General features: G+C 39.3%; 1 protein-coding gene across 1 annotated transcript; it reads left to right on the forward strand.

Moving 5' to 3' along the window:
* Positions 1-2,612: 2,612 nt before the first annotated feature.
* LOC129218513 (cGMP-dependent protein kinase 1-like) lies at positions 2,613-35,274 on the forward strand. Its single transcript, XM_054852801.1, has 6 exons — positions 2,613-2,706; positions 7,087-7,228; positions 10,666-10,829; positions 24,069-24,254; positions 33,278-33,344; positions 34,997-35,274. Exons 1-6 carry the CDS (start codon positions 2,618-2,620, stop codon positions 35,105-35,107), a joined length of 759 nt encoding a protein of 252 aa, XP_054708776.1. The 5' UTR covers positions 2,613-2,617; the 3' UTR covers positions 35,108-35,274.
* The last annotated feature ends 22,220 nt before the right edge of the window (positions 35,275-57,494 follow it).

A 57,494-nucleotide genomic window follows, 5' to 3' on the forward strand; every position in this document is an offset into this window, starting at 1 on the left:
CTGCTCTTGGCTTTTGTCGGATGTCTTTTCATCCATAAGCTCATTATTTTTGCATTGAAAAAGGCGTTCCCTGTAACGCCGAAACACGTGTCTGCTGTAATTTATAAATTTGTGCTTCTACTTACGTTGTTTGGTCTGACTTTACTATTCAGCACAAAGGTATTTATTTATCTTAAAGGTCTATTGAACACAAAAACTTGTTCTGCATGTCGTTCTCAAAAAATGTGCTTTTGTGAAAATTAAAAGTAGCAAAATTTTTCAGCCATTCATTAAACTATGATAAATTTACTAAGGATTCTTTTTCGATAAATGACGTCAGCCTTGGTCGTATAGTGGTTAGTACCTTGCGTTGTAGCCATAATAACCCAGGCTCGAATCCTTGTCGCGGCAGTATTGTTACGTTCCGCTTGTTGTTTATTCAAAAAACTCCGACTGAGTTCGAGAACATTTTCCACCTCTTTGTAATTCTTACTTACTCAAAACCGGAAAGGAAAAGCACAAAGCGTTAGTATTTTCAAAAGAATGCTCATCAAAAATATTTTTTTTGTCAACAAATCCTTTAGCAAGTACAACAGAGATATATCGAGCAAATTATGATATTTTACGTATTTAATGTAATATGCGTCTTTGCATTACTAAAAAAAAAATAATAATAGAAGCATCTATTTTTTCTTAGAAAGTTACATATATATTATTGAAATTCTTTTTCCGGTTTTCGGGCGGACGTGATCGTATAGTAGTCTATAATCTTTGATATTGCGTTGTGGCCGCAATAACCTAGGTTCGAATCCTGGTCACGGCAACAGTATCTATTTTACATCGCACGTTACTTTCCGGTTTTATTTCCATCTGTGTACTCAGAATAGTTAACTCAGAATACGTAAAATACACCGCCAGCTCAGTCATTTCCAGCCGAGGACTGCAGTTTCGTGCTTATTAGCAATCATCAGCCCGGCATAGGATAGTGACTAATTGAACTGGAGATGGAAAACCTCTTAAGGAAGCCACGAGTGCGAAACAAACTGGTAGCAAATATAAAATTAGCAGACCAGACGAGTGACCGAAGCAGTGGTTCGGTTCAACTCGAAGGTTGAACGCGAGGCAAGGTATATTCAGTAAATTAGTGCTTCGGTCACTCGTCTGGTCTGCGAATTCTATATTCGCTACCAGTTTGTTTCGCACTCTTGGCTTCCTTAAGAGGTTTTCCATCTCCAGCTCAGTCACTTTCCTATGCCGGGCTGATGAGTGCTAATAAGCACGAAACTGCCGTCCTCGGCTGGAAATGACTGAGCTGGCGGTGTATTTCACGTATTTCTGCTTTAGCCCTGGCTAATGGGCGGTAATTTACTGAATATAGTTAATACTACTCTGTATTCTCACAATAGCAAAAAGACAGAAAGAACAGTGCTAGTGTTTATTTATTTGAGGGAAAAGTATATTTTTTTCATTATGTTTCGCTAGTAAAATAAAAGTACATTTTTTATAACACAAAAACTTCTTCGGCACTTCGCCCTCTTTTGTGAAATCAAAAAAGAGTATAGTGGTTAGTACATTGCGTCGTGGGCGCAACCCAGGTTCTAATCCCGGTCACTGCAACAGTGTCAATTTTACATCGCATGTTATTTTCCGATTTTAATTCCATCTGCTTACTCAGAATAGTTAATACTGCTCTGTATTCTCGCAATAGCAAAAAGATAAAAGGAACAGTGCTAACGTTTATTTATTTGATGGAAAATTATCTTCAAACGTATTATATTAACATAGTTTGTTAGTGAAATAAAAGCACATCCTTTTGTGAAACCTAAAAAGAGAAAACAATATCTAGTCATTTATAAAAACCATAATGATATTTACAAAGGATTTTTTTCGTGCTTTTGTCGTCGGCCGTGATCGTATAGTGGTTAGTACATTCCGTTGTAGCCGCAATAAACCAGGTTCGACTCCTGATCAAGGCAGTAGTTCATGTTTTACTTTGCACTTTTTGTTTCTAAATATAATGCGAGCTTTGAACTCAATATAGTTATTACTACTCTATATTCTCACAATATCAAAAAGAGCTGAAAAAGTGTTTTTTTTTTTTTTTTTTTTTTTGATAGAAAATTATTTTCAATCTTTTTTTACTAGTCAAATAAAGGTCAAACACACACAAAAACTTCTAATAAAAAAAAATCCGTGATCGAATAGTGGTTAATACCACTGCCAGGTTAGGCAGTAATTTTGAAACACATTTTGCAAACTATAACTTCTAAATCTTTTAACGTATTTGAAATTAGCTTAAATGAATTTGAAAACTTCCCTGCCTCGTTATAATTAGCCAAAAAAATAATAAATAAATAAATGTGTCTTACTTCCATATTAATCATCAATCAGTATTAAGTTTAGATTTATTATTTTAAAACATTTTTTCGTTTGCTTACCAAAATGGAGAAATATGATTCCTTTTGATTCGACGCCGGGCCCCTGTAAACGCCCGATTAGAACCTTTCGGTCTCTTGCTCTGTATGGTTCAAACAATAATTAAGTTTGATTGTTGAAAATAGACTTCAGTAAAAAACAAAAAACTAGTAAGTAATCACAAAGTGTTGTAAACACGCAAATTTCTTTTCTCTTTTTCAGAATGTACAAGACATTCCGTGACGAGAAATACGTATTTATGTTGATGGAGGCTTGTCTTGGAGGAGAAGTCTGGAGTATTCTGAGAGACAAGTAAGATTTTTAGGCAACTTTCCTCCAAGTGATTGAGTAATAATTTAAAATCTTCAGATTTATTGAAATACATATCTAGAGTCCGACAAATCCCTGGTTCCATATCCAGGGAGACTAAAAAAATACGTTTGCGACTATATCTTTCAGAACAAGCATCCTTTAGAACACACTGGATTATCCTATATACTCTGAGAAATATTTTAACAGGCGCCTAAACTTTTTCCTCGCTGCTAAGCTTTTGCAATTTTTGTCGGTCCCTGCAAATACTTCTAAAGAATTGTATGCTTTCCCACCATTTTATTTATATAATGCATTTTAACTGTCAAGTTACGTAATTTTGTTCATATTTGCATTTTGAACTTTCTTAAAATTGTAGAAAAAAACCTTTTATTTAAATATAAAATTAAGTGACCAAGTTGCGTGTTCCTTTATGTTTTGTGACAACTTGAAGTTGGGTGGGAACCGGACTGTTCGTCGAAGGAAAAAATTAGTTCTAATTTCCGTATTATAAAACACTTCATTTTATTTAAATTCATAATTAAATAATTTTGAACTTATGGCTCAAATTTAAAAGTTTATCACATTTACCTAAGTAACTGCAAATATAGCAAATCTCCATGTAACGAGTTTTCCTGATAGCGAAATTTCAGCTGGAATGAGCTGTAGCTTTATACAGAGCATGTTCGAAATAAGCATAATCGGTGGTACGGCGAGAGGGAAGGGGGTCAGAACTCCCCAAAGTCTTCGGTTTCAACATACAAGGTCCGGCTATTAATTTCCAGATCTGACGTAACTGTAAGAGAACGAAAAGCAGGAAGATGGCACTAATGATTGCATATTGAAGAGCGTTTTCTTGCGCAAGTGCAGTGCATTCTGAAGTAGGGGAGACTGTTGTAACTTGGATCACTTCTAAAACTTTTTGGTTTTCAAAAAAAAGAATGTGTGATTTTTATGGTTTTTAGTTATTAAAACTTAACTTAAAGCCTTTTTGCATAAATAAAGAAATATTTCCGATTATAAAATTTTTTTTTTCTATTTTTGTATATTTTTCACAAATTTTACGTAATTTGGTCCATGGTACATGATGCTCGTGTACCTTGAGACAGACCTCTTGTACTTGCTTAACTGCATAACTTACGTTGTATTCAAGTTTATTGGACCCACTTTCATTCAACTTTCTTAAATGCCTAGTAATGGTTGACCTGCTAACTTTGAATACTTTTTCGGTCTTTCTAAAAGTCTTTTTTTTTTGTCAGGATCATTACTTCTTACTGCTTCAATAGCATTTTGCAATGCCTGAACATCTACTGGGTCCCTCTTGATTCCAGTTTTACTCCGAGGCATGATAAAATCCTACCTATATATAAAAAAAAAAAAAACAATCACTGCAGCCTATTATACCTTGATCCAGTGGTTCTCAAAATACAACATGGAGCTTGGTTTGAAGGTACACGAGGGTGCATGTTTATACAGACGTGGCTACCCTAACCTAACAGCTACGTAAAAAGTGAAGACTAAATGCTGAATACACTTACCGAGAGACAGGCAATAGATATAATGATCAATCAGTTGGGTAACTCTAGTCTTTAAAAGTCCAATTTCATTTAAGTAACACTGGAATTATTTACATTTGTTTGCACAAATCACAAAGCAATCACTATCCACATACAAGCTGGAGTTTCAACCTACAACCCACTCTGGCAGGTGGAGAGACTGTCATGGCTGACATAGTACCGTGATTCCTCACCAGGTAAAAGCGCTAGCTGATTAGAGTGCATGGCGCAAGGTACACCATAGTCCAGGGTACAACAGTCTCCACTAAGTGGTTCTCGTGGAAAGGCGCATTAAAACGTAGCTCTTCAATTCCTGTTGTCACCATAATGCGAACATTTTCAATTGCTTCCACTGTGCGTACGGACTGCGACCGACCTGTGTGTGGATCATCATCGACGCTTTTGCGTACATCCCGAAAGTGCTTAAACCATTTAAAAGTTCAAGTGAACTTGTTTCAACATTTCGTACGTTTCTGCAGCTCCCTTGCCCAATTTGAAGCAAAATTTAATGTTAATTCTTTGCTCCATTTTTGATTGAACAACAGGAATTTGGGAGCTATCTTTCAATGCGCTATTCCACGAGAACCACTTACTTTAGAATGACGCCGATAGCACTGCATATGCGCAAGAAAACGCTCTTCAGTTTTCAATCATTAACGCCATCTTCCGGCGTTTTGTTCTCCCACAGTTATGTAAGTCCTGGAAATTAATAGCCGCACCTTGTATATTGTCAATCATAATACGATAGTTAAGATACATGTACGGACTAGGATGACCCACTCCCTTCCAGAAGGTAAATTCCGGCTGTGCTATTAGGTATTACACTATTTCGAAAGTAGGTCCAAAAAAAAAATCCTACGCCATGACTTATACTTGGTTTTCGTGAACCATAAACGTTACGTTAGCGGTAGACATTCATGACTGCAAAGCTTAAGATAAGTCTTTTTTATCTTTGCATAAGTTCATGAAAAATGAAGACTTGTTGGCTCTGTTTCTATACCTCTTAACTGCTTTGAGGTCGTCCACATAAGAGATTACGCTTTGAAGGGGTGGGGGGAGGAGAATTTGAGAAATAGTGATCGTTTGTGACAAGGGGGAGAGAGGGAATAACAAGAAGTATGACAACACACACTTTTTCATTGCAATGTGTTTATTAGCGGGATATAGTGGCGAATGTACCAAGTCGCAAATGTCTCAATTACGAGGGATCCTACAGCATATAGGTACACCAAAGAAGACCCAAAAGTAGACTTGCCACACTTCTGAAACGTTCAACCGGGACACCAGAATTCCCCCCCCCCCAATCCATCGTCATGGGTATTCAAATGTGTACACAACCAAGACTATTTTAGAGAGTTGTTCATTCTTAATGCTATGAATAAACGGTTGTGGTTACTAATTATAAACCTAAACTACAGGTAATGATCAATGACTCAATCAGATAAATTTAAACATTTTCTTTTTTGTGAACGTTTATATGTAATATGTAACGGAATATGAATAACTTAAGCAGGAAGAAACACTTTGAATGCGGAAGGAAAATTTGAACATTTACCTGTACTTTTTATTGTCTAGGAATTTTTTTAGGATTTTTTTTTTTTTGTAAAAACTTTCACAAGCTAATCAGATATTAATTTTACTAGTCAATCTTATAAACGACAAAGTAATTATCCTAAATATTCCTTCAATGTTAATCTTTTGGAAGACTATTTCTTAGCTTACATTATCTGTCATAATCCAACATTTTTTAGACTTTTTAGGTCATCGATTATTAAATTTACCTTTTTCTTGGACTTGAAGTAAACCGGCCGGGACACCGGGATTTTGTCTGAAAACCGGAACTGTCCCGATCGAACCGAGACGTCTGACAGGCTTACCCAAAAGGCAAATGAAAAATGTTTTGGTAGTTTTGTTCATTTCTTAGGGGCACCAAAAAATATTGCGCCGGGGTCCCAAACCTGTAAACATGCGTGAAATGTGACGTGGAGTAAGGTGAACTGTGGCAATGTGTGGCAAACTGGGAAAGGTTCAAGTATGTTCAAAAAAGTGTACCATTATTAGTTTATGGACAGTCCCTTTGATTTATTACTTAAATATGATTTTAAAATAAGTAAAATGACGCAACGTGTATAAAGTAAAAATTAAACATTTTAACTAGAGGTTAAAACTCAGCAAACAGCTTTTTCGGGACTATTAAATGCAATCCCCTTCATCAGTGCATAAAAAGAAGAATGAGTGGTTCACCAATGCAAATCAAACGACAAATGAACAAAAAGGAAATGAAGCAAAGTAAATAGACAAGAAAAAGGAAACTATTACGTCACCGGAACAGCAAGGACTGCACATTTTTATGCACTGATGAAGGGGCTTGCATAGCCACGAAACTACTGTTTGCTGAGTTTTTAACTCTTTTAAATGCTTTAATTTGTACTTTATACACGTTGTGTCATTTTACTTATTCCACAGTACTAAGTTCTCGACAGCTTTTCTCAATATGATTTTAAAATCCTAAAAAAATTCAAATGTTCAGCATATGCAGCAGTAAATTGTAGTCAACTTCAATGAGATGATATCTGCCTCCAGCACGGTTATTGACTATTCCAGACTGATGGACAGTCTTTGGATGTCATAACCGGGCTGTCGGTATACTGCATGCAGCTGTGCGTTTGGTCTTACGGGTATTTGTTAGTTTATTTATTTACTTAGATACGACTTAGATTATCATTCTTCCTCCTTCTCAACAGTTCAAATATTTTATTTCAATGTAAGTTTTGAAAGGCTAAATATTCTGTATCAGTTCCACTTTGTTGCTGTATTTGATTATTAGGGGTGAATTTGATGATGCAACCACCCGTTTTATCACCGCTTGTGTCACGGAAGCCCTGGAATACCTACACGCCCGGAATGTTGTCTACCGAGACTTAAAGCCAGAAAATCTTCTGTTAGATTCCCAGGGATATGTTAAATTGGTAAGCTGATTTTTATTGCCATCTTCGCGCATTAGCGTCAAGTAATTCCAATTGCACAAATAGAGATAACGTTTTTTTTTTTTTTTTTTTGAAAGTTTAAACTTATTCCATTTTATTAACCTTCCAAGCAAAAGGAGCAGGGCTTATAAATTTTGCCCGCTACTGTCCACTGTGACTCTGAGGTCTTATCAAATTTCATTATGCACTCAATAACAAAAAAAAAATCAAAGTACCAAGAAGGAGTTGTCAGAATCAGAAGGAACTGTCAGCGTCAATTGAATGCTTTTATTTATTTTATTTATACAGAAGCTAAGCAGCTTCTCATACATTGAGGACTGCGTGCAAAGGGTTTTGCTTCAGGGGACACACAGGAAAGATTTACAACACAAGAAAAGGAATTAACACCCAGGGCATCTAGGGGAATCAAACCCACGCCCTCCGGCTTAGAAGACCAAGTTTCTACCATTCTACCACAGCGATCTAGGAAGATTAGGCGCCGAGCATATTGAGCGCTGGGAATATTGGGCTCCCAGGTTTTGGCCCCTGTTCAACAATTTCGGTACCCAAAAACTGTGAGTCCAGTCGACGGCGCCCAACTTTCCCAGCGCCCAATGTTTCCGGCGCCTAATATGCTCGACGCCCAATGTTCCCGGCGCCGAATATGCCCGGCGTCCAATGATCCCGGCGCAAAATATGCTGGGAGCCCAATATCCCCGGCGCGCAATCCTATGCGCCCAATCTTCTCATTTTGCTACCACAGATTCACGGAGGCCCCAATCAAAAGCTTTATTAGGGCATTTACTGTTGCTTTCACTTGGAGTAGCGTCGAGTTCGACATTATTCGGTTGCAACCGAATGAATCTAGAACGTCTTTAGTAATGAATACAGATCAAATTTTGGCAATGATGACGTTTTTGTACGCTTGTGGAGAACCCGTATTGAATTCTCAAACACTGCCTTTGCTTTTCAGCGGCAAACCACGCCCGCAGATGGAGTGGTGTTATGGGGTGCTATCGTACACGAAACATGATCCTCCCTAATGTTGATTCACAACACTATGAGAGCCTAACGGTACGTTTTTGTGTTATATTTCAGTCACATGTTTTGGCTCTCATGGCGGAGTTATCAGGACAATGCTGGAGCACAACACACAGCGGTCTCGGCGGGCTTCCTCTTCCACATTATCAACTTCTCTGCCCTGCGCCCTCATTTGTTATAAATCGCGCCTATCTGGGATCACTTGAGATGGTAAACTGGTCAACCTGTGACCGAATAAGTGGCGCGATTGCAGTAACTGTGATACGAGATGACGTAGGACATCGTACGAGATTGTTATGCTTCAATGCTCGACTGTATATCGCCTCGTACATTCAAGCTAAAGGTGGTTCAACAGGGTACTTAAATATCCATTCATTTGGGATTTTTCCAACAATAAATGATAATTTTGCTTTCATTTCTTAGTCACTTTTTATTATCAATGTTACCATCGCGTGCGTTAAATTTCGTTTCATTCTGAGAAATTCTTGGTGCGCAAATTTTTGTGACAAGGAGTGTATTAAGCAAAATAAAGGTCGGTTTGGCTTTGAATTTTTTTTTAGCCAAGTGTGATCAAAAGTAACAAAACGGCTAATATTACCCAAACCTGGCCTTGATTGCAATAGCTTTAGTTTTAATATACATGGTGAGTGTTAACAAGATAAAAATACTTTACTGGATGATAGAAAACATGCAAAGAAGCAAGAATACGTATAGGAGCCTATGACCGCAAATGCAATGTCTAATAAGCGCGTTGTAACAACAATGGAGATATCGGTGAAAGCTTGTCAGAAAGGCTCGTCAATGAGACGGTCGGTGAGTTGTCATTTTAAAGGGCTGTTCACTTATCAGCCGTCCGTCACGTCCGCACCGATTTTTTCCACCCGAAATAAGTTTTCTTTGCTGGTTGCCATGACAGCAAGCCTTCTTAGACGGGACCGGTTTTGATAAGAACCTTGATATCTGACGGCCGTCAAAAGTAGGACAGCATTTGATTACTTTCTGGTGGGTAAATTCAGTCACGTAATTGATGAACGGCGCCTGTATGTGAATGCTACTTTGCTTTCTTCGATAGTCCGTCACGTTAAAAAACGGGATGGACGGGGCGGACGGCCGATAAATGAACAGCCCTTTTAACACAGCTGTAGGCCACAAATTTCGACAACCACTTTAAATCTCCCTTAAAAACTAAAATGTTGCGTAAAATCGTAATAATGTTATAAATTGAGACCTGTTTCGCATCCGTCAGTTTCTTACTTGGTGTGCATGTAGAGCATCGCCATAAGTTCCTTGGTGTTGTTGCTTGCTTAGATGTTTTCCATCACCCAGTTCATTTAAACCCTAGATCGCAGCTTAAGTGGCGACATGTTCGCCATCTTGAATGAACTAGCCTGCTTTGCTTCTTGATTGTGGTGCCTCTTGATTGTGGATGGCAGAGTTTCAGTATCGAAACTTCGAATAACGGCAACCCTAGGATTGGAACACTTTTGCTTTGGCAACCCTATACCATCGGTTTTTAAACAATTTTACCAACACTTTTTTTATACAACTTTTGTGGAAACTCGATGAGGGTAAATATCACTTTTTGGGCACCTTTTTGCCCCTGACAACCCTGTTTAGGGATGGGAAAAAGGTAGACAACCTTACTTAAACGTTTTTTTTATAGCTTTTACACTCCATTTATGACAACAATTTTTGGAATCTCGATGATGGTAAATAACTCATTTTTGGGCACTTTTTAGCCTTCAGCAAACCTGCTTAGGAACCGGAAAAAGGTAGACAACCTTACATAAGCGTTTTATTTACAGCTTTTACTCTTCATTTATGACAACAATTTCTGGAAACTCGATCAGGGGTAAGTTATCTTCCTCATTGAAAATTTTTTATCCCCTGACAACCTAGGTTAGGGAGCCGAAAAAGATAGGCAACCTTAGTTTAGCGTTTCATTTCCATCTTTTACTCTTCATTTATGATAACGATTTTCGGAATTTCGATGAGGATAAATTACTCATGTTAGGCGCCTTTCAACCTTTGGCAACCCTGATTAGGTCACGTGAAAGAGGTAGAAATTCTTTCTTTCACGTTTTATTTACAACTTTTACTCTTCATATATGGTAACAATTTTAGGAAACTCGATGAGGGTAGGTCAAGCCTAGTGGGATCTTAGACTATGAGAAGCAGAAGCACAGGACGCTACTTCATCATAGTAGACATTGGAAGAAAGTGGCGTTTAGCTCTAAGATGGCGGACGTCTCTCTACTTAAGCTACGATTTACGGCTATAAGTAAAGTATTGCAGCGTTGTTCAGTCTCACCATGTAGAGTAACAGCTGCCGGAAACTCACACTGCAGAAATTTCTATAACGTTTGGTTAAGGCTGATGCATTTATTTTATTTCCTTAGGTCGACTTCGGCTTCTCCAAAATCCTTCCAACAGGCCTTAAGACATGGACTTTCTGCGGTACACCAGAATACGTAGCTCCAGAGATCATTTTGAACAGAGGTCACGACAAAGCTGTTGATTTTTGGGCAATGGGAGTGCTTATGTATGAACTTCTCACCGGAACGTAAGTATTATTCACTCTCACATCATTTATAATGTTTTCATTCATATGAAGAACAATGTAGACCAAGGGTTCTCAATCTAGGGGGGGGGACTTAGAACAAATTCTAGAGAGCTGTGAATGCATTTCACATTCACAGATAGAATTCAATCACAGTGTAGAATTCAATCTAGGGGGGGGGGGGGGGAATTAGGACAAATTCTAGAGAGCTGTGAATGCATTTCACACATGAAGAAAAAAAGTAAAACTAACTATAATTTACTCAATTCTGAAGACACATGTAAACATTTTCGACATCATCGTCATTTTTGAAGTTTTTAGTGCAGTTTTTGCCCACATATTTCTGTAAACATTTTCGACATCATCGTCATTTTTGAAGTTTTTAGTGCAGTTTTTGCCCACATATTTCTGTGAAGCTGTACTTTTAGCATTAGCATTAAGTCAAAATATTGAGGAAGGATGGACATTGCACGTGTCCCGAGGGGCGCTTTTCACTTGTTTCAATCCAGTATTCAAAAACTTGTCAAGAGCAAACAGTGTTGATCCTCCTACTGATGTTGTGAAAGTGGCTGGTATTACGTGCCATCACCGAGATCCCAGATTGTTTCAATTTTATTTGTATTTTGTACTTTAATGTCATGTGTATTAGTAAGAATATGTTCAAAATAAGGTTATGGAGAGTAATACTACATTTGTTTATGAAATTATCTATATTTTAAATTTACAAACAGATTAAGCTATCCTCCCAAATAGCTTCAGTTTCAAATTTTGATTGTACTCTTGCATTGACAATCTATGGTAGAGGAAGTGGTCCAAAAACGGGCCACCACTTTCATTTTCTACCTACTGATTTACCTGTTCACGCCAAAGGGATAATTTTAGTGCCAATACCTCTTAAAAACATTCATAGGGTGATTTTAGGGTTCAAAGACCTTTGCACCAGTTTTAAGTGTTTTGAAACTTCATAATTACGAAAAAAGAGAAAATCACGTTTTTTAAAGGTGGTCCAAAAACGGGCCACTTGAGGAATAAATACTTTATCTCTTAAAAGATAAATGAAAACCCTGAAATTTTAATTCAAAAATTTTAGTAAATATCATCGTAGATATTTTTATGGAAAATAAAAATCATTTATTTCATTTTTTAGTTGCAGAAGTTACAAATGTAGTAAACCTTTTTTTTTTTTTTTGTCATTCCACACACTCGGATGCCTAGCCTTGCAGCAGAAAATCCACACTTCTCCAGTAATGTCTTCTGAAACGAATCTGTCGTAAAAATTTGCATACTACATTGCCATCTTCAGGTCCATCAAAAACAGGAACCACCAACTCGTCATCCTTGTCGTTGCTATCAGTAGGAGGTCAGTGTGGTCCGAGTCCGACTACTGTCGTTGGGATTTCTTCTTTGACTTGTTGGCTTTACTTGAAGATTTTAGAAGTTTTCTCTTTTCACGGGCAACTGATTCCCCACTCACAATTTTCCGACAGTCGTTCGCTGCAAACTCCTCGACAGTTCGTCTTTGTAAGATGATCCAGTGATGATGCAAGTCTTGGCACTCTTGCGGCCACCATTGTTCTTTTTCCTTGCAATACTAGTAGGGATTGGAGATATTTCATATGGACTGACGTGTTTGGATGGCTGTGGTGTAATCCACATTGGATTCCCTTATTTTTTCGTTTGTTTCGATTTCGCGCAGATTTCCTCAGAGCGAACTTTTGATCTAACCCGGTCTGTGATTTTAGAATAGTGATGACGTCACAACAGACGGTTATTTCGTATGTGGCGCCAGTGTCTTTTTCCCCGTGTTCATAGGCTGCCGTATATGGTAATGTTTTGTTTAAGAGTTTTGATTTGTGCATTTCGATCACCCTTTTTGTTATCGGTGTAACGGACTTTTTCGCTTGCCACGTAATTTGCTCGAATATTTCGGGAGTTCATAATTTTCCTCCGTGCAATGCTGACGTGCGCGGGGCAGGTTTGTTTTTTTTAACGGATGAGTCGTTTCCCGTTATCGGCTATGCAGAGTCTGGCCGAACTTCCCGATTTTGAGCTGGGGATGTTCCTTATGCCCCAATCATGCCTGTATGTGTGTGCTTGACATTATTTTTGGGTGTTTGTGCCCAAACTCATTTTATGATGGCCTAAGTTAGAATTGATAAAGTGTTATTATTTGGTGCTGAAGATATTTCGCCCCAGTGCTGCCGACCGGGCATCGCACGGCTTGTGAGCCAATATCTGTGACGCTCTTCATTGATGTGCTAATAAACTTCCTTAATTACCATTCTAAACTTTGTGTGGACTTTTCATGTTTGGATTACAGCGGGCCTGCAAAGCGAGATCACATGATGGGTGAGACACTTCCAATTTATTTCTGTAATTGCGTAATTTAAAAGTGCCAACTTAAGTTATCTTTAAAAGTGCTTGACCTGTATGATGATGTCATTTAAGTCTGATGGTCCCCGTCATATAATTCTCACACTTAACGAGTTTCGCTTCATTGGTCGAGGAGTCCTTGCGATTGTCGTGGTTGCAAGACTCCGGCCTGGGTTCAACGTACACACTATACGATACGGCTGCCGTCCGATTATTTTACCCCTCACTTCGGGGGGTCTACACGACATTTTTGGTGCGTGACCAGTCCCTTTTTGGGGTGTGACAAAAAAAAATTTTTTTTCTAAACAAAATGAATAATTTGTGTGAAGAATTTTGCTGGGTTAATCAGACTCAAAATGTGTTTTGGGGGTCTAGAGGTGCAAATTTTTTTGGATATGTTCAATATGCATTTTGATATGTTGACATGACTAAAAATATTTGATTTGTGAATATTGTAAAAAAAAGAAAAATTCTCGGAAGTGATAATCATGAAAAACAGAAATCATATTCGCAGAAATAGTGCACCTCGTGCTGTTATTTCTAACAGTACAAATAACGTGAATTCAAATGTAAACACAAATGTTACACAAACCCCTCAAAACGTTTCAAGGTCTCCTAATGTAAACAAATCGCCTTTTATGTTGCATGTAAACAATTTCAGTGGCGATTCCGCTCAGGTTGAATATTTTGTAGAGCAAGTAAAAGATATAATTGAAGTTAATTCTTGGCAAAATAAGAAGGGAGTGCTATATTTAAAAAGTAAATTGACAGGAGCCGCACTCAAATATATTTTGGAAACACCTGATTTACGCTATGCTGATTCAGTAGAAAAAATAACTGATGCTTTGTTGACATTTTTCAAGCCGGTCACAAATATTTATTCTATGAAAGATTTTCATGCCCTTTGCATGGAAGAATCAGAGTCAATTTTGAATTTGGCTCATAGAATAAAATTAATTACCACTAATGTTTTCAAAATTAAAAATCCAGAATTCCAGAATGAGATAATGTTGCAGAAATTGCTATCCACTATCCCTTCCGACTTCAGATCCAAAATTTTGGAGTTGAACATAAAGTCTTTTGATTCAGCTGTAAACAAAATTGAACAATTGCAACAATTAGAACGAGATGTTCAGTCTTATGACCAACCTCAATTTTCTGATGAACATGTAGTAGCTCTTAACAAAAAAAATTGTGTTTTTGGAAGAGCAGTTAAAAAATGCTGAAAATCTCAATGCAAATTCACAAATGAACTCTGATGATTGTTTACCTAGAAAAAAGTTGTTTACCTCTGTGGATGATTTGTCTGATGTTGATGAAATTCCTTTAAAGCGTTCTGATCAAAATGGTGTGTTTCATGGGAAACAAAAATTTTGTAATGATAGAGAAAGTGCTAAAATCATTTGTAATTTTTGTGGAAAATTGGGGCATGTTCAATCAAAGTGTTTTCAATTTTTGAAACAATTTAATAACAATGTGAGATTTAAAAATAAGTCGTTGTCGAGAAATTTTTCTCAATTTAATAATGCAAATGCTAGATTTGATAATTTGTATCGGAGAAGAAATGAACGTTTTCCTTTGCATGAAAATAAGGAGAATAGTCAGGTTAATTTTTTGAGTTATTCAGAAATTCTTAAAAATAAGGTGACATATAATGATGTGGGAACTCAATTTTCTCCAATTAAAAGTGTTCAGTGTTCGCAGACTGTTCGCGTTGACACAATTCAAAATTCTGTCCCACTGACATCACAGAATTCGTGTCAAATGCAAAATCAGACACCAATGGTAAATTTTGAACAACATGTTCCAAATAGAAGTATGTCGGTACAAAATCCAGAGCCCAGATTTCAGTTCCCACAACCTATTCATAACACTGTTGAATTGTTACCAAATTACAATTGTAATTTCATACCTAACAATATTCCCATGGTTAATAATTCATATTCAGGTGGAGGTAATCCTTCATTAGTTCAACCAGTTGTTGAACACAGAGCAAATTTTGCTAACCAAAATGTTGTTAATGGACAAAATTTTATGAACTCTAATGAAAATACACAAAATGTCCATAATGGTAATAATGCTGGTTACAATGTACACAATCGGGTTATTCCACCTCCTCCTGGTTTTAACTTGTCATTTTTGCCTGAAAATAATGCTGTGATGTCACAACCACCTATTTTTGACAATTTAATGCCTTTTCATCAAAATTTAAGTGTGATGGGCAATAATCCTGTTAATCATAGTGCTTATGTGTCGGATGTGACTCGCTCTAGTGGTTATGGTTGCTCGAAACCTGTTAGAAAGTCCACCGGTGTCATTAAAATGGGTAAAACTCTTGCAACTCAAACTTCTCCTGTGAAAAATAATTCCTCATTGTCGGTTGAAGCTCAGGAATTTATTCCTGCTGCTCTGGTAAATGTAAGATTACAAAGTTCACATCATGAGGACTTGTCAAATAAGTTACCATTGGTCAAAGTTCAAATTTCTAATTTGTTTTTTTCTTTTTTAATTGATTCTGGAGCTAGTCTAAGTATTTTGAGTGATGATGTTGTCCAGAAAATTAAACAAATTGTCAAAATCAAAAATTTAGGAAGAAGAATAACTGTATCCACTGTGAATTCCAGTGTAGATTTTATTTCGTGTGTAGAATTTTCATTTAAAATTCAAAGTAATTTCTTTCGTCATTCTTTCTACACAATGAATATCAGAGATAATTCTCCATTTGTGGGAATTCTTGGTTATGATTTCTTAACTAAACATAACATGTATATTCTCCCTAAAGAGAACGTATTATTTTATGACGGTAACAAATTTCCTTTGTTGAGGAGCCCTCATGAACTTGACAACAACGTGAACTTGTGTAATAATTGTAGTGCTTACACATCTCCCAGTTTGGAAGCAATGAATAGAGTTCAGGTTTTTTCTAAACAGTTTGTTGAACCAAAACAAACTGCTCTCATTAAAGTTTTTGCTCATGGGAAGTTAGACAACAAATCACATTTTTTGTTTACAATTTGTGATTCGGTTAATTCAGTTAAAATTGAAGAGTCGATAATTTCTATTGATGAGGACCCGAATGGGCAGCTGTGCAAGAAAAATTCTTTTTATCTATATGTTGAGAACCATTCTTCCCAAAAAGTTCATCTCAATAAAAACATGACTTTGGGGCATTTGAGTCAAATTGACCATATTCAGGAGATTGAGAATAAAAATACTGAGCATTCACTGAACTTTATTCAGGCGTCTAATGAAGTTGTGCAACTCAGGGAAAAAGAATTTAACTTGGAAAATTTTAATTTGGCTCATTTAAAGGATAATCAACTGTCTGACATGCAAAATTTGTTGAAAGAAAATACACAGTGTTTTTCAAGTTCTTTGAACTCTCTCGGTCATTCAGACAGAATCAGAGTTGATTTTCAATTCACTCATGATTATCCAATTAAGGCGCTTCCTTTCCCCATACCTCAGAGTCTTCAAGAAGAAGCTAAAAATCAATTAAATCAATTACAAGAGGCTGGCGTGATTTCTAGGAATTTATCTAATTACGGCTGCCCCTGTCTCCTGGTGAAGAAAAAAGATGATGGATCAGGCGTACAAAAGTACAGATTGGCCTTAGACTTAAGACTTTTAAATGCCATAATTGTTCATTCATCTTACCCGCTTCCGAAGATCCATTCCTTGATCAACTCATTGTCAGAATACAAATATTTTTCAACTTTGGACTTACATGCTGCCTATCATCAAATTGATTTACCAGAAGAGTACCGAGACAAATTTTCCTTCACTACACCTTGGGGTACATATGCTTTTCACAGAATTCCTTTTGGCGTGGCCAGTGGAGCGAGCATACAACAACATTATTCTGACACTGTTTGTGAACAAACAAACATGGACGGAGTGTATTCCTATCAAGATGATTTGATCTTAGGTTCCAGAACCTTTGATGAGATGAAGGTTAAGCTTCAGAAACTGTTTTCAGTCCTGAAAGACTTTAACTTGACTCTGTCACCAAAGAAATGTCATTTTTTCATGGACAAAATAGATTACCTGGGATTCCAGATTTCCCAACATAAAGTCTTGCCAATCTCGTCAAATATTGTGAAAATTACTTCCTTTCCTCCGCCAAAAACAAAGAAGCAGCTGAAGCGTTTCATTGGTATTTGCTCATATTACAGAACACTCATATACAAATTTTCTGATTTGATTCATCCACTGAATCAGTTGACCCATCCTAAAGCAGTTTTTAAATGGACAGATGAAGTAAATGAATGTTTTCAAAAATTGCAAGAAGTGTTTTTCAAGAATCCATATATTGTTCAACCGAATTGGAATGAGAAATTCTATGTGAACACAGATGCAAGTGGACTGGCAATAAGTGGTGTGCTCTTGCAAAAGAGGGATGGTTTGTTTATCCCAATTTCTTTCTTTTCGAAATTGCTTTCTCCAGCTGAAACAAGGTATCCTGCTATAAAGCTAGAATTGATGGCAATTGTGAAGACTCTCGAAGCATTCAAGTCATACATATTTAATCGCCACATCTTTTTATTGTGTGATGCCAAAAGTCTGAAATTTTACAGTAAAAACTCGTCTCCTGCATCTTTAACTACTCAGTGGCTAATGACTTTATCTGAGTACAATTATTCCTTCTTACATTTGGCTGGTGAAAAAAATTTATTTGCTGACATGCTCTCTCGCACAGACCTTACAAATCATCAAGTTGATATAGTATCAGATCCTTCTTTGTTGCGTGATAATCGAATTAACCCTGTGGTTGACACAACTTTCGATAAGGGGGAAGTTTTACCGGAAATTGTTGAATTGTATGAGGATAATACCGGGAATTGTGTAAACACTGATGGTGCTGATCAAAATGTAAATTTTGTTGATAATATACAGAATTCTGGTACACTTTTACAACATTGTGTTAATGTGTTGAGTTTAATTGATGTTGGAGAAAAGGAGAAAGATCCTTTGTTGCAAGTAACTCAGTCGACTATTTTAAAAGAGCAATTGAAAGATCCCAAATTATCTGTCATTTATAATAATATTCTTAATAGAGTTGCCCTTGAAAAACATAACAAATTTTGTATCCATCCTGAAACTTTGGTTTTAATGATGTGCAAAAGTAATTCATCTAATGATGATCAGGAAAATTTGAAAATTGTCATTCCTGATTCTTTAAAAGCTAAAGTTTTAAGTATTGCTCATCATTCACATCTTGGCATAAATAAGACTTATGCATTTTTAACTAAAAATGTTTATTGGGAGAGAATGTATGTTGACTGCTTAAATTACTGTGCTAGTTGTACTAAGTGCATTCAGGCAAAGCCTCATCGTATAAACAAAGCACCATTTCAGGAATCTTTTTCACCTGTTAAATGTAATCAATTAGTGACACTTGACATTGTTGGACCTTTTAGCAACAACAAATACATCTTAACTGTCATTGATGCCTTTTCGAGACACTTAGAGTTGTATATTTTGAATAATATAACTGCTGTGTCAGTTGCTAAATCTTTCTTTAAATACGTCACTTTGTTTGGCAGACCTGAATTAGTTTTGACAGATCTTGGTCGTCAGTTCAATTGTGAACTGTTTGCTAAATTTAATCAGCTTTTTAATATACAATTAAGGCATACAACGTCGGCAAATGCCCAGGCTAACACTCTGAGTGAAAGGGTGAACTTGTCTATTAAAACTTCAATTAAAGCTTTGCTAGCTTCTGGTCTTGATTTTGATTATGCTGTTGATGTTCATAAAGCCTGTTATAACGCGTCCACACATTCAACTACTGAATTCTCTCCTAATCTTGTTCACTTCGGTCGGGAGTTGTCTTTGATAACAGACATTGTTAATTTCAATATTAATCCATCTTTGGATTCCGCTTTTGAATTGCACAAGCTTTTAGAGCAACTTCAATTTGTGTATCGTGAAGTCTACCGGAATTCTGTAACTAAAAAGTTGGCACAAAATCAAAGTCATAATGAAAATTGTAAACCTCGTAATATTCAAGCTGGTCATCTTGTGTACTTGAAGTCAAAAAACAAGTACAAACCTTCATATGATGGCCCATATTTTGTTAAAAAAGTGATCTCACCCGTATTGCGTCTTATTCAGGAATTGAATAACAAGCAGGCACCATTGAAGAAAATACATGTAAACCGTTTGGTGAAGTTCCAAAAAAGACAATCACATTTGGGTGGTGAACAATTTGGGAATAAGAACAATGATGTTGGGAGACCGGAATCTCCTATCCCATTTCAGGTACCTGTGAATGCTGATGTGGTTCCTGCTGTGAGACCCCTGAGCCCTGATGCTTCCGCCGGACCGTCTTCGGTTCCTGATGCCGTTCCTGTGCCTGACATCCAGAATGATGTCGGAGCTTCTGTTCCCCAGCATGATCCTGTGCCGGTGCAACAGACCAGATCCCCATACCAGCTTCGGCGACGTTGAGTAGCTGGATGTGCGCTGCCGCCGCTATGTCCCTGTGGCTCCTTCTGCTGACCGTGATAGTGATTGGGCCTGAGAAAGAATAGTGCCTATGATCCTGTCTCCATCTGCCGAGTGCCATGAAGGGACCTCTGATTTGTGCAAGTGTTCCTGATGATGATCTCATCAATAGGTGGTAGTGCCTCCAGAAATTCAGTGAAAAGTGTTTAAATTTTTTTACAGTGTTTGTGCAATTGCGACTGGAACTTTTTGCAAATAAAGTGCATGAAGAATTTGTCGTCTGCAAGAAACATGGACCTTGGTTACCTCTTCCAAGATGAAATGATGTCAAGTATATTGTATATATTTTTCTTTCTTGACAAATTTTGATTGAAAATTTTGATGTTTGCTTTTGATTTTTTTTAATGATGATTGATGTTGTGCATATGCTTTCCCTTTGGCTTGTGGTTGAAATTTGGACTTGTCCTTGTCACACAATTCTATTTTTTTTTTCTCTTTTGACAAAAATAAATGTTGAGTGATAAAAAGTGAATTTTTTTTTAGGGGTTGATGCATAACATAAAATATGCTTGTGAATGAATTGCCAAATTTTTTTGATGATTGTCTATTGAAGTTAAAATTCACTTGAAGGGCATTTGATCTCACTCAACTTGCATACTGCTTTGATTTTTTTTTGTTTGTGACCCATGTGACATGTTGTTGAAAGTAATGGCAGATTTTTGAAAAAAAATTTTTGTGCATTGCCCTTTCGAAAGCAAAATTTTGGAGCAATTTTTTTTTGAATTTGAAATATATTTTGGTATGCTCTTGAATAATCGGTCACATGTCTTTGAAAGCATCTAAATAATTGGAAAGTGAATTTAGATTGAAGAATTTTGAAACTTGCTCTTGATATTTTATATGTGAAATACCTTTTATTTGTAAATATGAATTCCTTTGTTGTCACTTTTGTTTGCCCTTTTTGCAGGTTGACTGATTGAAATGATTTGCTGAATGTGAAAGGTTCATTTGATGGTGCTCTTTGGTTTGGCTGAGCCCTGTTGAAATTGGTGTACACCTTGCTTTCCTTTTTCCCCATTTTGGTGTTGTAGAGGTACATTTTTGGCTATCTAAATTTGTTCAGATCTGACTCCTCTTTTCATTTCGACCTCAAAATTTCACACATTTGGATTTTTTTTTTTTTTTTTTTTTTTTTACAAAAATGAGTTGTAATGTGAAGGAAAAATCTTCCTTCGTACCTCATTCAAAATTGTAACCTTCTTGGAGTACCAATTGAATGATGTGTGACAACTTGAAATGAATGATTTGAATGAAGGGCATTCTGTGTCAACATGTAAATTTTTTTCTTTGTTTCTTTGTGGAATTCCATGTTTTGTGAAGTGAATTTGAAGCATGCAAATTTTTTTTTGAGATGACTGAAAATTTAATATCTCCTCTGATCAGAGCTAATTCTTGTGTGAAATTTTTTTTTGGTTGAATGAATGCTGCAGTTGCCATGTGTACACATTTTTGATTTTCGGATTCACTAGTGATGGTAAATATTGCAAAAATTGATATATGGCCATTTTGTACATTTTTTTGGTACCATTGAAATGTTTTTGTGCATTTTGAGAAGTGAAATTGTTTTTTGATTGAAATTTTTAATGCACCCATGTTCTGTGTTAGCTGAAACACTGTATGTTTAAAGAGAATTGCATATGAATAATTTTGATTGCATGATGTGTAAATATTTTGAAATAATTTGAAGAAAATTTTTGAATTTGATGCAGGGCTTTTGGAAATGAAATTTTGAATTTGATTTTGTGAAATGACATGATAAAAATTTAATGCATCAAATATTTGTTGTAAAATGCCAATTTGAAAGTTTGAGTATCCTTGTATATATGGAGATGAATGAAAGTGAAAAGATATTTTACTGATCAGGATACTTTTGGCATGTTTTGGCCTTTTTGGAAAACCTTTGAAAGAGAGTTTTTTTTAATTGAAAATTTTTGGCCATTTTGCTCTCTTTTTGTTTTTGGCATTTGAAAATTTGAATTGTTTGACATGCTTGATGCCATTGTATATAGTTGATTTTGAAAATTTTGGCAATTTTAAGAAAAAAAAAAGTTTTTTTTGTTGATGCTCTTTTGGGAAAATTTTGAGGCTCAATCGGAAGTGTTAAAATTTTGAGCAGCACGTGCCAATTTATTTTTTTTTGTTTGCAAATTAGAGCTATCGTACATAATTGTGTGCCCTGTGTTGTGCCTTCTTTGAGCATTTTGATGATTACGTGGCTTGAGGAGAATTTCGATGCACAATTTTTTTTTCTGACAACCTATTGAACATTTTTTTTGTGATTACACCTGTTGTGAAAGGCTTCTTTACAGCTTCTGATGTGTGCATGTGCCTATTTGTACTAGTTGTACCTGAGGATTTTTTTTTTCTTCTCCTGTTTGACCAAATTTTTTTTTTTTTTCAAAACTTTGTCGAAAGGGGGAAATGTGGTGTAATCCACATTGGATTCCCTTATTTTTTCGTTTGTTTCGATTTCGCGCAGATTTCCTCAGAGCGAACTTTTGATCTAACCCGGTCTGTGATTTTAGAATAGTGATGACGTCACAACAGACGGTTATTTCGTATGTGGCGCCAGTGTCTTTTTCCCCGTGTTCATAGGCTGCCGTATATGGTAATGTTTTGTTTAAGAGTTTTGATTTGTGCATTTCGATCACCCTTTTTGTTATCGGTGTAACGGACTTTTTCGCTTGCCACGTAATTTGCTCGAATATTTCGGGAGTTCATAATTTTCCTCCGTGCAATGCTGACGTGCGCGGGGCAGGTTTGTTTTTTTTAACGGATGAGTCGTTTCCCGTTATCGGCTATGCAGAGTCTGGCCGAACTTCCCGATTTTGAGCTGGGGATGTTCCTTATGCCCCAATCATGCCTGTATGTGTGTGCTTGACATTATTTTTGGGTGTTTGTGCCCAAACTCATTTTATGATGGCCTAAGTTAGAATTGATAAAGTGTTATTATTTGGTGCTGAAGATATTTCGCCCCAGTGCTGCCGACCGGGCATCGCACGGCTTGTGAGCCAATATCTGTGACGCTCTTCATTGATGTGCTAATAAACTTCCTTAATTACCATTCTAAACTTTGTGTGGACTTTTCATGTTTGGATTACAGCGGGCCTGCAAAGCGAGATCACATGATGGGTGAGACACTTCCAATTTATTTCTGTAATTGCGTAATTTAAAAGTGCCAACTTAAGTTATCTTTAAAAGTGCTTGACCTGTATGATGATGTCATTTAAGTCTGATGGTCCCCGTCATATAATTCTCACACTTAACGAGTTTCGCTTCATTGGTCGAGGAGTCCTTGCGATTGTCGTGGTTGCAAGACTCCGGCCTGGGTTCAACGTACACACTATACGATACGGCTGCCGTCCGATTATTTTACCCCTCACTTCGGGGGGTCTACACGACAATGGCTATAATGTGTGCCCAATATCTGTACGACTTTTCAAATATTGAAAACAGTGTGGTCTAAAAACAGGCCACCAATGCCAGCCAATGGGGCGGCCAGAAACGGGCTGCCAATGGTGGGGCAGAAACGGGCTAGCCCGTTTTTGGACCACCATTGGTAGCTCGTTTTTAGATCACAAAATACTTTAAGTTTATGGTGTACTAAACCATTACTAAGCAAACAAATATTCCAAATCAAGTACACTAAAAGAAAGCCCATATAATCTACTTTGTTTCAAGATAAAAATCACTTACTTCACTGTATAAATTAGAAAGATATAAATCAACTTGTACAAGCTTTGAAAAGTTTTGAATTCTTCAAAAGTGATTGGTTCTTATAAAACAGTTTCTGACAAAGCACGTGCTTTAGCTATCAATGTCATCTGCTCATTACGCTTTTGCCTCCTCGTGTTTATTGATTCGGTACCATTTTTGCGACTGCGCACAACCCTCTTCCCTCATTTTCAGCAGTTGACCCGTATTTAGACCACTTCGTCTAGTCTTGTGGAAGAGGCGAGGGAGGCATGAACTCATCTCAGTATTCAAATGGGGGCACAGAGCCTCAAAGATTGAGAACCCCTGATGCTGACGAACATGTACAGTGAAGTTTTTGAAGTCATTGCATTTTAGTTTTGGTGCGATTTCCTTGAAATACAAAAATTTTTCTTTTTATGTACTTCTGCTACAAAAGCACATTACCTTAATGAGATAAAATTGGTTCTGGTTGAAAAAATTGAGTTGCTATAGTAGTGTAGCTAGTTTGTGTCACTATGGGCAATCTATCGGTTTGTCCCCTCGTCCTTTCGAAACTTTTGATGCAACTAACCGTTAGCACTTTTCTTACCAGCCCCTCAATCTGTTGGATCTTTGAGTGATTCCTTGGATTAAACCGTTTCTTACTTAACTTGGTTATTCCAGACCGCCTTTTTGTGCCTTTGATCCAATGAAGACGTACAAAATCATTTTAAAAGGCATTGACGCTCTTGGTTTTCCCAACTACATCAGCAAGAACGCAGTTTCGTTAATGCGAAGGTTGTGCAAGGAAAACCCCAGTGAAAGGCTTGGATACCAGAAAGGAGGCTTTGCAGACATCAAAAAGCATAAGTAAGTTTAAAAGGAGTAAACTTTTTCTTGTAACTGCGCTTAATGTTGTTGCTGGTTGGTGTCAGCGAGTATTTCTAGCATTATAAGTAAAGTTATTTTAGTATATTTATAGTTGAACTAGGTTCTAGGGGAAAATTTCATTGTTGCACTTTCTTAACAATTAGAAGGCGAACAAAAATGAGTTTCGCTATTGACAACAATACTCTAATACACCAATTAGTTCATCTCTAGTTGATAAAAAGTGCAAAAATCAAATAAAACATTAATTTTTTTTTCTTATTAATTAATAAAACATCGGGCGACGAAGAGCATAGTTTTATTTTTTAAGCACGGTAAAAATTTTTGTAGAACCTTATAATTCCATAAAATCGGTGGCATCATAGCTGCCTTCGTTGCTCTGGGATAACTTAACTGATGGTAATGAAACTATAGCATAACGTTACACGAATTTATGTGTAAGGTAACACCAGAATTTTCTGTGTACTTACCGAGAAATCGTTTGAAAGGTTACACAATAGTGAAAATTAAGCCTTTATCTGACTTTCGGGTTCAAATCCACTGCAAGTTTCTTTTTTTTCATACTATTACCGCTTTTTGCAGTTTGAATTGAAAGTAATACTTAATTAAAAAAATATGATGTATTTTTAATGTGTGATAGTACATTAAAATTCTATTTACTATTCTCACAAATAAGTGATTACACATTTTTAGATATTATAAACTTTGACGAAGTAAATGATTTTTGCAATAAATACATAATTAGTTACTTTGTGGATGAGTAAGAATGTTGTTTTATTGCATATAAGCAGGTAGCCAAATTTTAAAAACCCTAACCGTACTTATCGAGCAATGGTTTTGCTCCTTGATTCCATAGACTAATAATAAGAATAGACAGAGCTATGGCAACCCTTTTGATGCTCATAAACCAAACCATGTAACTGGTGGATATCCTAGCAACAGCGGGCTTAAGCAGACGATCAACGCCCGCGAGAAATAAAATAAATAGAATTGATGGAACACGGAAGAATGATCTTTTATGGAGTCCGATTTGTAATTTGTTATTCTAAGTTGTAAATATTTTGTTAATATATTGAGTTTTTCGTTTAGATAGTATTGTGCATTTTCTTTATTCAACTTCAATAACTCTCTAAGCAATTAAAGATGCAAGCGCCCAAAAGAATCAGAAAACGGTAAGATTTTTACCTACAATTTCAATTTAAGATACCGATTAGTACATTTTTGCGTTAACGCAAAACGTTTACGCCATTACGTTCACGCCAACGCTGTTGAAGCAGTTCCAAATGAAATAAAAGTTACTGAAAACTGTGATCAAAAGCTAATTACTAATGTCAAAATAACGCATAACTAAAAGAAAAACAGTTCAATCCCTGCACCTGGAAAAAAATTATAATGAAAACACATTACGTCTTAAAATACATGTCGAGTGCCAAACTATAGATAATGTTGCCATCTAGCAACCATGCTGCCAAAGTTTCGCCAAGCCTTCCACTAGTCACATGATGTATCCATGAACCAATTTTTTCATCAGCAAGTCTGGGAAAGCTCGGTCTACTCTTATTTTTAGTCTATGCTTGATTCTGTTATTTGTAAATTTATCGTTTGCTGTATTTTACATTGAATATTCAACTCTTTATTTTCCATCTATTATCGTCTGCAATGTTCATATTTGTTTTCATCATTAAATTTATTTATCGTCTGTGCTGTATTTTAGACTGAAACATTCTATATCATGAAAAAGGATTTCAGTTTTTAAAATATTGTGAATCGAAATGGTCGGTTATTGAAGTAACCCTGAAACAAATAAAATCTGTTGGCAAAATGGATCAAAATTCATTGCACACTGAAATGTTAAAAGATGCGGTCGTTTATTACGAGAGCTTGCTTACTGAAAATCATTTGATTGCATCAGAATCATCAAGTTCAATTTCTGGTGAAGCAATGTTAATGGGCGAAGAAATTTATGAACGTACTATGGATATGCTGGTTGAAAAAATATTTATAACTGATGACGAACTTGCTCATGAAAATGAAAACTGTGAGGAGGAACCTTTTGAGCAAGTCGAAATTCAAAGCTCATCAGCTGAATACGAACCAGAAGAGAAAAAAAAAAGAAGAGAGGTAGAGCATCTTCCTTTAAATTACAAAATTAACGTTGTGAACATAGCAACGGCTCACCCCACATGGAATCTACAAACATTACAAAAGAAAATATGCAGTCAGTTAAAAAAAAGAAAAATACGATGTAATCAATTCTTGGACATATGATCGTTTTCTAGAAGCTCGAGAGAATTATCAACAAGTTACAACTGCTCGGAACTTGCAACAGTGGGCTTTAGCTGCAACACGACAGTTTACAGATTTTGAATTTAAAGCATCTGACAGTTGGATTAAAAAAATCAAAAGGAAGCATGCCATTCGTCAACGAAAAGTCACAAAATTTGTTTCAAAAAGAGAAACTGCGACGATCGAAGAAACTTTGGCTTCTGCAGACACTTTTGTAATCCAGACGTTAAAGTTGAAACCGAATTTCAAAAACGATTATGTTATCAATATGACCAAACAGGTAAGTAATTAAAAACTTATTTTACGATCTTCAGACCAAGGGCGGATCCAGCTTCTGGTTTAGGAGGAGGTCATTTTCGGAAAGGGAGGGGTAAAAGGGTAATTTTTGTGCGAAATGGGCAATTTTTTTTTTTCAAAATATGTCCTAAAAATGCAATTTTATTCTATATTTGGTCATTTAAAAGATGAGTCATGACCCCCCCTTCCATCCATGACCCTCTGTCTCTGGATCCGCGCCTCCTTTTGACAAAATATTTTAATTCCCATTTCCTTTTTCCATTATGTTAAGTATCAGTCGTTGTACAACAGGACTTTGACTCAAAAGGGAAGTAAAACTATTTTCGTCAAAAGGCACGACATGAATAGAGTAACGCATTCATACACCACTCAATATTCTCTTACCCTGTCTGGAAAATTTCTGTCCCTTGTATTTGTTTGTTTACAAGAAGTAACTGGTATTTTTGGCCCCCGAATTCAAAAAACAATTGATGAATACTCGCAAAAATATAAAAATGTCATAATAACATGTTCGAAATCAGGAAAGCTAACGACAGGACTATACATCGAATTTTTGAACCGTTGCTTGAAGTTTTATGTAGGAAAAGAAGAATTTCTATTGATTATCGATTCTTGGGGAGAACAAACAAAACCTGAACTATACCACCAAATTTTCCAGGATGATGAAAAATCTCCAACTTGTACAGTTAAAGTGATTCCACCAAAATGTACTCCACTTGTTCAACCTTGCGACGTCTATTTTTATAGACAGGTAAAGAATTTAATTAAAAGTATATAAAATTGCGCGTATTTCGTTGAAAATAATAGAGAAATAAATACCCATGAAGACTGCATAAAAATACAATCAATTGTCCATCATCAACTGTCATCGCCAATTTTTAATAAAATGATTCGATATGCCTGGTATACTTCTAAACTTTCTGACAAAAGAGAAATTTCCCTGAATGTAAATGAAGTATGTTTTCCAACGACTCTTTCACAAAAAAGTTGCTCCTGTAAGCAATCTCGCTTTATAAATTGTGCGAGATGTCAAAACAGTTTTTGTTTTCCATGTTTTTATGATAAATATCTTTCTGGTGTATGTATAAAATAAACAACATTATTGTTAAAAATCATCTATAAATTAAGCTCTACAGTAGTTTTGTAGCCGTTGTAATTCAAATTTTTAACTTGTATCGATTTAATTTATCTCCATTTTCTCTATTAAAGTGCTTTACGTGTTTAAAAATTTCGCATTATCTTCAATTCAAACTGCACAAAGCTGTAACAGTTATTTTATAAATGAACAAAAAAGAAACTTGCAGTGGATTTGAACCCGGATCGGTCGCATGGTACCCCAGAGCGCTGCCCACATGACCACCGGTCACTTTTTTACGAACAATTTCTACTAGCTTATAAGTTGCGCGTAAATCTTTAAAGGCTGTTTTCTCGGAATTTTATGGCTAGTGCGCTTTATTACTTTACCCTGAGAGTACCCTTACAGGATACTACTAATCTGCCAAATCTCATCCCGATCTGAATTTCCGAGACCGTAACCTCTCCTTGTAAGTGTAAGTTGACTTATACTTCAAAAAACTATTCGATGGTTTAGATTATACAAATATATTAAATAATCAATTAATAATTTCTTTCTATGCGTTCTAAACTGAAATCATAAAAATAAATTAGTAGGTTACAATGCTTGCAATTTCATCCTGACAGTATAAAAAACAGCAATTTCATGCAAAAAATCTGTTGTTTTTTAGCCTTCAATTATTCGTTTATTCCAGCGGTTCCCAACCTTTTTCTCTTTGCGAACCCCTTGGAACAGGCAAAAAAGTTCGCGAACCCCCTGATGTTGAAATTAGTAACATGTAAGAAACAATAAAAAAAACAGCATGTTTGCTTTCCATTTTTTGCAGCATTTGATTGCAATAAACAAAAATATAATTGTAAAATATCCTTAAGTGCAAACATTAATAAAAAGTTAAAACTACATCTACAAGAAAAATTATAAACAAGAAGTTTTATAAACCAACTATTTTTTAAGCATACTTTAAATTGGGGAAAAAATCCTTAATGCGATATTTGTGGCTGTTTGACGGAACAAAGAAACTTAAAGTTTGGTTCAATGTCTGACAGTTTGAGTCTTAAATCAGGCTCTGCATTCAATCTGCTTCGGTATTTATCTTTGAGATAAGTATAGGAGGAAAATCCTTTCTCGCACAGATATGTTGTACAAAATGGTAATAAAATTCGAATTACTTTTTTGGACAAAACGGTATAGTCATTTCTTACACTGAGCCAGAAGTCAATTAACGAGAGCTCTTTAAAGGTAGTTTTCAATGAATTATCACAGGATAACTCGATGAGCATTTCCTTTTCAGGTAATGTCAGGGTGTTCTCTAAGCATGGGTTTCCTTCAAAAGGATTGCGTATCCAGTTGTTTGAGAGAGGGACACGTTACGCCTATTAGGAAAATACTCGTCAAAAGTTAGTTCAAGATGTTGCAGATGTTCACATACATTTCTTTTAACGCTTTCATCAAGTTTCATTGAGTTTTCTGATAAAAAACTACTAAGAGAAGTGAAACAAGAAAACTCACCCATTTCCAGGCATTGGATCCAGAAATTCAATTTTTTTTTGCCATAGCTTCAATTTTATCATATACAACGAAAATATTAACAACTGCACCTTGCAAGGATAGATTTAATTCATTTAATTTTGAAAAGATGTCAGCTAAATATGCAAGCCTTTGCATCCAAAGAGGATCGAATATGCAAGTGGACAAGTGAAATGGATGATCAACAAAAAATGCTTGGACTTCTGACTTCAATTCAAATAAGCGTGTCAAAACTTTGCCACGGGAAAGCCATCTAACTTCTGTGTGAAGAAGTAAAGTAACATGAAGGCTTCTCAATTCCTCACAAAGCGCGTGAAATAGACGGCAGTTTGTGGCACGTGATTTAATGAAATTTACAATTTTTACCGCATCATTCAAAGTAGCGGATAATTCTGCGGGAATACGCTTACATGCTAATGCTTGTCTATGAATGCAGTAATGAGTCCATTCAATTTTCTCGTTGATCTTCTTTACTCGCACCACAAAGCCAACAAATTTTCCTGTCATTGATTTTGCACCATCCGTGCACACACCCACACACAAAGACCAATATATTCCATTTTCTTCAAAGTAACTGTTGACCAGTTCGAAAATTGCTTCTCCAGTTGTGTTGGTTTTCAAAGGTTTTGCAAATAGTACATCTTCTTTAATTGTATCGTTAAAAATATACCTAACATAGACAAGTAATATTGCAGCGTTTGCTACATCAGTCGACTCATCAAGCTGGATCGCAAAATTATTCTCTTTTATTCTATTCACAAGTTCTTTCTCCACATTACTTGCCAAATCAGTAATTCTGCGTGATACTGTGTTGTTTGGTAGCGGAACCAGGTCAATTTTTTTTGCTGACTTTTCTCCCAGCATACACTTAGCAATATCTTTAGCACACGGTCCAATTAAATTTTCTGCAATTGTATGTGGCTGTCCAGATCTTGCAATTTTATAATTGACTCGATATGAAGCTTCAAGGGCCATTTTACTATCTTCGTTGGATTCTAACAGGAACATAGAGACGCTACACTTTTTATTATATTCCAATTTTCTTTTAAAATATTCGATAGGTTTGTCCTTGTGTGTCGGATGCTTTGTTTCGAGGTGTCTTCTCAGAAGTGACGGTTTCTAACTGCTGTTCCCAAGAACTTCGTTGCAGAGAAGACAAAGCGGTCTAGGTTCAGACTCTTCTCCAGAAAATAAAAGCCCATTTGTAAATAGTCACTGTCATATTTTCGTTTTTTTCCTTTTTTCTCCCCGAGTTCACTTTTCTGTTTAGTCGGGGGAGGCGGCAGTTCATTACAGCTATCTATTTCAATATCCTGTGTTGATTCGAAAGTTACTGCTGATGTTGAGAGTTGATCGATTGACTGCTTGTCCATTTGTCGCTCAACCAAACTACCAGTTTTCAACCATCGATCCATAACAGCAGAAAGTTATTAAATCATAAAAATTACCAACACGATTATAACTTCACAAACAGAGTAGCAAGTTCACGTAGCAAAACCAATTGCAAACAAAATCACTTGTTTTCAAGCATCTCTAAAGTATCTCTAAATACGTCTGTTAACAACTATTTCCCCAGAACTATGAGCATGCTGATGTTATATATTTTTGAAAACGAACAGATGGGTAAAATCCAGTAATAAATTTTAAGTTTGGAGCCTTTTGCTGTCATGTCTGCTATTCGATGACTGAATTCGACGGAAATTCCCGAGTTATATTTCAACCAGATTAGAAATAATACAATATGATGCATTGTTTGAGAATTCTGTATTTTTTTCGACATATGTATATTATGTATATTGTTTGATTGACTCCACGCCATGGCGCTTTTTTAAGGTCATCGTGATCCCCGCCACTGCTTAATACAACGTTTCTGCATGGCGCCTCGCAATAAAGGAAGGATATCTCTTTTTGTTGCCTATCGAAAAAAAATGAGAAAATTTCTTTTTAACCAAGATTATAAAACCGCTGAAAGATTTTTTTTTTTTTTTTTTTTTTTTGAGCTTAATACAAGAGTTTGGCACGTTTTCAAATTAAAAAAAAAAAATTTAGTAACTATGTGTGCAAATTGAATATTTTATAATTTTTTACCAAACTAGGAAAAATCCGCCATTGCACCGAAATTTTCGCGAACCCCCTTCCTGCACCTCGCGAACCCCTGGGGGTTCGCGAACCACCGGTTGGGAACCTCTGGTTTATTCAATATTTATCAAGTTCATGCTTTATCACTACCAATATACTGCCGTGTGCAGGTAAACGGCAGTATCTGCAGAAATGAGTTTTCGAGATATTTGACGAAACGCGTTTTGGATTCAATACTAACAATAGGGAAATTTTGGAATTAGACGTCTTTTTCGCGCTTTTTTTTCAGCGGAAACCAAATAAACGAGCTTGTACCATAAAGATAGCGTACAGTAGATGACAAAAATGCAAAAAAATGAAAAATGAAAAATTTGCAGTTATAGTCGAGTCCCGACTTACGCGAGGGATGCGTTCCAAGACACCTCGCGTAAGTCGGAATTTCGCGTTGTGGAACAAGGTATGTTTAGTAATTTTTTATAAGCATACCCAATTGTTTCAGACGTTTGTAAATACCCCTCATATTGTTTCAAACCATTTATTAATTATATATAGCAGTATCTTTTACAAGGAACCGACTTTTTCTGTATTTTAGAAAAAGCGTTATTATTTGACATAAAATTCTGTAATTTAGCACAAAATCAATGATTAATGGGGGAGAGAAACTTAAAATAAAGCAGTATGGTACTTACAGTATGTACACTACAGCATTATTATAGCACTTAACAATATAGATATAGTAAATATATTTGTAATTTAAAAAATGGAGAAGGTTTTGTTATCAACGTTAAACGTATTTTATCAACGTTCATATGTAAAATGAAAAAAAAAAGTTAAGAATCGGAGCGGTTATTTGTACAAACTAAAGCAAAGCGTTGTTTAAACTAATACAGTGAGTGAACTTCCTCTTTCAGTGATGCTAAAGGGATGAAAGTCTATTCAGAAAACCAATATTTAGTGTCAACGAAGCCCATTCTAATTCTCCGCCGCTCATTTGTGAAAAATTTCATGTTGCAGGCAAGTAATTTGTGTTCGCATTAAAAAAATTCATTACTCATGAAAAACTCGCGTTATAGCCATTTCGCGTAAGTCGGATCGCGTTGTAGCGGGATCCGACTGTACTGCCCTTTACCCGCACACGGCAGTATACACCAATCGACTTTACATTTATTCGAAATTTATTTTAATATACAAACAAGATATTTGTATAACATTAAGAGGAATAACATCCAGGACACCTGAGTGAGGTCGAACCCACAACGCCAGTCTCACCTACAGCTCGTAAAGCAAGAGTTTTTTACTGCTTAGCCACGAAGGCCCGTTTTCGTTTCGCTAATAAGAGTTTAGAAACTATAGTGCAAAGTTCCTTCAACAATTTGAGATTAAACTTGGTTTAGACTTGATTTCTGCCTCTTTAAGAAACGTACACATATCGAATTTTTGCGACACTGCAACTGTACAGTTCCTTTCTCTAGTAAAGTCAATGTTCTTGCTGCATTGATATTGATACCTTTGTTTGATAAGCATTCCAAACTCCGGAGGAAATTTTGACACAACCTGCATTTATATAATTCATCATTCGTTTTGCAAAGACTTTCTTATTCATTACCGGAAGAAGATAATAAAATTCGAACGTCATACATTCAAACATTTCAGAATTTACGAATAATGTAATTACTGATGAAGTGAACACTACTTTCATTTTGAACTGACATACTTTAACTTGTTTCCATTGCTTTTACAGATGGTTCCAAGGATTTGACTGGGATGGATTGAAAAATCGAACACTTAGACCTCCAATTGTTCCAAAAGTAACTTCTTGCTATTTAAAGCTATCACATGCTTAAAAAGTCGTAATTCTTTAACAAAACTTTTTTTATAATAATAGCTTGTTTTCTTTCTGTCTCTTTGTGATGAAATGTATTTAAGTATTAAACTGTGTTCCTCATTTGTTTTAATTACTTCTATCATTTATTCGAGCGTTTTAAATACTTCGTAGAGCCGAGGTTAGGCTAAACTCTTGACTGAAAGGGCAGTGAGTTGGATCTAATACGTCGAAGTCTTTTCGAGTATGCTTTTGATAACTGACTCATGTTCAATCTGCGATGATTTGAAGTCCTTCCATTGCAAATTAATACCTTCACTGAAAGTTTACAGGATCAAGTGTTGCTTGGCTTCTGGTATGGCTCACGAATATTGAAATTATCGAAATATATTGATATTGCTGCTCGTGGCTTTTAATGAGAATCCATGACTTTCTCGTGTATTGTCTGAGTTAAGTCTAGGCTTGCCAGATTTTTGAAATGTTCAATCGGGACACCGGAATGTCCGACCCCCCCCCCCCCCCCCCCCCCCCCCAGCGTCGCTAGTATTCAAAAAGGTATACACCTGTGGTTGATTTTTGGAATGTTTTATAGGGCAGTTTATTTTTCATGCTACATAGCATACTGTATGTAGAATTTTCTAGCGTAAAGTGACCAACTACACTAAAAGTACTTACTCTGAATGAAAACCTCGATTTGGATAAAATCGTGAATCGCAACATAGTATGGAAGGAAGTTTTGGGTTAAAAATCGATTTCATCATAGTAAAATTGGCTCCAAGTTCAAAATGTTTTAATCAATGACATGAAACTTGTATAGTGGAAACCAAAATGTAACAAATAGTTAAATGCAAAGTGTTGACTTAATTGCATTCAGAATCTTCTTTGTTTGGTACTAGAGTTATAAGAAGGTCGCGTCGCATTTTCAATCCTAGCAATTTTTTCATATTTATTGTCGCCATGTTTGGTCTTAGAAGCTACTTTTTTGTCAATACAGTGAAACCTGTTAAGTTGACCACTTGCAGTGCACTACTTTAGTGGTCAACTTAAACAGGCGGTCAACTTACAAAGGTTGATTTATATGATAAGGGCTAATTCCGTGCCTGAAAAAAGCGGTCAACTTACAAGGGTGGTTAACTTCACAGGTTTTACTGTACCGTGCGTTAAATATTTATACGTAACCAGCTACCAGAGCTTCCTTAGGTGGGGAAGAGGAGGCATATATTCAGTAGTAGGCTTCTTATAGCTGAAATGATTATAATGTTGATGAAGTGTTTTCATGTATATCTCTCGTTTCTATTCAAAAATAAATACAATTCTGACATCTATCACCACCTAGGAGGAGTAGACATAACCAAAATGCTTCCCGAAATTCCTAGTTCCATGCTGTTTTATACTTTTGTTTTGTAGAAAAAAATTAGTTACTGTTTGGACACACTGAAAGTTATTTGGATAATTTCTTGCATCTATCATAATCTTGAAAAAATTCAACAATTAAGCTAAGTTTTGTAGTTTATCTTGTTATTGACACTTTAATCTTCTACTTTGGCCAACTAATTTAGAATTTGTTATTTTGTTGGAATGTGTGCTTTGAACGGATTGGAAATTTCAAACTAAATTGAAAATTACTTTTTTTGGCAGGTAAGAGACAATGCCGATGCTTCGAACTTTGACGTCTATCCCATTCTCATAGAAGACTCTCCTAAAGAGACATCCGGTTGGGACAAGGACTTCGACTGTTCCGGACGATGATGTCATGTCTGACGAAAAAAGTGTTCCAATTACTCTTTGTTATGAGTTTTGCCAACTGTGAATATTTGTTCCTATAAAAACCACTAGTTCAAAGATGTATTGACAAAAGATGTTTAATATCCATTGAGCTTTTATAATTTGTAAAACAGTTTGTTCAAATATATTCTTAAAAGACTAAAGGTGTCTTTTTCCCTTGAACAACTCAACGAAATACGTTTAAAAAAAGTAATTTTAACACGTGCAGCATGCAGCCTTGCATAGATTTTGCGAGAAGCAATAAAACAATAGTTTTGGAAGTTAAAATAGTTGTAAGCACTTTTTTCAATATTACGGGGAACCAATTTTTCTGCACATAAGAAACAGTTGAATAAATCAATAAAATATTTTTAAAAAATTTAAAATCTAAAGACTTTTTCATCAGCTTGATTCGCACTAAAATGTATGAAATAAAAAAAGTATTCAATTTCTTGATTACAATTCTCAAAAATTACAGTTCATCTTAATATACTTATATTTACGTTAATGCTAAAGCATCCAAGAAAATAAGTAATTGATTTCTTGACTATAATGCTCAAAAATTTCAGTTTATCTTAAAATATTTATATTTACGTTAGTGCTAAAGCAGCCAGTAAAGTTTAAATTAAAAATTTGATGGAAAAAACAGGCGGTATATTGTTTAGTACGAACAGCTTTTACTATACCGCCTATTTCTTCTATCAAATTTTTAATTTAAACTTTACTGGCTGCTTTAGCATTAACGTAAATATAAGTATATTAAGATGAACTGTAATTTTTGAGCATTGTAATCAAGAAATTAAATACTTATTTTATTTCATACTTTTTAGTGCGAATCAATCTGATGAAAAAATCTTTAGATTTCAAATTTTTTTTAATATTTTATTTCAAAGTTTTTTCGTTTTATTACTTAAAGCGAAAAAAACTTTTGCACGAAAAAGTTAAAACGAAAAAGCATACATTTGTATTAAAGGCTTATGTTTAGCTTATATAGTAATTTAATGGCCAAAATCCACAACACACTCCCCTTTCTTCCGTTGGCCACCCCTAATATCTTCGTCCCTTGCCCTGTTACCACAAGTCCCTTTCAAAAGTTCGTTCTAAACGTCTTTGCAGCGGAGCGTTCTGACGCATTGTGCCGTCAACACACGAGGAATCTCACATAAGTAAAAATATTTATTTTAAAGGCTTATATTTAGCTTATATGATTTAATTGCCAGAACCCACAAATGTATACTTGCTTAGGTTTAGCCTTGAAACTTATGTGCGAAATTTATTAACAAAACTTTAGTTTTATGATTACTATTATTTCATTGCTTCTAGCAACAATTGAAAAGCGAAAGTGTGTTAAGTTTTACAGGACAACCAGAAGCAAGGGCCGTGGTAGCCCGATCGGTAGAGTGTCGGATTCGGATCCGGAGGGTCCTGAGTTCGAACCTCGATGGTCGAAGACCCACCGTCGTCATTAAAGGGGACTGGGCAACGTTAAATATGCTCGTGGTCTCAATGTCCTCCAAGTGAAACGATACCTCTGGGGGTGCCAGCACCAGATAGCTATTAGCTCCTGGACTAGTTCTAAATTCTCATTAACTGTTCGATCCGGTGATGGTGCTGCCATCTATCGGTATAAAAAGTAATGGAGGCAAGGCACTGAGTATGCAGTCCTCGATATAAATACAGTTGTAGTCAGTTGTGACTCGGAATCGGAAACCGGAAGCAAAGTGTGAAAATTATGACGGAGAAAGCAAGTACAGAAAAAGTCTTTAATAATAATAATAAAAATAAAAATTGACACATCATGAAAAATGCTTATGAAACTATATCTGCTGATTCTTATGAAAATGTACCTCCTGATTCCAAATACGACTCTCGTTCTTCCCCATCACCCACCGTTTTCTGAAGAAACCGCCCCTTTCCCCTTGGCTTCCACTTTTCGATGATTTTATGGAATGATTTTGATTTTGTGGGGGAAGAGAGACTTATTTCAACTGTTTTGTTTCCTCTGAAGGATTAGGGAGGTGAAAAAGTCAGCAACATAAACATTCGTATCAAAAGGGGGGACATACGGGGGTTTCTCCCTAAAAATATGTAAAATATTCATTTGAACCAATCTTTTTTTCTGATTTTCTTTTCACAAATTTGCAAAATATTTCACACTAACGTAAACAATGGCATCATTTATGTAAGTCATGTGCAACTATGCTCATTTGACATAAAAATATTTTTTAAAAAATGCATTAAAAAATCTTATAAAAGCCGCACCTCGCGTGTGAGTCACAATCGAGAATTGCAGCTCTTCGGCAAAGAAATTTATTTTATAAATCTGTATACAGTAGAACCTCCTTTAAGGGACACCTCCGAATAAGGGACACCTCTATTTAAGGGACATTATTTCTGGTCCCAGTCCCTTTGAATAGGGACCTCCAAGTATTTGCCTCTAATTAAGGGACACGCTATTTAAGAGACAGTCACAGAGAAAGAAATTACAAAAAATTATGTACAAGTGCATAAACAGGGTGAATTTACTGAGATTCAAGTTTTACTTTTCTTCTAAAAATTAACTGAGGAGAATTTAACATTAACATATGCTAAAGAAAAGAGTATATATTGTAAGAGTCTTTCTGAAAGTTACATGCACAATTGCCCATCAGGATATTTATTCTTGTAGGCTCAGGGCCAAAGGAGATGGCACAAACTGACTAGCTTTTTAAATAATAATTGAAATGTGAACATTAATTGTAATTCACAATGTCTTGCATTGTAAATTACGTGACATGAAGCAAATTCATGCAATGAATTACTTCAAAATAATTGATTTATGCTGCAAAATTTTGGACTTATCAAATTTTTGACTCAATTATGTTTAAAAAAATAATTAAAACTTAAAAAAATTATTAAGTGCGATTTTTATTTAGTTGTATATGAAAAATGTATAGTATTCAATTTTAACCTTTAATAACTAAGCTCATAAAAAAATCCTTATATATTATTTCTGTAGCCTGTTTTTGGTTTCTACGCCAGATTTTCCTCAATTCTTGATCGATTTCTTTGATTTACGCCTTATTTTAAAGCTTATGGTGCTGGCTACTGACGAAAAATAGACCCAAGGTCTAAAAATTGTTTTTTTCAGCCGAAAAACCTGTTTTAAAGAACCAGAATGAGGTTTTCGGTTAAACTTATAACTCTAATTTGCGCTGTGATCGACCGAGCTGAATAGCTTGATCGGCAGAGCGTTCTCTTCGTAACCAGGAGAATGAGTGTTCGGGCCCACGTCCGTACAATCTGCAACAAAAAATTAGAGAAATATCGCGCATTACATGCACACTTAATTAAGTGTATAACAACTATGAAGAAATAGAATAAACGAGAAGAAACGCTCCTTGCTGATATAAAAACTTGAAGTGACTTTGTGCTAAATTACTTCTGAATTGTACGGGTTTTTTTTTTCTTCTTTTTAAGCTTTGGCTCTGGTAAGAAAATTAAAGCATAATGTAAGCGAAAATATAAGTAACAGGTTTAAGATTTCAGACTACAATAGAATTGTTTTTTGTTCAGAAAAAAATAATAAATCGTATATTGAAATACATATTCTTCTAATGAGTTTTTGACTCTTTGTAGAAATAAAAAAATTACTACCTCAATTTAAAGGGTAATATATATAAATTTTTTCTTATTGTAAAAAAAAAAAACAAATAGCGTATCACATTTTTACTACATTTGAAAAGCTACGCTTAAAAAAGAACTTAGTTCAAATTATTTTGTATTTTAACCGTGCTGCCATCTAAGCTATAACGGTTCAAACAGCCTGCGATAACAAATTGTAAAAATTTTCAAAAATAAAAACACTTGTCAGGAAGAAAAAAAGTTTAAAATTAACCTGTGGGTTTTTTTTTTTTTTTCCGGTAGAGCGTTCGGCTATAAACTGTCTGAACTTCGGGCCAATTCGGGTTGTTCGACATAATAGCAAATTTACATTAATATTACGCATTACATGTACTCAGAACATACAACAGATAACACACTTAATGAAATAAATACAGGGGGAATGCTATTTGGTGTTTCGACTCCTTTATGCTGGCTATAGTTATCATTCAGATAAGTTGACTGCTAATCGAAGGGTATTCTTCCCTTTTTTTTAAAGCTTTGACTCGGTTCAGACCAATGAGCATAATGTAAGCATAAAAAAAGTATTAGATATACCTCAAGGGAATCCTTTTTGTGCAGAAAAACATTTTCATTGTATGCTGAAATGTAGATTTTTCTAATAGCAGTGTTCGAACTAAAAAAATTACTTATATTAAAAGAAGAGCATAGTTCAATTTATTTTGTATTTTAACCGTGCTGTTAAATGATGAACACGTGCTGCCATCTAAGTTATAACGGTTCAAGCAGCCTGCGGTAACTTATTGTAAAAATATTCAAGAATAAAAAAAATGTTTCTTCAATATCTTATCTTATATATTATTCATTTCTCATTTTAACTTATCAGGCTGGCTAATGAAGAAAAATAGACTTACGGTCGAAAAATCAAGTTTTCGAAAAAGTGTCGTGCTGTTTCAAAACCTTGATGCTGCCTGCAGTTCTTATGCATTTTTTAAAAGCAAAGTTCTAATGCAGTTTTCCATTTTCATGCAGTTTTCCATTTTTTACGTCGCTTTCGGCAAAAAAAAAAAAAAAAAAAAAAAAAAAGCCTCTGTGTGTGTGTTTATATTTTAATAAAGCTTAAAAGCACTGGACTTAGTTGTTCGGTTAAATTGATAAGTTTTTTTCGGTAGAACGTTCGGCTATAAACTATCTGAACTTCGGGCAAGTTTGGGCTGTCCGATATAATATCAAATTTATATTAGTATTACGCATTACATGTACTCATAACATACAAACGTAATAAAATAAATACAGTGGGAATGCTACTTGGTGTTTCGACTCCTTTATGCAGGCTACAGTTATCATTCGGATAAGTTGACTGTTTATCGAAGGGTCCTTTTTTTTAAGCTTTGACTACATCCAGACCATTCAGCATAATGTAAGCATAAAAAAGTATTAGATTTACCTAAAGGAAATCCTTTTTGTGCAGAAAAACATTTTCATTGTATGCTGAAATGTAGATGTTTCTAATAGCTGTGTTCGACCTTCAGTACAGAGTTTTACCCAGTAAACCTTTAATTTTTTATTCGCACGAATACGATATAAAGCATAAAAATTATTATCAACTTCATTAGCAAGAAATCATTTTCTACTCATCTGCTTTCTGCTGAAAAAAAAATACATTTTGTCTACGTTCGAACAATTACACTTAAAAAACGGACTCAGTTCAACTGGTTTTGGTTTTGAATTTTAAGTGTTCGATTAAAAGAGAAACATGTGCGGGCATTTAAGCCGTAACGGTTAAAGCAACCTTCTATGGGAAATAGTTCAATATTCAAAGATAAAAACACTTATTTTCAATCTAATTGATTACTTCTCTAGAGTGTTTGTTTCAATCGCTACGTGAGATCTTCGTCATTCTTTAATCAAATTCCATGCTTTGCGAATAATTTTAAATCGTATCATTCTGGTTAATAACAAACCATAGAAGCATGATCTTATTATTATTATTATTATTATTATTTTTTTTTTGGCAAAAAGCTTTTTTTATGTTTTTTACTACGCATTCCTTCAATGAATAGCTTTCGAAAAGGAAGGCGCAATTGTTAGGTTTGTTGGGGTGTCGGGCTGTTAATCAGAATGGCGCCAATTCGAATCCGTGCCAATAAATATCTCTTTAATGTTTCTTTTTTTCCCGTCAGATGCTCACATAGGCAGGACTGTATTTGCCACAACCTGTGTTTTTGCATGTACAATTATTGCTTTTTCACGAGTCACTACTCAGTCACACTTTTAATGATATTTATGAATGAAAATATGTACGACCAAAAGGTCAGCGATGATCAAATTATCACAATGTTGTATTTAACGAGGTTTTGTTACTGATGTCTTTAAATTTCATGCCTTCTCTTCTGCGTTCACTTTTTTTTTCATAATGTTCTTCCTTTGAAATTCTTAAAGAGCGAAATACCTTATGAAACGATTCGAAGCACAGTGCGGAGTTCCACACGGGTCGACTAGTTTATATATATTGAGTTAACACATTGCATGCATAAATTAAAATACCTCCGAAGAAGGGACACCTCTATTTAAGGGACAAAATGTCTGGTCTCATTAGTGTCCCTTATTCAGAGGTTCTACTGTGTATAAAATAGTTTGTCCTGACTGATAATCAGTGCACAGCCAAAACCACTGAGGCTAGAAAGCTAGAATTTGGAACGTAGGTTACTTTTATAACGTAAGCGCGTGCTAAGAAAGGATTTTTAGAAATTTCAATTTTAAGGGGGTGAAATGGGATTTGGAACGTTCCGCACTCACATGCAAAATTCTGAAGAACGGGTCGAACCAGGTATAAAAAAATTCGAAATTTTACTAGGGTTACGAATGTTTCAGCCTCATCCACGTAGGATGCTAATCAACGGAGATATTAACTAAAAACTTAATTTTTTCGTCTAACTGAACATGCGTCTATGCCAAGAAATGGTCTGATTTTTTCGGTTTTTGTACCGTTCGAAAGCTTATAAAAATAATCATTTCAAAAATATGTACAAAGATTACAGCTGCAGACATCAAAAAATGACTACAAAAAAAAATATAAGCATTTGAAGTGAAAATTAATTTATTTCAAAAAGAAATTGCTTCCTCCATTTTTTGCTCGAGATTTATTTTAGCTTGAAAAAAGCTGAATAATGTTATTTGTTGCTACTTTTTGCTTGAGTATAAAGAAATAAAATTTCTTGCAATTGGTTTTTAACGCATTTTAAGCTTTCTCTGTGTGTGTGTGTGTGTGTGCGTGCGTCCGAGCAAGCATGTGCGTATGTATTTATGTATTTATTTTTCCATCCATCCATCCATCCATCCATGCATCCATATCCATCCATCCATCCATCCATGCATCCATTCCTCTCCATCCATACGTCTCCATCCATCCATGCATACATCCTTCCATCTTCATCCATCCATCCATCTCCACCCATCCATGCATCCATCCATCTCCATCCATCCATCTCCATCCCATCCATCGATACATCCATCTATCGTACCGCGCCAGCTCGTGTAAGCGTACGTACCCTCGTGCGTGCTACCGCGCTAGCGTGTGTAAGCGTGAGTACCCTTGCGCGTGCTGGCGGGCTAGCGCGTGTAAGCGTACGTACCTTTGTGCGTGCTAGCGGGCTAGCGCGTGTAAGCGTACGTACCTTTGTGCGGGCTAGCGCGGGTAAGCGTACGTACCTTTGTGCGTGCTTGCGGGCTAGCACGTGTAAACGTACGTAGATTTGTGCGTGCTAGCGGGCTAGCGCGTGTAAGCGTACGTACCTTTGTGCGTTCTAGCGCGAGTAAGCGTACGTACCTTTGTGCGTGCTAGCGGGCTAGAGCGTATAAGCGAACGTACCTTTGTGCGGGCTAGCGCGTGTAAGCGTACGTATCCTTGTGCGTGGTAGCGGGCTAGCACGTGTAAGCGTACGTACCTTTGTGCGTGCTAGCGGGCTAGCACGTGTAAGCGTACGTACCTTTGTGCGTGCTAGCGGGCTAGCGCGTGTACGCGTACGTACATTTGTGCGTGCTTGCGGGCTAGCGCGTATAAGCGTACATAACTTTGTGCGTGCTAGGGGGCTAGCGCGTGTAAGCGTACGTACCTTTGAGCGATCTAGCGCGTGTAAGCGTACGTACCTTTGTGTGTGCTAGCGCAGGTAAGCGTACTTACCTTTGTGCGTGCTTGTGGACTAGCACGTGTAAGCGTACGTAGATTTGTGCGTGCTAGCGGGCTAGCGCGTGTAAGCGTACGTACCTTTGTGCGGTCTAGCGCGAGCAAGCGTACGTACCTTTGTGCGGTCTAGCGCGTGTAAGCGTACGTACCTTTGTGTGAGCTAGGGCGTGTAAGCGTACGTACCTTTGTGCGTGCTAGCGGGCTAGCGCGGGAAAGCGTACGTACCTTTGTGCGTGCTTGCGGGCTAGCACGTGTAAGCGTACGTAGATTTAGGCGTGCTAGCGGGCTAGCGCGTGTAAGCGTACGTACCTTTGTGCAGTCTAGCGCGAGTAAGCGTACGTACCTTTGTGCGGTCTAGCGCGAGTAAGCGTACGTACCTTTGTGCGGGCTAGCGCGTGCAAGCGTACGTACCTTTGTGCGTGCTAGTGGGCTAGCGCGGGTAAGCGTACGTAGATTTGTGCGTGCTAGCGGGCTAGCGCGTGTAAGCGTACGTACCTTTGTGCGGTCTAGCGCGTGTAAGCGTACGTACCTTTGTGCGGTCTAGCGCGTGTGGGCGTACGTACCTTTGTGCGGGCTAGCGCGTGTAAGCGTACGTACCTTTGTGCGCGCTAGCGGGCTAGCGCGGGTAAGCGTACGTACCTTTGTGCGTGCTTGCGGGCTAGCGCGGGTAAGCGTACGTACCTTTGTGCGTGCTTGCGGGCTAACACGTGTAAGCGTACGTACTTTTGTGCGTTCTAGCGCGAGTAAGCGTACGTACCTTTTTGCGTGCTAGCGGGCTAGAGCGCATAAGCCAACGTACCTTTGTGCGGGCTAGCGCGTGTAAGCGTACGTATCTTTGTGCGTGGTAGCGGGCTAGCACGTGTAAGCGTACGTACCTTTGTGCGTGCGAGCGGGCTAGCGCGTGTAAGCGTACGTACCTTTGTGCGGGCTAGCGCGTGTAAGCGTACGTACCTTTGTGCGTGCTTGCGGGCTAGCGCGTATAAGCGTACATAACTTTGTGCGTGCTAGGGGGCTAGCGCGTGTAAGCGTACGTACCTTTGTGCGTGGTTGCGGGCTAGCGCGTGTAAGCGTACGTACCTTTCTGCGTTCTAGCGCGAGTAAGCGTACGTACCTTTGTGCGTGCTAGCGGGCTAGCACGTGTAAGCGTACGTACCTGTGTGCGTGCTAGCGGTCTATCGCGTGTAAGCGTACGTACCTTTGTGCGTGCTAGCGCGTGTAAGCGTACGTACCTTTGTGCGTGCTTGCGGGCTACCGCATGCAAGCGTACGCACCTTTGTGCGTGCTAGGGGGCTAGCGTGTGTAAGCGTACGTACCTTTGTGCGTGCTAGCGGGCTAGCGCGTGTAAGCGAACGTACCTTTGTGCGTGCTAGCGGGCTAGCGCCTGTAAGCGTACGTACTTTTGTGCGTGCAAGTGGGCTAGCGCGTGTAAGCATACGTACCTTTGTGCGTGCTAGCGGGCTAGCGCGTGTAAGCGTAGTGACCTTTGTGCGTGCTAGCGGGCTAGCGCGTGTAAGCGTACGTACCTTTGTACGGGCTAGCGCGTGTAAGCGTACGTAGCTTTGTGCGTGCTTGCGGGCTAGCGCGTATAAGCGTACATAACTTTGTGCGTGCTAGGGGGCTAGCGCGTGTAAGCGTACGTACCTTTGTGCGTGGTAGCGGGCTAGCGCGTGTAAGCGTACGTACCTTTCTGCGTTCTAGCGCGAGTAAGCGTACGTACCTTTGTGCGTGCTAGCGGGCTAGCACGTGTAAGCGTACGTACCTGTGTGCGTGCTAGCGGTCTATCGCGTGTAAGCGTACGTTCCTTTGTGCGTGCTAGCGCGTGTAAGCGTACGTACCTTTGTGCGTGCTTGCGGGCTAGCGCATGCAAGCGTACGCACCTTTGTGCGTGCTAGGGGGCTAGCGTGTGTAAGCGTACGTACCTTTGTGCGTGCTAGCGGGCTAGCGCGTGTCAGAGTACGTACCTTTGTGCGTGCTAGCGGGCTAGCGCGTGTCAGCGTAAGTACCTTTGTGCGTGCTAGCGGGCTAGCGCGTGTAAGCGTACGTACCTTTGTGCGTGCTAGCGGGCTAGCGCGTGTAAGCGTACGTACCTTTGTGCGTGTTAGCGGGCTAGCGCGTGTAAGCGTACGTACCTTTGTGCGTGCTAGCGGGCTAGCGCGTGTAAGCGTACCTACCTTTGCGCGTGCTAGCGGGCTAGCGCGTGTAAAAGTACGTACCTTTGTGCGTGCTAGCGGGCTAGCGCGTGTAAGCGTACGTACCTTTGTGCGTGCTAGCGGGCTAGCGCGTGTAAGCGTACGTACCTTTGTGCGTGCTAGCGGGATAGCGCGTGTAAGCGTACGTAACTTTTTGCGTGCTAGCGGGCTAGCGCGTGTAAGCGAACGTACCTTTGTGCGTGCTAGCGGGCTAGCGCCTGTAAGCGTACGTACTTTTGTGCGTGCAAGTGGGCTAGCGCGTGTAAGCATACGTACCTTTGTGCGTGCTAGCGGGCTAGCGCGTGTAAGCGTACGTACCTTTGTGCGTGCTAGCGGGCTAGCGCGTGTAAGCGTACGTACCTTTGTACGGGCTAGCGCGTGTAAGCGTACGTACCTTTGTACGGGCTAGCGCGTGTAAGCGTACGTAGCTTTGTGCGTGCTTGCGGGCTAGCGCGTATAAGCGTACATAACTTTGTGCGTGCTAGGGGGCTAGCACGTGTAAGCGTACGTACCTTTGTGCGTGGTAGCGGCTAGCGCGTGTAAGCGTACGTACCTTTGTGCGTGGTAGCGGACTAACGCGTGTAAGCGTACGTACCTGTGAGCGTGCTAGCGGTCTATCGCGTGTAAGGATACCTACCTTTGTGCGTGCTGGCGCGTGTAAGCGTACGTACCTTTGTGCGTGCAAGCGGACTAGCGCGGGTAAGCGTACGTACCTTTGTGCGTGCTTGCGGGCTAGTACGTGTAAGCGTCGTAGATTTGTGCGTGCTAGCGGGCTAGCGCGTGTAAGCGTACGTACCTTTGTGCGGTCTAGCGCGAGTAAGCGTACGTACCTTTGTGCGGTCTAGCGCGTGTAAGCGTACGTACCTTTGTGCGAGCTAGCGCGTGTAAGCGTACGTACCTTTGTGCGTGCAAGCGGGCTAGCGCGGGTAAGCGTACGTACCTTTGTGCGTGCTTGCGGGCTAGCACGTGTAAGCGTACGTAGATTTAGGCGTACTAGCGGGCTAGCGCGTGCAAGCGTAAGTACCTTTGCGCGGTCTAGCGCGTGTAAGCGTACGTAACCTTGGGCCCTACAACGTAAGTAACGTTCCATTCTGGTGACGACGTTTTCTCCCTCACGGAAACCGAGTACAACCGAGAAAATAGTCGGTTCCTCCCATTTGCTCTTACCACCATTGTATCGAGTGAGTATTTTGTCACTGTTTCCAGCGTTCCGAGAACTACTCGTGACGCGGGAAAGGAATCTCTTCAGTCGGACTGGAGTTCTTTTTCCTACGGCAAAAGAGGCTGGCAAATTCGTTTCCCACGGCATTTGCGGTTTCCCGTACTTATTGAGTTTTTTCGTCCACAGCAACGGGGATCCGCAACTTCTAATTCCACGGCGTTTCGGGATCCGAGGAGTTATCTCATGGCCAAACAAATTGGCAGATACATTTCTTGATGTGTCATAACCAACTTTTTTTTTCTTTTGTGTTTACACGCATTTTATTAATTTTATTTTTGGCTTATTCTTTTCTTTTAAAAATATTCTTTTCGAAAGAATACTTTAAAATACAAAGTGCCTTTTTGTTTAAAGTACATCAGCTTTCAAAACCTTTTCACCGTAAGTAAGCGGATAAAATTTGACAATGGTCTGGTTTTAAGATTATTCCCCCCCCCCCCCACCAAATTGTTGACAATGTAGTCTCATCCTTACGGTTATGTATCGTAAATTTAGAAAATCAGATTTGCTTCGGTTGCTTTAGTTTGAAACTAGTGACTGTTAATATTCGTTTACACCAAAGAATTCTCTTTTGGCATGAACTTTCATGCGCCACATATTTAGGTGGAATCTGTTTAATAATTAAAAAAAAAAAAAAAAAAAACTTGTAAGCAATTGTAATATTTTTGAAAAAACAAACGATGGACTCCCTCTTGATTATCTTTAAAAAGCAAAACAAAGGGCCTTTTAAGAACTATTTGACAGAATTTTTTTGGTTCATAATTATCCCACTAGAAACCGTGAAAACATTATACCTATTAACGCAAAAACAGATCTATTGTTTAATGGCATTTACTCTTACGGACCAAGATTGTGGACACCTTACCCAATTTTTTAAAAACCATTAATAATCGAAATTTGTTGAAGAAAAGGCTAAAACTTTTTATACTCAATTTCTACTGCAGTCAATTTAGGATAAAGTAGCATATTTGTAATAGTATACCTGAGTTCCGTTATAAAATCAGACGTACTTTATTGCATTGCTTGTGTTGTGTTTATGTGTTCTTTTTATGATTATGCATTTATTTTTTGTTAATTCTATCTTGTTATAAACTGGCCCTAAATTAAGTGCTTTTCAGAGTGGTGGGAGGTAGTCAGGCTACTGTCATAGCCTTTACTCTCATCTACTCAATTAAGGATTTTCAAATAGACAGAGTGAAATTTATTTAAAAGATAAAGAAACTTTTTTTTCATTTAATGCAAATTTGAAGAATAATGGATAAATAATAAAGCTGGGGAACTCAAAAACGATCGTCTTGAATTGACTGCAATGTCCTTTCTCATTACTTCTAATGAAAAGACAGTGGTCCAGCAAATCAATTTGGCTAGTAGTGTATAACTTATAACTTAACATGAAAAGTGCTGTGGGTTTTAAACTTTATTTCTTTTAATTACATGGAAAGTATTTCGCGTTGATTTTGTACCGCGGTTACAACAAAACAATACGTAAACATACTGCTTAAAAGCGGGAATGCGACGGAAAAAAAATGAATGCAATTTGATTCGAAAAATAAAGTTTTATATTTTATGAAATGTAAAATTAAAAATATTTGGTTGGTGAAAAATTTCTAAGGATCTTGAGGTTCTATTAAAATGATCAAATGTCATACCCTACTATTTTTTAAGACAAAACTAATTGTAAAATGACAAAAAATAAGGGGGGGGAGTGTAAAAATATTCTCAGTTATTAGAGAACGTCTATATGTAGAGCAGCGTTGCTTAACGCCGCAAAACTGAATCCAGCAATATGCATGTCAAAATTATCAAATCATGTAATTTAAAGGCAGAAACACCAATATGTAAACCAAGAAATGAGTTATTTCTCGCGATCGATATTGTTAAAAAGTGCATCTAGTTGCCCTCATCATAATTAACATTCGTTTAAAAACATCCATATTCGGGGAATGAGCCTAAGAAAAATATGTTCGTGCTACTTTATTCCGAAAAACATGTTCATAAAATTTTGAAAACGAAAATATTTAACTTAAATTATTAACCGATTTAAACAATGCGTCAGTGTTTAATAAAAAACATATTCCTATAATAATATTACTATTATTAAAAGTAACTTGGCTGCAATATTGCCTAGAGTCCTCCTCTTGTAAAATTACGACCATTAGAATTCCCACAATTGCAAAATTTCCATTACTACGCAAGTGAAACAGCCGCCGCCATCTTGACTAGGAAGCACTTCTCACCTCCCGAGAAAGCCTACTCACCACCTGCCACCCGGGTGAAAACGAGAACGGTCCTTCTCGGCAGCTAAAGTCGACAGCAAGACGTTTAGGATAGCTTCATGGTAGGGAGAAATGGTGCGTCACGGAAAGTGACGTCACGCACGGCGAAAAACTGGTTTTCTGACCAGTTTCTCGTTAACGACTCCCTTCTAGATACGATCATTGTAAGGCCCTGCGGTCTAGCGCGTGTAAGCGTACGTATCTTTGTGCGGGCTATCGCGTGTAAGCGTACGTACCTTTGTGCGTGCTAGCGGGCTAGCGCGGGTAAGCGTACGTATCTTTGTGCGTGGTAGCGGGCTAGCACGTGTAAGCGTACGTACCTTTGTGCGTGCTAGCGGGCTAGCGCGTGTAAGTGTACGTACCTTTGTGCGGGCTAGCGCGTGTAAGCGTACGTACCTTTGTGCGTGGTACCGGGCTAGCGCGTGTAAGCGTGCGTTTCTTTGTGCGTGATAGCGGACTAGCGCGTGTAAGCGTACGTACCTGTGTGCGTGCTAGCGGTCTATCGCGTGTAAGCGTACGTACCTTTGTGCGTGCTAGCGCGTGTAAGCGTACGTACCTTTGTGCCTGCTTGCGGTTTAGCGCGTGCAAGCGTACGTACCTTTGTACGTGCTAGGGGGCTAGCGCGTGTAAGCGTACGTACCTTTGTGCGGGCTAGCGCGTGTAAGCGTACGTACCTTTGTGCGTGCTAGCGGGATAACGCGTGTAAGCGTACGTACCTTTGTGCGTTCTAGCGCGAGTAAGCGTACGTACCTTTGAGCGTGCTAGCAGGCTAGAGCGTATAAGCGAACGTACCTTTGTGCGGGCTAGGGCGTGTAAGCGTACCTATCCTTGTGCGTGGTAGCGGGCTAGCACGTGTAAGCGTACGTACCTTTGTGCGTGCTAGCGGGCTAGCGCGTGTAAGCGTACGTACCTTTGTGCGTGCTGGCGGGCTAGCGCGTGTAAGCGTACGTACCTTTGTGCGGGCTAGCGCGTGTACGCGTACGTACCTTTGTGCGTGCTAGCGGGCTAGCGCGGGTAAGCGTACGTACCTTTGTGCGTGGTTGCGGGCTAGCACGTGTAAGCGTACGTAGATTTGTGCGTGCTAGCGGGCTAGCGCGTGTAAGCGTACGTACCTTTGTGCGTTCTAGCGCGAGTAAGCGTGTGTATGTTTGTGCGTGCTAACGGGCTAGAGCGTATAATCATACGTACCTTTGTGCGTGCTAGCGGGCTAGCGCGTGTAAGCGTACGTACCTTTGTGCGTTCTAGCGCGAGTAAGCGTACGTACCTTTGTGCGTGCTAGCGGGCTAGCACGTGTAAGCGTTCGTAGATTTCTGAGTGCTAGCGGGCTAGCGCGTGTAAGCATACGTACCTTTGTGCGTTCTAGCGCGAGTAAGCGTACGTACCTTTGAGCGTGCTAGCGGGCTAGAGCGTATAAGCGAACGTACCTTTGTGCGGGCTAGCGCGTGTAAGCGTACGTATCCTTGTGCGTGGTAGCGGGCTAGCACGTGTAAGCGTACGTACCTTTGTGCGTGCGAGCGGGCTAGCGCGTGTAAGCGTACGTACCTTTGTGCGTGCTAGCGGGATAGCGCGTGTAAGCGAACGTACCTTTGTGCGTGCTAGCGGGCTAGCGCGTGTAAGCGTACGTACCTGTGAGCGTGCTAGCGGTCTATCGCGTGTAAGGGTACGTACTTTTGTGCGTGCTAGCGCGTGTAAGCGTACGTACCTTTGTACGTGCTAGGGGGCTAGCGCGTGTAAGCGTACGTACCTTTGTGCGTGCTAGCGGGTTAGCGCGTGTAAGCGTACGTACATTTGTGCGTGCTAGCGGGCTAGCGCGTGTCAGCGTAAGTACCTTTGTGCGTGCTAGCGGGATAGCGCGTGTAAGCGTACGTACCTTTGTGCGTGCTAGCGGGCTAGCGCGTGTCAGCGTAAGTACCTTTGTGCGTGCTAGCGGGCTAGCGCGTGTAAGCGTACGTACCTTTGTGCGTGTTAGCGGGCTAGCGCGTGTAAGCGTACGTACCTTTGTGCGTTCTAGCGCGAGTAAGCGTACGTACCTTTGTGCGTGCTTGCGGGCTAGCACGTGTAAACGTACGTAGATTTGTGCGTGCTAGCGGGCTAGCGCGTGTAAGCGTACGTACCTTTGTGCGTTCTAGCGCGAGTAAGCGTACGTACCTTTGTGCGTGCTAGCGGGCTAGAGCGTATAAGCGAACGTACCTTTGTGCGGGCTAGCGCGTGTAAGCGTACGTATCCTTGTGCGTGCTAGCGGGCTAGCACGTGTAAGCGTACGTACCTTTGTGCGTGCTAGCGGGCTAGCGCGTGTACGCGTACGTACATTTGTGCGTGCTTGCGGGCTAGCGCGTATAAGCGTACATAACTTTGTGCGTGCTAGGGGGCTAGCGCGTGTAAGCGTACGTACCTTTGAGCGATCTAGCGCGTGTAAGCGTACGTACCTTTGTGTGTGCTAGCGCAGGTAAGCGTACTTACCTTTGTGCGTGCTTGTGGACTAGCACGTGTAAGCGTACGTAGATTTGTGCGTGCTAGCGGGCTAGCGCGTGTAAGCGTACGTACCTTTGTGCGGTTTAGCGCGAGCAAGCGTACGTACCTTTGTGCGGTCTAGCGCGTGTAAGCGTACGTACCTTTGTGTGAGCTAGGGCGTGTAAGCGTACGTACCTTTGTGCGTGCTAGCGGGCTAGCGCGGGAAAGCGTACGTACCTTTGTGCGTGCTTGCGGGCTAGCACGTGTAAGCGTACGTAGATTTAGGCGTGCTAGCGGGCTAGCGCTTGTAAGCGTACGTACCTTTGTGCAGTCTAGCGCGAGTAAGCGTACGTACCTTTGTGCGGTCTAGCGCGAGTAAGCGTACGTACCTTTGTGCGGGCTAGCGCGTGCAAGCGTACGTACCTTTGTGCGTGCTAGTGGGCTAGCGCGGGTAAGCGTACGTAGATTTGTGCGTGCTAGCGGGCTAGCGCGTGTAAGCGTACGTACCTTTGTGCGGTCTAGCGCGTGTAAGCGTACGTACCTTTGTGCGGTCTAGCGCGTGTGGGCGTACGTACCTTTGTGCGGGCTAGCGCGTGTAAGCGTACGTACCTTTGTGCGCGCTAGCGGGCTAGCGCGGGTAAGCGTACGTACCTTTGTGCGTGCTTGCGGGCTAGCGCGGGTAAGCGTACGTACCTTTGTGCGTGCTTGCGGGCTAACACGTGTAAGCGTACGTACTTTTGTGCGTTCTAGCGCGAGTAAGCGTACGTACCTTTTTGCGTGCTAGCGGGCTAGAGCGCATAAGCCAACGTACCTTTGTGCGGGCTAGCGCGTGTAAGCGTACGTATCTTTGTGCGTGGTAGCGGGCTAGCACGTGTAAGCGTACGTACCTTTGTGCGTGCGAGCGGGCTAGCGCGTGTAAGCGTACGTACCTTTGTGCGGGCTAGCGCGTGTAAGCGTACGTACCTTTGTGCGTGCTTGCGGGCTAGCGCGTATAAGCGTACATAACTTTGTGCGTGCTAGGGGGCTAGCGCGTGTAAGCGTACGTACCTTTGTGCGTGGTTGCGGGCTAGCGCGTGTAAGCGTACGTACCTTTCTGCGTTCTAGCGCGAGTAAGCGTACGTACCTTTGTGCGTGCTAGCGGGCTAGCACGTGTAAGCGTACGTACCTGTGTGCGTGCTAGCGGTCTATCGCGTGTAAGCGTACGTACCTTTGTGCGTGCTAGCGCGTGTAAGCGTACGTACCTTTGTGCGTGCTTGCGGGCTACCGCATGCAAGCGTACGCACCTTTGTGCGTGCTAGGGGGCTAGCGTGTGTAAGCGTACGTACCTTTGTGCGTGCTAGCGGGCTAGCGCGTGTAAGCGAACGTACCTTTGTGCGTGCTAGCGGGCTAGCGCCTGTAAGCGTACGTACTTTTGTGCGTGCAAGTGGGCTAGCGCGTGTAAGCATACGTACCTTTGTGCGTGCTAGCGGGCTAGCGCGTGTAAGCGTAGTGACCTTTGTGCGTGCTAGCGGGCTAGCGCGTGTAAGCGTACGTACCTTTGTACGGGCTAGCGCGTGTAAGCGTACGTAGCTTTGTGCGTGCTTGCGGGCTAGCGCGTATAAGCGTACATAACTTTGTGCGTGCTAGGGGGCTAGCGCGTGTAAGCGTACGTACCTTTGTGCGTGGTAGCGGGCTAGCGCGTGTAAGCGTACGTACCTTTCTGCGTTCTAGCGCGAGTAAGCGTACGTACCTTTGTGCGTGCTAGCGGGCTAGCACGTGTAAGCGTACGTACCTGTGTGCGTGCTAGCGGTCTATCGCGTGTAAGCGTACGTTCCTTTGTGCGTGCTAGCGCGTGTAAGCGTACGTACCTTTGTGCGTGCTTGCGGGCTAGCGCATGCAAGCGTACGCACCTTTGTGCGTGCTAGGGGGCTAGCGTGTGTAAGCGTACGTACCTTTGTGCGTGCTAGCGGGCTAGCGCGTGTCAGAGTACGTACCTTTGTGCGTGCTAGCGGGCTAGCGCGTGTCAGCGTAAGTACCTTTGTGCGTGCTAGCGGGCTAGCGCGTGTAAGCGTACGTACCTTTGTGCGTGCTAGCGGGCTAGCGCGTGTAAGCGTACGTACCTTTGTGCGTGTTAGCGGGCTAGCGCGTGTAAGCGTACGTACCTTTGTGCGTGCTAGCGGGCTAGCGCGTGTAAGCGTACCTACCTTTGCGCGTGCTAGCGGGCTAGCGCGTGTAAAAGTACGTACCTTTGTGCGTGCTAGCGGGCTAGCGCGTGTAAGCGTACGTACCTTTGTGCGTGCTAGCGGGCTAGCGCGTGTAAGCGTACGTACCTTTGTGCGTGCTAGCGGGATAGCGCGTGTAAGCGTACGTAACTTTTTGCGTGCTAGCGGGCTAGCGCGTGTAAGCGAACGTACCTTTGTGCGTGCTAGCGGGCTAGCGCCTGTAAGCGTACGTACTTTTGTGCGTGCAAGTGGGCTAGCGCGTGTAAGCATACGTACCTTTGTGCGTGCTAGCGGGCTAGCGCGTGTAAGCGTACGTACCTTTGTGCGTGCTAGCGGGCTAGCGCGTGTAAGCGTACGTACCTTTGTACGGGCTAGCGCGTGTAAGCGTACGTACCTTTGTACGGGCTAGCGCGTGTAAGCGTACGTAGCTTTGTGCGTGCTTGCGGGCTAGCGCGTATAAGCGTACATAACTTTGTGCGTGCTAGGGGGCTAGCACGTGTAAGCGTACGTACCTTTGTGCGTGGTAGCGGCTAGCGCGTGTAAGCGTACGTACCTTTGTGCGTGGTAGCGGACTAACGCGTGTAAGCGTACGTACCTGTGAGCGTGCTAGCGGTCTATCGCGTGTAAGGATACCTACCTTTGTGCGTGCTGGCGCGTGTAAGCGTACGTACCTTTGTGCGTGCAAGCGGACTAGCGCGGGTAAGCGTACGTACCTTTGTGCGTGCTTGCGGGCTAGTACGTGTAAGCGTCGTAGATTTGTGCGTGCTAGCGGGCTAGCGCGTGTAAGCGTACGTACCTTTGTGCGGTCTAGCGCGAGTAAGCGTACGTACCTTTGTGCGGTCTAGCGCGTGTAAGCGTACGTACCTTTGTGCGAGCTAGCGCGTGTAAGCGTACGTACCTTTGTGCGTGCAAGCGGGCTAGCGCGGGTAAGCGTACGTACCTTTGTGCGTGCTTGCGGGCTAGCACGTGTAAGCGTACGTAGATTTAGGCGTACTAGCGGGCTAGCGCGTGCAAGCGTAAGTACCTTTGCGCGGTCTAGCGCGTGTAAGCGTACGTAACCTTGGGCCCTACAACGTAAGTAACGTTCCATTCTGGTGACGACGTTTTCTCCCTCACGGAAACCGAGTACAACCGAGAAAATAGTCGGTTCCTCCCATTTGCTCTTACCACCATTGTATCGAGTGAGTATTTTGTCACTGTTTCCAGCGTTCCGAGAACTACTCGTGACGCGGGAAAGGAATCTCTTCAGTCGGACTGGAGTTCTTTTTCCTACGGCAAAAGAGGCTGGCAAATTCGTTTCCCACGGCATTTGCGGTTTCCCGTACTTATTGAGTTTTTTCGTCCACAGCAACGGGGATCCGCAACTTCTAATTCCACGGCGTTTCGGGATCCGAGGAGTTATCTCATGGCCAAACAAATTGGCAGATACATTTCTTGATGTGTCATAACCAACTTTTTTTTTCTTTTGTGTTTACACGCATTTTATTAATTTTATTTTTGGCTTATTCTTTTCTTTTAAAAATATTCTTTTCGAAAGAATACTTTAAAATACAAAGTGCCTTTTTGTTTAAAGTACATCAGCTTTCAAAACCTTTTCACCGTAAGTAAGCGGATAAAATTTGACAATGGTCTGGTTTTAAGATTATTCCCCCCCCCCCCCCCCACCAAATTGTTGACAATGTAGTCTCATCCTTACGGTTATGTATCGTAAATTTAGAAAATCAGATTTGCTTCGGTTGCTTTAGTTTGAAACTAGTGACTGTTAATATTCGTTTACACCAAAGAATTCTCTTTTGGCATGAACTTTCATGCGCCACATATTTAGGTGGAATCTGTTTAATAATTAAAAAAAAAAAAAAAAAAAACTTGTAAGCAATTGTAATATTTTTGAAAAAACAAACGATGGACTCCCTCTTGATTATCTTTAAAAAGCAAAACAAAGGGCCTTTTAAGAACTATTTGACAGAATTTTTTTGGTTCATAATTATCCCACTAGAAACCGTGAAAACATTATACCTATTAACGCAAAAACAGATCTATTGTTTAATGGCATTTACTCTTACGGACCAAGATTGTGGACACCTTACCCAATTTTTTAAAAACCATTAATAATCGAAATTTGTTGAAGAAAAGGCTAAAACTTTTTATACTCAATTTCTACTGCAGTCAATTTAGGATAAAGTAGCATATTTGTAATAGTATACCTGAGTTCCGTTATAAAATCAGACGTACTTTATTGCATTGCTTGTGTTGTGTTTATGTGTTCTTTTTATGATTATGCATTTATTTTTTGTTAATTCTATCTTGTTATAAACTGGCCCTAAATTAAGTGCTTTTCAGAGTGGTGGGAGGTAGTCAGGCTACTGTCATAGCCTTTACTCTCATCTACTCAATTAAGGATTTTCAAATAGACAGAGTGAAATTTATTTAAAAGATAAAGAAACTTTTTTTTCATTTAATGCAAATTTGAAGAATAATGGATAAATAATAAAGCTGGGGAACTCAAAAACGATCGTCTTGAATTGACTGCAATGTCCTTTCTCATTACTTCTAATGAAAAGACAGTGGTCCAGCAAATCAATTTGGCTAGTAGTGTATAACTTATAACTTAACATGAAAAGTGCTGTGGGTTTTAAACTTTATTTCTTTTAATTACATGGAAAGTATTTCGCGTTGATTTTGTACCGCGGTTACAACAAAACAATACGTAAACATACTGCTTAAAAGCGGGAATGCGACGGAAAAAAAATGAATGCAATTTGATTCGAAAAATAAAGTTTTATATTTTATGAAATGTAAAATTAAAAATATTTGGTTGGTGAAAAATTTCTAAGGATCTTGAGGTTCTATTAAAATGATCAAATGTCATACCCTACTATTTTTTAAGACAAAACTAATTGTAAAATGACAAAAAATAAGGGGGGGGAGTGTAAAAATATTCTCAGTTATTAGAGAACGTCTATATGTAGAGCAGCGTTGCTTAACGCCGCAAAACTGAATCCAGCAATATGCATGTCAAAATTATCAAATCATGTAATTTAAAGGCAGAAACACCAATATGTAAACCAAGAAATGAGTTATTTCTCGCGATCGATATTGTTAAAAAGTGCATCTAGTTGCCCTCATCATAATTAACATTCGTTTAAAAACATCCATATTCGGGGAATGAGCCTAAGAAAAATATGTTCGTGCTACTTTATTCCGAAAAACATGTTCATAAAATTTTGAAAACGAAAATATTTAACTTAAATTATTAACCGATTTAAACAATGCGTCAGTGTTTAATAAAAAACATATTCCTATAATAATATTACTATTATTAAAAGTAACTTGGCTGCAATATTGCCTAGAGTCCTCCTCTTGTAAAATTACGACCATTAGAATTCCCACAATTGCAAAATTTCCATTACTACGCAAGTGAAACAGCCGCCGCCATCTTGACTAGGAAGCACTTCTCACCTCCCGAGAAAGCCTACTCACCACCTGCCACCCGGGTGAAAACGAGAACGGTCCTTCTCGGCAGCTAAAGTCGACAGCAAGACGTTTAGGATAGCTTCATGGTAGGGAGAAATGGTGCGTCACGGAAAGTGACGTCACGCACGGCGAAAAACTGGTTTTCTGACCAGTTTCTCGTTAACGACTCCCTTCTAGATACGATCATTGTAAGGCCCTGCGGTCTAGCGCGTGTAAGCGTACGTATCTTTGTGCGGGCTATCGCGTGTAAGCGTACGTATCTTTGTGCGTGGTAGCGGGCTAGCACGTGTAAGCGTACGTACCTTTGTGCGTGCTAGCGGGCTAGCGCGTGTAAGTGTACGTACCTTTGTGCGGGCTAGCGCGTGTAAGCGTACGTACCTTTGTGCGTGGTACCGGGCTAGCGCGTGTAAGCGTGCGTTTCTTTGTGCGTGATAGCGGACTAGCGCGTGTAAGCGTACGTACCTGTGTGCGTGCTAGCGGTCTATCGCGTGTAAGCGTACGTACCTTTGTGCGTGCTAGCGCGTTTAAGCGTACGTACCTTTGTGCCTGCTTGCGGTTTAGCGCGTGCAAGCGTACGTACCTTTGTACGTGCTAGGGGGCTAGCGCGTGTAAGCGTACGTACCTTTGTGCGGGCTAGCGCGTGTAAGCGTACGTACCTTTGTGCGTGCTAGCGGGATAACGCGTGTAAGCGTACGTACCTTTGTGCGTTCTAGCGCGAGTAAGCGTACGTACCTTTGAGCGTGCTAGCAGGCTAGAGCGTATAAGCGAACGTA

The sequence above is a fragment of the Uloborus diversus genome, chromosome 3 (genome assembly GCF_026930045.1).
Source record: "Uloborus diversus isolate 005 chromosome 3, Udiv.v.3.1, whole genome shotgun sequence".
NCBI classification, from domain to species: domain Eukaryota; kingdom Metazoa; phylum Arthropoda; class Arachnida; order Araneae; family Uloboridae; genus Uloborus; species Uloborus diversus.

What these genes read in the sequence shown, in the direction of transcription:
- LOC129218513 (XM_054852801.1), top strand. Translation starts at nt 2,618, where the DNA reads ATGTACAAGACATTCCGTGACGAGAAATACGTATTTATGTTGATGGAG. An exon ending in TGGAGTATTCTGAGAGACAA is followed by an intron (nt 2,707 to 7,086) that starts GTAAGATTTTTA and finishes TTTGATTATTAG; the next exon opens with GGGTGAATTTGATGATGCAA. An exon ending in GCAGACATCAAAAAGCATAA is followed by an intron (nt 24,255 to 33,277) that starts GTAAGTTTAAAA and finishes TTGCTTTTACAG; the next exon opens with ATGGTTCCAAGGATTTGACT.